Below are 72,089 nucleotides of genomic sequence, written 5' to 3'. Positions count from 1 at the left end.
CCTGGCATTATAATGGACATACGAAAGACCTATATTAGGTGTAAACATTGTTTGACGTATGGCCCGCAGACAATATTCTTATAAGGTCTTCCTTTTTTTGCACTCGGTAAGGTGTTTTCTACTAATTAGAGGTAAGGTGTTTTCTACTAAATTATTTTGGCCAATAATTTTATCATTGATACCACCCAAAACCTAAATCTAAGAGATCTTAAACCTCTAACTTTCAAATTAGTTAACTGCGTGACCGATGCGATTATGATCAAATTGATTAAATTTTGATCAATTTAATACTAAAGCCTCCCTTAATTTTGATCAGTTTAGAAACTAAAGCAAGTACTTGAAAACTGGCAACAAGTAAGGCGACAATCAGATTATGGTCGCCTTCTCCTCATGCTCTGCATGTTAGACGGCTTGAGGTCTAGCATTGCTCTGTCATACTGATATGGCTGCCCTAGTTCCTTCACTTCTAGAGCTGGGACTTCGTGCTCACTTCTAGAGGAAGAAGTCTCTCCCTAGAAGTGAAGGAATCAGGGCGCCCATATTAGCATTGTTGTGAGCTCCTTACGAAAAATACCACATGCAGGGAGAGAAAAGCAGCAATGGTGGTGGTGGTGGTAAGAAGACGGAGGGATCAGCACTGATTCAGCAGCCCTATAAGCTGTGAACTAACGGGCCATGTCCGGCGCGCGCTAGAGGGCCCGTGACCGTGCAGGCGGGGGGGCCAGTTTGGTTGTCATAATGTCAAAGCTTTTCACAGCATTTTTGGCAGTTGGGCTTGGGCGGCAATGTTAATGCATTTCTGCTACTTGGTTGGGCTTGGAAGTGGGGGGGTGGCGATGTTCATTTTAAAAAAAAAAATAGTTGTCAATGTTCATCTCGGCAATGTCCGTTTCTGCTAGTTGGGCTTTCGCGGCAATGTTCATTTTTTTCTAGTTGCCTTGTAAAATGGAACAGTGTAGAGTTTTTTTTTTTTTTTTGGCCTTCAATGTGTAAAATAGCAGTAGAATGACGTAGTAACAACAAATGTAGTGTATTCATCCTAAACTTACACAACATTCAATATTAATCTAAACATATCTACACCAAATCTAAAATTTGTAAAAACAAATTCTTAGCATACAATAAATACTAATCAAAACATATCATTAAGCTAGTAAATGCAATTCAAAACCAAATCTAAAAATATTGAAATATTCATTTTTGAAATGTTAATTTTTTTAAACATTGTTAAACCGCTTAAGCATTGACTATCCCAAAAGAAAACACTCCTTAAATAATCTTATAGCTATATACAGTCTTCTAGCAACAATAGACAAGACAAAAAAGAAGCCTTAGCTAGCAACCCATATTAAGGAGTTTAGGAAAATCCTATTACTTGGGCATGTGCTTCAAGAAATAGTAGTGTTTATTATCTACCCATGTATTTTTTTTTAACAAAATAGCTCCTTCTCTCTCTCTAGACCTTCATCTCATGTGTTTTGCAATAATGACTTCATATCTTTCACCTCTAATGGCAGAATTACTAGTCTCCATAATAAAGATCTCATGCTCGAGTTTCTATATTACCCTTTCAACCACGGTGCTGCATGATAATGACAAGGCATGGTCAATCCTCTTTTTTAGAGAATTTAACAGCCCACTCGTATACCTTGATGTTTGTCATCGCCCAACATCTTCCTCTCCTTGTGTTGACAATTTAATGTGTTGTTAACTTAAGGTTAACACGACTACCAACATGCATCAATAACGCACATACCTACATGTATAGCATGCTTACATCCTGATTATGGAAGTGTGCATTGGTTATAATATATGAGCTAAGAGCATGCAAAAGCAGTGTAGAGTCACTAAAGGATGGCAGCACCACCTAAAAGATTCTTGTTCACCCTCACTTACATGTGTTGTATGCCTAAGCAAGAATTAATAACTTGTTCCAATCATTATACTTGCCTCATAATTATGCTTAATGATGTACTCAAGGGATGATCGAGCTAAGTGAAAGAGCGGATATCCACCCAATGTGTGCTTAGACTAGCCTCAAAAAGGTTAGACAATAAGTGGGCACCTCGGGGGATATACCTAAAGATAAGTAAGTATATCACGTGAGTTCAAATGAAGGGATTTCTTAATTCAAAATTTCAAGATAAATTTATAGAAATACATTTATAAATGGCATTTTTTAATCGATTTTGGAAAAAAAACCATAAGTCCATAAAGGAAAATGGGTCATTTTATTCATGAAAAATTCACAGGTAAGGGGTGTTTTAAATACTCCTTGAACGCACATGATACATGGGGTTTCTTAGTAGTGCACCCTCCAAGGTGGGTGCCCAATTAGTTATTAGGTGTGGATGCCCAAGCGCATAACTCTCTTGTATATAAGTGAATTTTCCTAATGATAAAGGGACATTCTCGTGAGTGTTGATTGTGAGTGTGCTCTAACTCTCTACCCTATCTTGTTACCCTTTTGTTGGTAGTACTTGTGTCCTAGTGAGAGTGTGTGTGTGTGTGTGAGAGAGAGAGAGAGGGAGAGAGAGAGAGAGAGGGGGGGGGAGGTAGGGAGAGAGAGAGAGAGAGAGAGAGTCACTAAAGGATGGCAACACCACCTAAAAGATCCTTGTTCACCCTCACACTTGTGTTGTATGCCTAAGTGAGAATTAATAACTTGTTCCAATCATTATACATCCCTCATAATTATGCCTAATGATGTAGTCAAGGTATGATCGAGCTAAGTGTGAAAGAGTGGATAACCACCCAATGTGTGCTTAGACTAGCCTCAAAAAGGTTAGACAATAAGTGGGCGCCTCTCGGGAGATTCACCTAAAGATATGTAAGTATATCATGTGAGTTCAAATGAAGGGGTTTTTTAATGCAAAATTTTTAACATTTACAGAAGGGGTTTGTTAATCAACTTTGAAAAAAAAACATAAGTCCATAAAGGAAAATGGGTCATTTTATTCATGTAAAATTCATACGTAAGGGGTTTTTTAAATACCCCTTGAATGCACGTGATACATGGGGTTTCTTTTAGTAGTGCACCCTCCGAGGTGGATGACCAATTAGTTATTATGTGTGGATGCCCTTTCTCTACTGAGAAGGGGACATTCTGGTGAGTGTTGATTAGGAGTGTGCTCTTGCTCCTTGTGCTCTTACTCTCTACCCTATCTTCTTACCCTTTTGGTAGTACTTGTGTCCTAGTGTGTGTGTGTGAGAGAGAGAGAGAGAGAGAGAGAGAGAGTGTGTGTGTGAGAGAGAGAGAGAGGGCTATTGCCTTTGCATGGTGGAGGATGGTCTTGCAATAAACAACTCTTGTGGTGACAATAATAGGAGAGGAAGGTCTTCTCAAAGCGCTAGCTAGAATTTTTTGTGGTTGCCTCTTCTACGAGATGGTTGCCTCTTCTACGAGAATTTTTTGTGGTTGCCTCTTCTACGAGATGGCAGATAAGCAACCAAGTTTCCAAAAGCTAAGCTCTCTTCAATTGGTTACCCTTGAGCTAGTGAGTACGGTAGGTTTAGGCTTTCCCCTAGCACCGCACTGGGGAGAACGGTTGCTTTTTCCTTGGTTGGTGAGCACGATTGCTTTTTCTCGAACATTTGAGTGAATTATTGTGTAGGGCTTGTTTTCATTGGCCACATGGTGAAAGACCCATGTGAAGAGCAAATCTGGTGTGCTCGTGGATAGATTGGGTTGATTGTAGATGTTTTGAAGTGTTTTGATTTGATTTGAGGTGTTTTGGGTTGATTTATAGAAATAAATAGAGTTTTGATTGATGTTTTTACACATGGAATGGTCCTTTGTGAAAAAGGATTAGGGTTGTTGTGGATTTGGTTTCTTTTCTCAGTTAGGGTGCCTTTGGATAGGATTAACATGCATTTTCCTTCTTGGCTTTAAGGGTTAGTTTTGAGAGTTAGCTTACTTCTAATTTTAGCTAGTAATAGTATGAAATTGGTAAGTTGGTATTATTTAGCATTAAGTGTCAAATATTTATTTTGGGGGTTGGTTAGAATCAAAGGGAGTTAGTATTGAATTAGTTAGCAACGAGAGTTCCCAACGCTTGTCGGGTGCAGGCATTGGGAGTTAGAATTTAATAGCTAGTAGTAGTTAGGATAAATATTAGCTAGTTAATTAGGTGGCTAATGGTCATTAGTTTAGTTAGGTTTGGGGTATTGTGTATCTAGTTTAGTTAGGGATAGGTTGTTGTGTGGCTAAAGATAGTAAAATCTAGATTCAAAAGGAACCCATGTCAGAGTGGAAAAAGGATGTGGAGGCAAGTCAATGAGTGCTTTCTGGAGATTTTCTTAATGGTGGACGGTGTGCTGCATACAAGCGGTGAGAGAGGTATCCATTGTTACAAAAATTGGGACAACACTAATATCCTCTATAGCATGCCTTCCTTGTCTTAACCATGCATTCACAAGATCATGATGTGGTCAAAACACACAAGGGAACAAAAATATCTCTTTTGAATGACACAATTTAGCAGCTTTGGAATTCTTTTCCTTGGCAAATGGTTATGTAGTTGTAGCACAACCACCTTCAAAATATATATGAATCTCTCAATGATGCGAGAGAGACTGTCCTTATAATAGTTGTAATCTTTGAACTATCCCAACACACCTAGCACCTTTCTTCATAAACAAATCTTGAAATTTTAATGATAAGAGAGACGAGCAGCCAATAGCCCGTACTTCACAATACATGTGAGAGGATCCTAGTTGCTTCTCTGGTTTGTTTCTTCAAGATGTATGTGGAACTCTCAAATATGAGAGCGAGATTCACTCAAGAACATTGTAATCTACATGGCCACACCCAAGGTTTTTTCAAATACACACAAGAAACCTTTTTTAGGCCACTGGTCCCTTCCTTCAATATGTATGAATCTCTCTCAAGTAAGGAGTGGTATGCGATCATGCTACCACTCTTTTATCCCCTTGCTTCCCATCCATGCTGCATGCAATTGCCTATCCTCCATTGATTTGGTCGATTGCAATGTTCCCATAAGTCCAATGATTTCCACCACCCCTTCTTGCACGATTCTCTAAACTTTCTCATGCGCCGACTCTGCCTCCCAACCATCCTCTACTTTTATCATTTCCTTTTCAAAAACTTATTGCCAATTCTTTTAGCTTAAGCACTTCTTTAATTTTTTTTTTCCATATGGCCCATATACTAGACGCCTTGTCCATGTCCTCCTATATGTAGAGGGAAAAAATGGCCACCAAAGGGTTGCTATCTTGCCTTGATGACATAAGTTCCCTTCACAATGAGAACCCTCAACACATTAGCTGCCAATATATGAGTCACCATTAGCATTAGCATATCACCACCCCATGATATCAACATCATTATGTTACTCGTGTGCATTGGATTATTGCAAGCCAACCTCTCCCGAGAGATATTGGTCAAAAAATACCACCTTGTTTTTCTCATATCCCTAATAATGCAGTCACATCATGCTATATGTACAAAAATGATGATAACATAGGAACCAGTCACATCATGTTATATGTACAAAAATGATGATAACACAACAACACAAAATATATCCAAGCTAAAACCTTTCAGCAAAACTGGCTAAGACATGACATTAAGTATACTCTAAGACTTCCTAAATTCAATCCCAATATTATTTTATGCATTTTGGGTTCTCAAAATCCACTTAAAACAATCTACCTTTCCACGGCAGTGCACAACGCGTTTGCTTGCCCTCAAACACTGATTTAGGTTGTGTTGGTCTAAAAGCCTCTTGAAGGAGTTTTATGAAGACCTTGCTTTGTAGTTTGCCTACTGAGGTGACTTTCTAAAGTGGCGTTACCTTGAGAATGGACACGAAGCGAGATTTTTTTGAGTGATCTTTGGAGCAAGCTTTTTTTGAGAGCACTCCTTCTATAAACCCTCTATTTCCCATTCCCTCTCTCCCTTCTCCCTTCTCCCTCCTCCCCCCTCCTCCCAACCCAACCTAGCCCCAAAAGTCTATACTAGATAATTTGGAAAAATCTAATATTTTGGGAATCAAGTTTTTTACATAGTTTTGGCCATATCTTGAACATACCAACTCTGAATTTGTCAGAGATTGTAGATTTTAATTATGCTCTTCAAGATCTTTCAAACGATATGTCACATGAGGAGGTTTTAACAAAAGCTTGAATAGGTTAACCCATGATCCCTTCTCTCAAATGGGAATGGGACTTTTTCCAAATTATCTAATATGGTGTTCCAACCCTTACTCTCACCTTACACTACAAGAATGGTCTATACATAGCGACCCTCATATAAATATGAAGAAAATAGTGGGGGTCGCTTTCGTGGATGCTTATGCGACCTTTAAAATGCAGTTGTATATGCCACCGTAGTAGCGACCCTAGCAAACTGGAAATGAGTGGTTTATGCATCAAAATTGCGATGCATAACCCACCTTTTTTTTAGGGTCGTTTATGCATCTCAAATCTTAAAAAAAAATAAAACGTGTATTCATTTTCTTTTCGCCCGTTTCGCGCGCACTGTAGCAACTATAGCAGCTTCAAACGTTTGATTCGTCTCACAATCCCAAGCTCACGGCCAGCACAGGTAACGTGTGTGTGTGTGTTGGGGTATCGATGCTCTGTGTGGTGCACTTGCTAAAAGCACTTTCTTAAGGTGCTTGTGATGACGAGGGCTGAGCCTTCAGCGTAGTGAACGCTGCCCAGGCGGTGAAGCAATTGTTGGTTGGTTGGTTGCTTCCTTGTTAAGGTGATTGAAACGAGGGCTGAGCCTTCAGCGTAGTGAACGCTGAGGCCATGAAGCGACCTCAGCCAAAAAAAATGATGCGTTCCACGCTTTTTGTTCTCTTTTTTATTTTTATTTTTTTCCCTCCAGTCTTTACTAAGTTGAGATGAAATGAAGCAATAGTGCAATGCAGCCTCTGAGCTGAGATGAAACAAAGCAAGAGCGTTGCAAGCTATGGTTGTCTGGTACTCGGCTGTAGTTAGAAGCGATGGCTATCTTGGTACTTAGTAGAAGCGATGACTGTCTCTATAGCCAAAGTTATGATACTCTTGCTGAACTGAAAAGAATATGAAGCAAGGATACGCTTGCAAGTTGGCTGAGCCAAAAGCGATGAAGCTCTGGCTGAGAGAAAGACTAGAAAAAAACATAAGCGCCTGCTACCAATTACTTGAGCCTTGAGCGATGAGTTGGCTAAGCCTTGAGAACGATGATGAAGCCATAGAAGTGCGAGGTAAGGATTTGAGATCTGTTCCAAGAGGTGCTTCTCGTGTCGCAGCTCTCATGGCCCAACTGAACCTTGCATGTTCTTTCGTGTTGAACCCAGTTGCTCTGTCGTAGAGAAGAGGCATCACCTTGCCACTATGAACATTGAGATGATACAAAAGCCATTGCAAGGGTAGTGTTTCATAGATCTCCAGGGTGGCTTTGTACCCAACGCTGTTTGAACGCATGCTCGGCTTAGAAGTGCTATGCCTGAAGGGATGGCACTGGACGTTACAATAGTTCAAATGCTAATGCATAGCAGCCAAAGCTGTTTGTGGGCATGATTCTTATTCTCATCTTTGCAAAGGCTCTCTCTCTTTATGGGTTGATTGTATCATCCTATCAAATCAAAAAAAAAAAAGTGTGTGAGTGAGAGAGAGAGAGAGAAGGGCTGCCAAGTGTGCATGTGTGTGTGTGTGAGAGAGAGAGAGAGAGAGAAGGGCTGCCAAGTGTGTGTGTGTGTGTGTGTGTGTGTGTGTGTGTGTGTGAGAGAGAGAGAGAGAGAGAGAGAGAGAGGGAAGGGGGGGCTGCCGAGTGTGTGTGGTGGGTGTGTGTGTGTGTGTGTGAGAGAGAGAGAGAGAGAGAGAGAGAGAGAGATTTGATTTGATTTGATTTGGTATTTACGTCCGCGGGGGACCAAAAATGACCCATGGGACCCTCATGTCTACAAATAGTCTCCCCTTTTGCGGGGGTGTGATCCGTGTCATCTGTAGATGTTTCCATTAGTAGTTTGTGGTGTTTTAGGATGCGGGTAAGATATGTCCCTAGACCTGTAGGAGAGGGTTTTGTTTTTAGAAGCAAATCTGCAAAAGTGTGGCATCCATGGATCACTACAAGAATGGTCTATACATAGCGACCCTCATATAAATATGAAGAAAATAGCGGGGGTCGCTTTTGTGGATGCTTATGCGACGTTTACATTGCAGTTGTTTATGCCACCATTGTAGCGACCCTTGCAAACTGGAATTGAGTGGTTTATGCATCGGACTTGCGATGCATAAGCCACCTTTTGTTTTTGGGTCGTTTATGCCACCCGAAATTTTAAAAAAAATAAAATATGAATACTCGACTGGGTACTCCGCGCGCATCGACTGGGTATGAGGACCAGAAGCTGGTCGACACTGCTGCGAATGCATGGGACTCTGCGGCGGCATACCTCTCGAACCATTAGTAGGAGCTTCCTTCTAAATGACGAATTGAGTGGTTTATGCATCGGATTTGCGATGCATAAGCCACCTTTTTTTTGGAGTCGTTTATGCATCGCAATTTTTTAAAAAAACTAAAAGTGTTCATTTTCTTCCTCGTTTCGCGCGATTTGTAGCATCTGCAAATTTTTCCACGCTGCGCGCAGTTCGTCTCTCAATCCACGCTCACGGCAGCCAGGTTTGTCAGCACTTATTTCTATCAGCTCTTATTCAGACAGTTTCTCAATCAAACACAGCTCTCAACCTGTTAGCTTCGTTCCTTTTCTTTCTCCATTCAGTTGTGGTTTAGACAACACTGATTCAGTCAGCATCGTTTCAATTAGCAGCACAGATCAAGACACTTAAATCTTAACTAGCTCCCAAATTATATGGATTTGACTCAAACAGACTCAAATCTGTATTTGACTCAAACAGACTCAAATCTGTATCTGACTCAAGTAGACTCAAATCTGATAGCTCCTAACCAGCTTTAAATTTGTCGACTCCTATCTGGACTCTTCTTCCTCCAATATGATCCGATTTAGATAGTACTGAGCCTAACTCTCCCTCCTTCTATCAACATTGCTTTAATAAGCACTGTATCAGTCTCAGCACTGCTTCAATAATAAGCATTGTATTAGTCAAGAATGAACCTGTCACACTTATTTATATGCGCTTACAACCCTATACAAAAGATCTGGCCTTTGATGGATCTTGCCTCATGTGATGAAGTCATATTCCCAAGATTCTAGGCTATCAAAGATATTATCTTCAAGATGATGTACCACCACTGCCTTGCATCTGTGAAATATGTTAATGTAATCTATATTCTCTAGCAGCAACTACCTTTGAAGATCCTCAACATCCTTATTTATTTGCAAGTAAAATAATGAATGCAAAGTTTATGGTGGGACAGTCAGTGTGGTCAACACAATTTGTGCATCTATCATATCCCATTCTTTAGGCCACACATGATGTGACTTTCTAATTAGATAGGTCCTCCAATGAGTTCCTCTTCCACTATTATTTGTGGGTAGCTAACATGTCCCTCTCTATGAAGTGACCATTAGAATTAGGATTCTGAGCTAGATAAAGTAGGTGACCACTGACAATGGAATGAAGCTTTAGGATTTCCAATGGCTTGTACATCTATGAATGAGATGAATCTAGCTGGTTATGCATTGATTAGGCTTCCTATAGGTCATCATCCATGCAACACTATATTTCAACATTCGCTTTAAGAGCCCATCATTTCATCCTCTATTGTATTGGGAACCCTAAGCTTAAGGAGTTCTTCATCTTCTTTAAATATCTCAAGGTGTTCTCCAGCCAACAGCCTTCTGGACTGGCCGACCAGCTCCCTTCCTCACATTCTGGCAGCCTTGCAAGTAGATCACGTGGCCTTGAGGCACACAATTGAAATCTCCAAGAAGATGATAGGTAATCTAGATATCAATATCTTTTGATTCCTTTTACCACTATATCTCCCTATAAAACTCTAATTTTATAAAGAGCACTTCCTGCAAGTTTTTGAGGATGGATTCATTGTCAGCCCTAGATACCCTCATCGGAAGATCACATGCCATATTATCATCGGCCAATAAAGAGTATCATCCCACTATGTGTAGATTGAATCAGATTGAATTTGGTAGAGCAAAGGGCATTACTTGAGAGGCATAGTTATGCAAGGTACACAGTTAGGGAGGTGCAGATTGAGAAGCATTATATGTTCAGATGCCCACCCTATTATTTGATTCAAGGGAGATTCCATTGTCTCAAGATGGATTCAACCCTCTCTCATAGGTTATACAATGTCGCACCATAAGAGGCTCAATATGTTTTTGATACTCTGAAAGAGGACTTCCATCAATCTCGCCAGGATTGGAGCAAGCCTATTCCTCAGGTTACTTATAAATTGCAGCTACCATCTTTGGTACAACCAGTCTATCCTTGGTGGCTCTTTGGAGGGGGTGTACTTTGCCTCCCGTGGGTTTTATGAAGTTCACCTCACCGATGCCTTGCAGAAGCAGCGTGTGCTTGAATTTTCTCCTTTATTTTATGGCAGGAAAATGGTACATGCTATGCCATGGTTCCCCAATAAGGACTATCAAAGTCTCATACGACATCATTGTCCTGTCTGGGTGGAGGTGGTTAATTTCCCAGACTATATGCGAGAAGAATTGCCAGGATTGGCCGCTGCACTGGGCCAAGTTATCTGCCCCCCTCGCCCTGCTGGGAATCGTAATAGATTTTGTTTTGTGGGACACAGATACCCCTACCCTCCCCTCCATTGCAGTCGAGGTTGAAGGTTTGCCAATGGGCCAAAAGTACTTTGAATTGAAATGGGAAATTTTTGCAGGTGCTTGTTTTTCATGCCATAAGTACGGGCATCTGGCCTCTGCATGCCCTACTGCCTTGCATCCCCCTCCAGCCACTGCTATACCTTCTCCCCTGGTTCAGCCCACTCAGAAGCAAGAGACTACTGGGTCCAAGAATTTGGATAAAAATGCCTCCAAAGTTGGGAAAGTGGCTTCGCAAATGCTAGCCATAGATAAAGGCAAGGACAAAGGTAAAGAGAAAGAGAAGGCCCCTGATAATGATGGTTTTTTACAGCCCAAGAGGGTGTTGAGGCAAAGACCCCTTCAATCTCGCCACTAGGATGCATCTACTCCTACTCCAGGCCAAGCCTCTACCTCAGTCACTCCCCCGGTTCTTCTCAATTGGGTTGGAGTTCTCAAAAAACACATTCTTGTTTGTGAGTCTGAGGAAGGGCTATCCTTTGACCCAGGGAAGGAAGGGCTGCAGCCCATGATGGCTGATGCTTAAGCACTCTTTGGTTGTATATTCTTGGTCTCCTCCTTTGTATATATCCTCATGCTTGACAAACTCCATTGTGTCACTCTTAATGTACAGGGCCTCTGCAATCCTTCTAAAGTGGAGGCTAGTGTGGAATTATGTTTTAACTAGTGGAGTGGAGGCTAGTGTGGAATTATGTTTTAACTAGGCAGCCGGACATTCTGTGTTTGCAAGAACATAACCAACATTCTATGGCTGGCCAGGCTGGCTATTTTGGGGGCTATGATATCCACTATGCAGGTACTAAGCATTTCTCGGGTCTTTGCATATTGGTCAGACATGAACTGCAGCCCCAGCTTGCCTTCAATGATTGTGATGGCAGATGGATGGTGATTCAATGTGATGTCAATGGTGATATTTGGGAATTTGCCTCTATTTATGCCTTGCAAACTTCTGCTTCCAGAGCTTCCATGTGGCATGCCATTGCTTCTTACCCATGGCGATCTTGTGCTCTTCTTGGCGGAGACTTTAATAACTCTCCCATGCCATCAGACAACACTACTCATAGATCTCATATGATCCCTCCTGAAAAGCGATCATGGGAGGAGTTACTTACCACGACACATGCACAAGATTTATGGACAACCATGCACACTGGAATAGTGGGCTACACCTATCATCATAATGCCTTTACTAACTACTGGGCTCGCTTGGATAGATGGTATTTACTGTATGCTCAACAATATACAGATTTCAGTCTTCATATTGAGGTTGATCACTCTCTTGGTCTCTCTGACCATGCTCCTTTGTGGCTGAATATTCAGTTTGGCAGCCCTGCGATGACATGCCTTTACATTCCATTCGGATGAAACATAACAATAAAGAATACCTGCAGCATGCACAATTTCAACAATTGATCCGATATGCCATAATTCCTCTTACAGCCCATGTCCATTATGATTGTAATTTTGCATGGCAACGCCTTGTGGACAGGCTTCAGCATGCTATTCATGAATATGGGAGTAATTTCATGCCTGACTGGAGAGCTAAAGTTCAGCATGCCAAAGCAGTAGTTCAGTCCTTGACTGCACATTCCCAATTGCAGCCCCTCTCCTCTCAACAAATGGACACTCTCTCTCAGTCACAACAGCTCTCTTGCAAACTAATGACCGATGGAAATTGGTCAAGTGGCAGGTTCGGGCAAGGATGACTCAATTCATGGATAAAGGCTGCTCTTCAAAATCTTTCTTTCAAGGGTTACATGCTTCCAGGAGGAAGACCTCTTGCCTCAGAGTCCGTAAACTGGATGGTGAATGGACTCGGTCTTTCTCAGAGCTCCAACATGAATGCTTTTCTTATTTTCAGAAACTGTTTGCACCCCCTGCTACCACTTCTTTGCACGAATTACAAGCTCGGGATTCTCTTTTACAGCATGTTCTTCCCATACTCAACCCACAGGAAGCTCTCAAACTTGATATGCCTTTCACTGATGTGGAGCTTGATGATGCCTTGTCCCATCTCAACACTGGTAATGCACCAGGATATGATGGCCTCACGGTGGAATTTTTCTTACACTTTTGGGAAGACCTTAAAGGTGTTATCCTGCAAATGATTAATGAGGCTTGGCATATAGGAGTACTCCCCCAATCATGGAAGCATGGCATAGGTAAACTCATCCCCAAGCGGAATTTGTGTGAGCATCTCATGGATTGGAGGCCCATCACATTGATGCCTGTTGCAAGTGCTTTATGAGGGTGTGCATCCCTTGCAATATGGCTTTATTCCTAGGCGGCAGATCCATGATAATATTGGCAATGCTCTCATGGCTATTGAATATGCAAAATATTCTGACCAAGATGTTTTTATTATGCAAGTGGACTTTGCTAAAGCTTTTGACACGGTCAACTGGGATTTTATCTCACAGACAATGGCTCAGATGGGATTCGGGCCAAAAATGGCTAATGTCATCTACTGCTTGTATGCTGACTCTACAGCCCAATGCATCCTTGGTAATCATCTTTCTCAATCTTGGTCCTTGGGTTGTTCGGTCAGACAAGGGTGTCCACTCAGTGCCCTCTTATATGCCATTGCCACTCACCCACTTCTCAGATACTTGGATCATCTTACCGCTGTCGTGCTGTGGCACATCCATGTAGTGAAAGAAGCTCACAGACCATCCCATATGAACTCAGATGCATGGGCATGAAGGCAGTATGATTAGTCAAGGTCATGGCCATGGTCCTGACTAAATGAGTATTGATGGCAGTGAAAATAATGCGGGGATAGCAAATGTTAAATGAGGCCAAATGAGTCTTTTTGATGTTATGCATGGGAACAGCCCCTAAGCAAAGATATGGTGTAAAGGAGCCATAAAGAATGTGATACTTATCAATTCAAGAAAAATGGGAGAAAAATGAGGGCAATGTGGAATTTCAAAACGGAATAAACGTGTTTTCAGCTGAAAAAGGTGTGGAGAGGCCCGATTTGCCGACAGGATCCAGAAATAACCAGAGTTGGGGGGGGCGCTTCGAAAGGGTATGGAAGAATAAGCAGGGAGCTTTTCGGAGGGAACCGGGGGCTCTCTGTAGAATGTACAGAGAGTAGCTGTGTGTGGATGGGGGGGGGCCTCGGGGAAGGGGCCTCGGGAGCGGAGGACGAAGGGGTGCCTTTTGACGTGTGGTGAACTGCAGCTGAGGCAGGTCGGGCTGACAGCGAAGGAAAATAAGCGTGGAAGCGAAGGCCAGAGGAGTTAGCCGTCAACAAAGACAACGAATCGATTTTTGTGGGTATGAATCTGCTTTTCTTGGACACTGCATCACTCATGAGAAGATAGTATCCCCAAAGTTTTTTCTGTCTTCAGACATGTTCTAAGAAAACCCAATCAGCTTTGTCGTCTGCTATCTTGGCTACAAGCTTGACGATCATGCCACCACTTGAGAAATTAGCATTGTGCACTTAACTGCTGCTGGGTTACACTCCAAGCTCTCTAAGCCAATGGTATCAATCTCACAGATGAGGACTTAAGGTTTGGCAAAATGCTTCTAGAGGCTTGTGATCTGATGAAAGGAACATGCAGGTCAAGTGGTTATTTCCAAGATATCTGTTCGAGTTGTTGCCATCCTCTTTTCTTTTTTTTCTTAAACTAAATCATCATAGCACTGCTTCAGTATCGTATGCAGCATCTAAGATCTTTCTCAGCAGTGAAACCAATTCATAGATTTTCTACTACTCTTTGATTAGCCTCTTCTTTGGGGTATGCTCCAATAGGCTGTGCATTTGTTGTTGAGCTGATTTCTACCTCTTGATCCGGAGCTCGGATATTCTCTGCTAGTATGTGTGCTATGATTATGATGGTAATTGTATGTGTGATTTTAGGAGTGCATGTGTGATGATGAACTTGTAACCAAGGAAGAGAAAGGGAGAATGATACTAATCTCAAACCTTCGAGAATTGAAGTGAATTGGCATTTGTACATGTCAACAAAAATGTTAATGTCTTATGCTCCTTGAGGAGCTATCTATTCTGTTTCCTTCCTGGGATTTTGGAAGCTACTCTCACAGCCAGAAGTCCCGCGCTTTCCCAGCGACACCGCCACGTCACGACATTCTTTGGTGAACCCGACGTGAAATTACTGGGGTGAGAGTGTGGTGAAATCCCCGTGAACTATGTATGTGATGATTTCAGCATATGTATGAGGTAGAAAACCTTGATGGCCTATGATCTAGAGGGTATTCCTTAAGGGTACAGGCAGCAGAGCCTGTATGATTTGTTGGTACCATTTGACCCAGGTGGATTAGGGAAGAAGAAGGATTACAAGGGCTTATGACACTTGTTCACCTCAAGAGAAGGGGGTAACAAGGAGCTTGTATAGACTTGTAGTTCTCTCTTAGGACTGTAGAATGGGCAACAAGGGCTTGTGACACTCATCCTTCTCGACAGCTGAGGAAGGAGAGGAGCTTGCAATGACTTGATCCATTCCTGCCACTTCAAGGGCCTATGACACTCATCTATTCCAATAACCAAGGATAGAGAGGAGCTTGTAGTGACTTGAAGCTAAACCTTTGTCTCAAGGGCTTACGACACTCGACCTTTTTGATAGCTGAGGAAGGTGAGGAGCTTGTATTGACTTGAGGTCTTCCCTACAAGTTGCAAAACAGTTAGAATGCTCAAGAACTTATGAATGCCGGAAAGGTGGACACTTCTTTGTACTCTAATTGTCAGAATATCTGAAAGAAACTCTTGAAAAACAGGGCTAAATGTATGCAATGATAATCTGAATGAATGGTTCGACATAGAGAAAGCCCAAAACATCAGAAGGATAAAAGGAATGCCAATGCAGAATGCTGTAGAATTGAGTGTATGAACATGGAGATTAAAGCTCTACTCGTTGTTTAGGAAAGCCATATATGATGGCATTATATGTACACATGGAATGCTCATTTGTAATACATGAATAAACTATGTGCCAGTTAATGGCTGCAACCAGTTAGAGTCTTTGAAAAGAAGCTCATGGTGATTTGAAGCAATACAGGGCATCGGTGGAAGGGGAAGGCAGGCTAGGCTTCATATGTGATGCAGGATGGCAAAGCATGATAACCCACAGCAATTTGTTGAAGGATCGAAAAAGCTTTGTAATCAGGGTAGCCTTCATGAAGCCATACGGACTGTGGACAACCTGACAGTGGACGGGCACAGCTCTCATGTTTCTACCATTATGTTTTACTATCTCTTACAAGGGTGCATTGACAAAAGGGACCTGGATACTGGCAGAACAGTGCATTCTTTTATAAGGAGAAGAAGATATGAGCTCAACACTTTCTTGGGAAGCCACTTGATTAGAATCTCATTAGAATGTATGCGTTGTGTGGTAGTTTACCGAAAGCAAATGATGTGTTCTCTAAGCTTTCGAATCCGAATGTCTTAGCATGAACTGCTGTGATTCTAGCACATGCAAAGCTTGGATATGGTGGAAATGTGATTCATTTGTTCAGCAAATTGCAACAGACAAGTGTAATTCCAGGGAATTACATGTATGTTGCTGTTTTAAAAGCATGTTCAAGTATGGAAACTCTTCATGAGGGTAAGCTGGTCCATGGACACTTACTTGAGAGTGGTCATGACTCAAACATTACTGTTTTCAATACCCTTATTAGCATGTATGCCATATGTCGTAGCCTGTATGATGCATATAAAGTGTTTAAGAGATTGCCCATTTCAAGTGCGGTGACATGGAATGCAATAATTGGAGGTTACACTCAGCATGGGCATTGTCATCAGGCTCTCCTTCTCTTTTAGGAAATGCAACAACATGGCATGAAGCCAACGGAATTACGTTCGTGTGTGTTTTGAAAGCATGTTCCTATATGGCAAGTTTAGGGCAGGGCAAGCTTACTCATGCCTATGTAGCTGAGAGTGGGTTTGAAACTGATGTATTTGTAAGGAGTATCCTTATTGGCATGTATGCCAGATGTGGAAGGCCTGCAGATGTACAGAGTGTGTTTGAAAAGCTACCAAAACATGACCGGGTGACATGGAGTGTTTGTGAATCGGAAAGACTTGGAAGGCTCAAAGATTGAGTGAATGGGTTAAAGGGCTGATATGATTGAGTGGGGAGAGGAGTAGTAGTGGAAGTAGTAGAAGAAGGAATCATAGTAGATGAAGTTGCCATAAAAGGCATAGATGATGTAGGGGGATATACCATAGAGGGCATAGAAGTATGTGGATAGGAAGGCATAAAGGACAAATAAGAAAGAGTGAAAGGATCCGTAGAAGGTAATGGATACGATGAAAAAGAGAAAGTAGAAGCACCTACCGAAGAAGGAATTGCACCAACTTCCGTCGTAGTAGTTGCCAGTCCAACCGTCGTAGGAGATGTAGGATCCATAGTATCTTCAAGTTTGCCTTTGTCTTTTGGAGGAGAGGACTTCCGAGATCCCATAGGGAGAGGAGGGTGGGAAAACACAAGGGAAGAAGTGTTGTACCTTCAAAAATGCAGCCAATAGATGGGCTGTCCACCAAGGAAGTATCTCCAAAATATGCACAAAGATAGTGCAAAAAATACAGCCACAAAACACAGCCGATATATGAACCAATAGACTCCGTAGAAACCAACAAAAGAGGGCTGAGAATGTAGCCTTAGGTAGAAGGAGTATGGAGGAGTTGATTGTCTACAAAAACGTAAACACAAAGTGTGTAGCAAAGTGGAATTTTCAGCCGGTAGAAAGGTGTAGAAAAGATGATGAATATGTATCTCAAAACACCATGACGAGGGCTGAAGTTGATGATGAAAACGCAGCCAAGAAATCTCTCCACAAGAAGCCTCCAAAAAAATGCTACCGCATGTAGGGAAAACTAGTTGGCAATGTTTTCACTACAAGTAGAGTTGTAGGACTCGGATTGAAGTGCTTTCAAAACACAGTTGTAGAGGATGGTAAGGGGCTGGTTTGAAGCCTCTTGTATCATTGAATGAGTGCAAGGATGATGAGTAAGGGCTTCTGCAAAAAACGCAAGCAAAAATTCTGTATGTAAGCACTGCGAAGAATAACTCAAAAACGGTGAGGAATTTGCGAAATTGTTCTTCTGCAAAGTTGTAGACCACGATGATTCCAGTAGTTTCGCGGGCACAATCCTCAAAAACGCATCCGTTTAGCAGATAATCAAGAATGTAAGGGCTTCTACAAAAAAACGCAAGCAGAAATTCTGCATGCAGGCAATCTGCGAAGAATAATTCAAAAAGAAACGTATCTCCTTCTCCACCAACATTGTGCTGAACTCCCAAAAGTAAGAGGCGTGTTGCACACGTGTGTTTAGTAAGGTCACTAAACTATCATACCTCATGGGCAACACTCTAATGCACATGCTAGCTCCTCGTCGTCGCTGGTCTTAGTGATCCCCATTGCTTTGCCATCTTATCTTGTAGATTCTTTATCCATGATATGAACTGCTCTGCTGCTTCTCCATCAGAATGCCTTTCTACTTTGCAAGATGATTCTCAAGGTTTTGAATCCTTGTGTGATTCCTCGTCTCATACAGGTTCTTCAGAACTTGCAATGCTTCAAAATTTGTGGGGTAGTATGCTGAATCACGGTCATCATCGAATCAGTGATGCTGGTAACGATGGCACGTAGCATATCTGCATTCATTACTTTACCTCCATGCCAAAGCGAGAACATGATCTAGTGGTATGATCTATAATGGATCTGCTAGATCCGGAGTAGGACCCGACTTTGCATCAACCCCTGTAGAACATTGAGGTTTCCCACAACTCATATAAATTAAGAATGGAGCTAATCTTGAACTTCCTAAGAGTGTAATTTGTCCCATCCAACAGAGCACACAAGCAAAGAGTATCATAGCTCAAGCTTCTAACAGAGACTGAACCAATTGCCCACAGACATCAGTTGAGAAGTGAGGACCTACCATGAAGCTCGCATTCACCAAATGAGCATCCGGATGGCCTGTAGAATAAGCACACAAAGTTGCATGCAGGTCATAGAGTGTAGTTGGAGAGAAAACATTAAAAAGATGCATAGAAGTCTAACAGCTGAGACCATAACATATATCCAAAGTTGCAGAGTAGAGATTGTCACGCACATCTACTCAGAATCCACCACCATTGTTATTTGCAAAGGATTCATTTTTTATGGTAACTAGAAACATCATCCACATATGCCAAGCTAGAATTATACCTTGTTTACACACGCACTTCAATTTCAATTTTTTTTTAAAAGTTCATTAATGGCACATGAAGCCAAAATGCAGTCCACTATACCAAAGTTTGTGTATGCCACCATGACTAGGGAAGACATGTTACATGTGTGTAAATTCCATAAACACAAAGAAGAATGAGAGCATTTTTTTTTTGTAACAGATCATTTTTTTAAATGCAAAAGATATTATTATATTAGTATCAATGAAAGATACATCACCCACATGTTAAACTTTAAGCGGATTAGGAGATGAAGACAAAATCTTCGAGGCCATTGCCTCCAAACTCTTAGATAATGACCGAAGAGTACCACACTCAACGCGGCCTATACACATTCCATACACCATTTGCCGGCGCCCTAAAAGCTAAGTAAGTGTGATAATGGACAGACCCCTAGAGACATGGATGGACTCTCATCCTCCTTATGAAATACAAGGATGGCCAATTACTACCATCTTCGATGGAGGGCCTGGAGTCAGCATTTATTACCAAGAAATACTGGGAGAAGTGGGGGAAACCATCACTAGACACTACCAACTTGATAGTCAAGCTTGTTTGCGATGAGGTCACAAAAAAACCCATGGGATTAATACAAAACCTGAGAAATAAAACTTTTGGCCTAAGTTTCCCGCCACTCTTTTGTGGTGATGAACTTCTCACGCAGCAACCTAATTCATATGACTACATCCTACGTTGACCCTTTATGAGAGAAACCTGAATGGTCCATGATTGGGACATGGACCAAATCTACATTTGAAAAAGAAATTAAACCCTCAAAATATACTTAAAATCATGGAAAATTCATCCTATGACTGATAGACCTTTTGTCGAAGACCCCATAACCACCAATAACACCAAATGTGAAAGTTTAAAGTTTGCCTCACTTCTAGAGCTAGAAGAATAAAAAAATTGGATGCACCTTCTTGTAACTATGAACATCCTCCCAACAAGAATAGACATAAGATATGCCACGGCAAATGGCAAGGAAATTGTTTCCATATATATATTGAGTGTTGTAGTAATGCAACATGCACCATAATTTAAAGGCAATCTCCATGACTAAGAGGTGGTAGCTTGGGGACCAAAAAGATTAAAAAGGGATGACCTAGGGAAAGAAGAACATTGGCTTTGGCACATCAAAGCCATAGACTCCCATGTAGAATTTTACCATCAATGGCAGAAAGAGCTCAATCTTTCTTAAACTCCGATCAAGTTATTGGCCATAGAGAGAGAGAGAGATGTCCCTGTAGGATTGAGTGAGTCCATAAAAGATTGTGGCCCCATAATAAGGACAAAAAACAAAGCCATAGTAGAAGCTGAAAAAGAATCTAAGTGCACCCTATAAGAGAGCGCTTATGCGGAAGACCTTAGACAGGTGCCTAAGCATTTCGAAACATACAATGTGGGTGATCACTTCGTACACTTTGAAAAGGCAAAGAGAACCCCTGACGGGAAGCTTGGGACATCTTATGATGGACCAGTTGAGGTTAAAGATGTCAACCTAGTAGGACTTGATGAAGCTTGGGACATCTTATGATGGACCAGTTGAGGTTAAAGATGTCAACCTATTAGGGCTTGATGAGGATCCCTAACCTATATACATTGGAAAGGACATATCTCCTGAAGAAAAATAAGACCTCATTGATCTACTCACAGAATTCCAAGATTTTTTTTCTTGGAAGTATACGGACATGAAGGGCGTACCCCTAGAGGTGGTCAAGCACACCATTATTGTTGTGGAAGGAGCACGACCATAAAGGCATAGAGCCTACCAAATGAATCCAAAGTATTATAGAATCGTCAATGGTGAGATTGACCAACTTATCAAAGCCAGATTCATTTATGAGATAGAGCGCACATAGCACATGTATTGTTGATGCTGGGTGTATGTAAATGTACTCTAGTCACATTTGGTGACACATAGGTTGTGCTGAAGTACCACTGCTCTGCAGCAGTTTACAGGAGATACTACTGTATTACAGGTTGCATACAAAAGTTGTCTGTTTGCAGGTTATTTGATTGCTGCAGGAAAACATGTATGACGGAATTAATTAGATTGTTAGTGAGAATCTAGATAAGAATAACTTCCATGCCTGGAAGTTTAGAATGACCAATTTCCTAATGGGTAAAGGATTTTGGGATCATGTAGAAGGAGACAATGAGGAGCCTTCAGAGTTATCTGAGGAGAATGCTACTCCTGTAGATATAAAGGCATTCAAGAATTGGAATCATGGTGCAAGAAAAGTCATGTATTCGCTTTCAATTAGTGTCACAGGCACTATGATAGGACACATACAAGATGCAAACACTCCAAAAATTGCATGGCAGAATTCAGCATGGGCGGGGTGAGGAGGCTCTCCATCTTTTTGAGCAAATGCTGCGGGAAGGGATGGAGCCAAAGGATACCATTTTTGTTAGTGCTTTGAAAGCTTGCGCCAGTACATCAGCTGATCATAGGGGTAATTTCATTCATGGATATGTTGTCGAAAGTGGTTATGATTTGGATGCATGCGTCAGTAGTATGCTAATTGATATGCTTGCAAAACTTGGGTCTCTTGAGGAAGCTCAGAGAGTGTTTGACAGTTTAGGACAAGAAGGTGTGGTGCCATGGACTACTATGATTGCAGGATATTCTCAACATGGACATGGACAAGCAGGACTTTTTGAACAAAATGCAACAGGAGAGGCAAATGCCCAATAATGTTACTCTTATCAGTGCCTTGAATGCATGTTCAAGTATAGCTGCCCTTTCCCAAGGCAAGCTAGTCCATGCTCGCTTGATGGCTAGTGGCTTTGAGTTAGATGCAGTGGTTGGGATTGCCCTTATCAAAATGTATACGAAATGTGGGAGTCTGGAGAGTGCAGCCAGGGTGTTCAAAACTTGGCATATCAAAGATAAGAGATATGGACTACCCTGAGCGTAAGGCACCAGCCTCTGAGACAACAGGGAAGGTTAATGTCAATGGGGGTTCAACCCCATTATCACTAGAAGGTTTGAACGAGGATGATGTTGGCTTAACCATGCAAGATGGGCAATACTACGATGCAATGCTATCTTTTGCAGATATTCTCGACACGCATGGGGAATCTAGAAACACAGTTGTGGACTGCTCTGAGAACAATCAAACTGTATCTTATGAAAGTAAAAGCTGTGAGAATTTCAACTAGGGGGATGCCAAACCAACACTTGTGCAAGTTGCATTAGCTGGCAAAGAGAATGGAGATGGAGTTTTAACAACCCTTGAAAATAGGCTTCTTATGAGCAGGATGATCAATACAGGAAATTCAACCAGTCAGGAAAGCCTTGATGAGAATGTGGGTTCAGAGGATGAAAAAGCTGAAGATAACGTGCCCGAACACCCCCCAGCCAGCCCCCCGGAGCCGTGCCCAAACACCCTCCCCGGCCGTTCCCCCGGAGCCGTGCCCGAACACCCCCTGGCCGGCCCCCCGTAGCCGTGCCCTCACGCCCCCCGGCCCCCGCGGTGCCGTGACCGAACACCCTCCCTCGGCCCCCGCGGTGCCGTGCCCTGAACACCCTCCCCCGGCCCCCACGGAGCCGTGCCGTGCCGTCACCCCGGTGAGCCCGAACACCCTCCCCGGCCCTCGCCGGAGGCATGAGGGCATGGCTCCGGCGAGGGCCGGGGAGGGTGTTCGGGCACGGCACCGCGGGGGCCGGGGGCGTGAGGGCACGGCTCGGGGGGGCTGGTCGGCGGGGGGGCGTGAGGGCACAGCACCGGGGTGCGAGGGCACGGCTCCGGGGGGGCCGGCCGAGGGGGGGGCGTGAGGGCACGGCTTCGGGGGGTGTTCGGGCGGGCACGGCACCGCGGGGGCCGGGGAGGGTGGTCGGGCTCACCGGGGTGACGGCACGGCACGGCTCCATGGGGGCCGGGGGAGGGTGTTCAGGGCACGGCACCGCGGGGGCCGAGGGAGGGTGTTCGGTCACGGCACCGCGGGGGTCGGGGGGCATGAGGGCACGGCTCCGGGGGGCCGGCCAGGGGGTGTTCGGGCACGGCTCCGGGGGAACGGCCGGGGAGGGTGTTTGGGCACCGCTCCGGGGGGCTGGCCGGGGGGTGTTCGGGCACGGCTCCCCGGGGGGGCGGCCGGGGGGGCGTGAGGGCACGGCTCTGGGGGGCCGGCCGGGGGGGTGTCTAAAGGTGATTCTCAGCTTGGCTGGCCTCCTTCCTTTTGCGCTGAGCAAAAGGAGCCTTTCTCCTCACTTTTAGAGCTGCGATTCACTTTTGGCATATGCCTTTCTGCTGATATAAATGACCTTAGCCAGTTTTGGTGTGCGATTTCCTTTGTAGGCTAGATCTAGCTCTAACACGCACCCCCAGCCCTTATGCTCTCTCTCTCTCTCTCTCTCTCTCTATCATATGCCTTAGGGACATGGGCTGCCCTAGTGGCCTTTAGGTTTCCATACTTAGGAAATTGTAGAAGAGTTAATCCACAGCAAGCTGCGAGGAGTTAATCCACAGCAATCCACATCTGGCTGGTATTAAACATATCTATCCTTCACTAGCTTCATATTGAGGTTGATCACTCTCTTCATATTGAGGTTGATCACTCTCTTGGTCTCTCTGACCATGCTCCTTTATGGCTGAATATTCAGTTTGGCAGCCCTGGGATGACATGCCTTTACATTCCATTCGGATGAAACATAACAATAAAGAATACCTGCAGCATGCACAATTTCAACAATTGATCCGATATGCCATAATTCCTCTTACAGCCCATGTCCATTATGATTGTAATTTTGCATGGCAACGCCTTGTGGACAGGCTTCAGCATGCTATTCATGAATATGGGAGTAATTTCATGCCTGACTGGAGAGCTAAAGTTCAGCATGCCAAAGCAGTAGTTCAGTCCTTGACTGCACATTCCCAATTGCAGCCCCTCTCCTCTCAACAAATGGACACTCTCTCTCAGTCACAACAGCTCTCTTGCAAGCTAATGACCGCTGGAAATTGGTCAAGTGGTAGGTTCGGGCAAGGATGACTCAATTCATGGATAAAGGCTGCTCTTCAAAATCTTTCTTTCAAGGGTTACATGCTTCCAGGAGGAAGACCTCTTGCCTCAGAGTCCGTAAACTGGATGGTGATTGGACTCGGTCTTTCTCAGAGCTCCAACATGAATGCTTTTCTTATATTCAGAAACTGTTTGCACCCCCTGCTACCACTTCTTTGCACGAATTACAAGCTCGGGATACTCTTTTACAGCATGTTCTTCCCATTCTCAACCCACAGGAAGCTCTCAAACTTGATATGCCTTTCACTGATGTGGAGCTTGATGATGCCTTGTCCCATCTCAACACTGGTAAGGCACCAGGATATGATGGCCTCACGGTGGAATTTTTCTTACACTTTTGGGAAGACCTTAAAGGTGTTATCCTGCAAATGATTAATGAGGCTTGGCATATAGGAGTACTCCCCCAATCATGGAAGCATGGCATAGGTAAACTCATCCCCAAGCGGAATTTGTGTGAGCATCTCATGGATTGGAGGCCCATCACATTGATGCCTGTTGCAAGTGCTTTATGAGGGTCTGCATCCCTTGCAATATGGCTTTGTTCCTAGGCGGCAGATCCATGATAATATTGGCAATGCTCTCATGGCTATTGAATATGCAAAATATTCTGACCAAGATGTTTTTATTATGCAAGTGGACTTTGCTAAAGCTTTTGACACGGTCAACTGGGATTTTATCTCACAAACAATGGCTCAGATGGGATTCGGGCCAAAAATGGCTAATGTCATCTACTGCTTGTATGCTGACTCTACAGCCCAATGCATCCTTGGTAATCATCTTTCTCAATCTTGGTCCTTGGGTTGTTCGGTCAGACAAGGGTGTCCACTCAGTGCCCTCTTATATGCCATTGCCACTCACCCACTTCTCAGATACTTGGATCATCTTACCGCTGTCGTGCTGTGGCACATCCATGTAGTGAAAGAAGCTCACAGACCATCCCATATGAACTCAGATGCATGGGCATGAAGGCAGTATGATTAGTCAAGGTCATGGCCATGGTCCTGACTAAATGAGTATTGATGGCAGTGAAAATAATGCGGGGATAGCAAATGTTAAATGAGGCCAAATGAGTCTTTTTGATGTTATGCATGGGAACAGCCCCTAAGCAAAGATATGGTGTAAAGGAGCCATAAAGAATGTGATACTTATCAATTCAAGAAAAATGGGAGAAAAATGAGGGCAGTGTGGAATTTCAAAACGGAATAAACGTGTTTTCAGCTGAAAAAGGTGTGGAGAGGCCCGATTTGCCGACAGGATCCAGAAATAACCAGAGTTGGGGGGGGCGCTTCGAAAGGGTATGGAAGAATAAGCAGGGAGCTTTTCGGAGGGAACCGGGGGCTCTCTGTAGAATGTACAGAGAGTAGCTGTGTGTGGATGGGGGGGGGCCTCGGGGAAGGGGCCTCGGGAGCGGAGGACGAAGGGGTGCCTTTTGACGTGTGGTGAACTGCAGCTGAGGCAGGTCGGGCTGACAGCGAAGGAAAATAAGCGTGGAAGCGAAGGCCAGAGGAGTTAGCCGTCAACAAAGACAACGAATCGATTTTTGTGGGTATGAATCTGCTTTTCTTGGACACTGCATCACTCATGAGAAGATAGTATCCCCAAAGTTTTTTCTGTCTTCAGACATGTTCTAAGAAAACCCAATCAGCTTTGTCGTCTGCTGTCTTGGCTACAAGCTTGACGATCATGCCACCACTTGAGAAATTAGCATTGTGCACTTAACTGCTGCTGGGTTACACTCCAAGCTCTCTAAGCCAATGGTATCAATCTCACAGATGAGGACTTAAGGTTTGGCAAAATGCTTCTAGAGGCTTGTGATCTGATGAAAGGAACATGCAGGTCAAGTGGTTATTTCCAAGATATCTGTTCGAGTTGTTGCCATCCTCTTTTCTTTTTTTTCTTAAACTAAATCATCATAGCACTGCTTCAGTATCGTATGCAGCATCTAAGATCTTTCTCAACAGTGAAACCAATTCATAGATTTTCTACTACTCTTTGATTAGCCTCTTCTTTGGGGTATGCTCCAATAGGCTGTGCATTTGTTGTTGAGCTGATTTCTACCTCTTGATCCGGAGCTCGGATATTCTCTGCTAGTATGTGTGCTATGATTATGATGGTAATTGTATGTGTGATTTTGGGAGTGCATGTGTGATGATGAACTTGTAACCAAGGAAGAGAAAGGGAGAATGATACTAATCTCAAACCTTCGAGAATTGAAGTGAATTGGCATTTGTACATGTCAACAAAAATGTTAATGTCTTATGCTCCTTGAGGAGCTATCTATTCTGTTTCCTTCCTGGGATTTTGGAAGCTACTCTCACAGCCAGAAGTCCCGCGCTTTCCCAGCGACACCGCCACGTCATGACATTCTTTGGTGAACCCGACGTGAAATTGCTGGGGTGAGAGTGTGGTGAAATCCCCGTGAACTATGTATGTGATGATTTCAGCATATGTATGAGGTAGAAAACCTTGATGGCCTATGATCTAGAGGGTATTCCTTAAGGGTACAGGCAGCAGAGCCTGTATGATTTGTTGGTACCATTTGACCCAGGTGGATTAGGGAAGAAGAAGGATTACAAGGGCTTATGACACTTGTTCACCTCAAGAGAAGGGGGTAACAAGGAGCTTGTATAGACTTGTAGTTCTCTCTTAGGACTGTAGAATGGGCAACAAGGGCTTGTGACACTCATCCTTCTCGACAGCTGAGGAAGGAGAGGAGCTTGCAATGACTTGATCCATTCCTGCCACTTCAAGGGCCTATGACACTCATCTATTCCAATAACCAAGGATAGAGAGGAGCTTGTAGTGACTTGAAGCTAAACCTTTGTCTCAAGGGCTTACGACACTCGACCTTTTTGATAGCTGAGGAAGGTGAGGAGCTTGTATTGACTTGAGGTCTTCCCTACAAGTTGCAAAACAGTTAGAATGCTCAAGAACTTATGAATGCCAGAAAGGTGGACACTTCTTTGTACTCTAATTGTCGGAATATCTGAAAGAAACTCTTGAAAAACAGGGCTAAATGTATGCAATGATAATCTGAATGAATGGTTCAACATAGAGAAAGCCCAAAACATCAGAAGGATAAAAGGAATGCCAATGCAGAATGCTGTAGAATTGAGTGTATGAACATGGAGATTAAAGCTCTACTCGTTGTTCAGGAAAGCCATATATGATGGCATTATATGTACACATGGAATGCTCATTTGTAATACATGAATAAACTATGTGCCAGTTAATGGCTGCAACCAGTTAGAGTCTTTGAAAAGAAGCTCATGGTGATTTGAAGCAGTACAGGGCATCGGTGGAAGGGGAAGGCAGGCTAGGCTTCATATGTGATGCAGGATGGCAAAGCATGATAACCCACAGCAATTTGTTGAAGGATTGAAAAAGCTTTGTAATCAGGGTAGCCTTCATGAAGCCATACGGACTGTGGACAACCTGACAGTGGACGGGCACAGCTCTCATGTTTCTACCACTATGTTTTACTATCTCTTACAAGGGTGCATTGACAAAAGGGACCTGGATACTGGCAGAACAGTGCATTCTCTTATAAGGAGAAGAAGATATGAGCTCAACACTTTCTTGGGAAGCCACTTGATTAGAATCTCATTAGAATGTATGCGTTGTGTGGTAGTTTATCGGAAGCAAATGATGTGTTCTCTAAGCTTTCGAATCCGAATGTCTTAGCATGAACTGCTGTGATTCTAGCACATGCAAAGCTTGGATATGGTGGAAATGTGATTCATTTGTTCAGCAAATTGCAACAGACAAGTGTAATTCCAGGGAATTACATGTATGTTGCTGTTTTAAAAGCATGTTCAAGTATGGAAACTCTTCATGAGGGTAAGCTGGTCCATGGACACTTACTTGAGAGTGGTCATGACTCAAACATTACTGTTTTCAATACCCTTATTAGCATGTATGCCATATGTCGTAGCCTGTATGATGCATATAAAGTGTTTAAGAGATTGCCCATTTCAAGTGCGGTGACATGGAATGCAATAATTGGAGGTTACGCTCAGCATGGGCATGGTCACCAGGCTCTCCTTCTCTTTCATGAAATGCAACAACATGGCATGAAGCCAACGCAATTACGTTCGTGTGTGTTTTGAAAGCATGTTCCTATATGGCAAGTTTAGGGCAGGGCAAGCTTACTCATGCCTATGTAGCTGAGAGTGGGTTTGAAACTGATGTATTTGTAGGGAGTATCCTTATTGGCATGTATGCCAGATGTGGAAGGCCTGCAGATGTACAGAGTGTGTTTGAAAAGCTACCAAAACATGACCGGGTGACATGGAGTGCAATGGTTACAGGGTATGTTCAGCATGGACGGGGTGAGGAGGCTCTCCATCTTTTTGAGCAAATGCTGCGGGAAGGGATGGAGCCAAAGGATACCATTTTTGTTAGTGCTTTGAAAGCTTGCGCTAGTACATCAGCTGATCATAGGGGTAATTTCATTCATGGATATGTTGTCGAAAGTGGTTATGATTTGGATGCATGCGTCAGTAGTATGCTAATTGATATGCTTGCAAAACTTGGGTCTCTTGAGGAAGCTCAGAGAGTGTTTGACAGTTTAGGACAAGAAGGTGTGGTGCCATGGACTACTATGATTGCAGGATATTCTCAACATGGACATGGACAAGCAGGACTTTTTGAACAAAATGCAACAGGAGAGGCAAATGCCCAATAATGTTACTCTTATCAGTGCCTTGAATGCATGTTCAAGTATAGCTGCCCTTTCCCAAGGCAAGCTAGTCCATGCTCGCTTGATGGCTAGTGGCTTTGAGTTAGATGCAGTGGTTGGGATTGCCCTTATCAATATGTATACGAAATGTGGGAGTCTGGAGAGTGCAGCCAGGGTGTTCAAAACTTGGCATATCAAAGATAAGAGATATGGACTACCCTGAGCGTAAGGCACCAGCCTCTGAGACAACAGGGAAGGTTAATGTCAATGGGGGTTCAACCCCATTATCACTAGAAGGTTTGAACGAGGATGATGTTGGCTTAACCATGCAAGATGGGCAATACTACGATGCAATGCTATCTTTTGCAGATATTCTCGACACGCATGGGGAATCTAGAAACACAGTTGTGGACTGCTCTGAGAACAATCAAACTGTATCTTATGAAAGTAAAAGCTGTGAGAATTTCAACTAGGGGGATGCCAAACCAACACTTGTGCAAGTTGCATTAGCTGGCAAAGAGAATGGAGATGGAGTTTTAACAACCCTTGAAAATAGGCTTCTTATGAGCAGGATGATCAATACAGGAAATTCAACCAGTCAGGAAAGCCTTGATGAGAATGTGGGTTCCGAGGATGAAAAAGCTGAAGATAACGTGCCCGAACACCCCCCGGCCAGCCCCCCGGAGCCGTGCCCAAACACCCTCCCCGGCCGTTCCCCCGGAGCCGTGCCCGAACACCCCCCGGCCGGCCCCCCGTATAGCCGTGCCCTCACGCCCCCCGGCCCCCGCGGTGCCGTGACCGAACACCCTCCCTCGGCCCCCGCGGTGTCGTGCCCTGAACACCCTCCCCCGGCCCCCACGGAGCCGTGCCGTGCCGTCACCCCGGTGAGCCCAAACACCCTCCCCGGCCCCCGCGGTGCTGTGCCCGACCACCCTCCCCGGCCCCCGCAGTGCCGTGCCCGCCCGAACACCCCCCGGAGCCGTGCCCTCACGCCCCCCCCTCGGCCGGCCCCCCCGGAGCCGTGCCCTCGCACCCCGGTGTCGTGCCCTCGCCCCCCCGACCGGCCCCCCCCGAGCCGTGCCCTCACGCCCCCGGCCCCCGCGGTGCCGTGCCCGAACACCCTCCCCGGCCCTCGCCGGAGCCATGCCCTCATGCCTTCGGCCCCAGCTTGCCTTCAATGATTGTGATGGCAGATGGATGGTGATTCAATGTGATGTCAATGGTGATATTTGGGAGTTTGCCTCTGTTTATGCCTCGCAAACTTCTACTTCCAGAGCTTCCATGTGGCATGCCATTGCTGTCACGTGCACACCATTCAGGTGTACAGTGACATGGCATTATTTTATGTCATGGCATCATCAGGCATTTAATCAGGATTTATCAGGCATTTTATGGACATTTAAATGAATGTTTTCAGCATGTACCACATGGTATGGGTTGGATTCAGCATTGTAGCATCATATTAACCATCTAGACAAAAGCATTGGGGCTTGTGGAGGCAGCCGACAGCATTCAAGTCAGCCGACCAGCCTTTAAAGCATTTATGGCATTTAAATGGCAGTCGTGAGCATATTCAGAGCTGGCCGACTGCAGCCAAGCTGGCCGACCAGCACCAATTCCCCATATATAAAGAAACGCATCATTTCAGCATAGACATCTGGATCTCTTCAGTGTTTTCCTTCCTAGGAGCAAAGGGGGATACAATTCAGCATCCATTAGTGTGTTCCTTCAGCGTTTCTACACCAAGAGGGCTGGGAACAACAGCGCATCCATGCATCAGCATATTCAGCCATCTTCCCAACTCCTACATAGAGGGATACCAGCATACAAGTGGTGGAACTCAGCATTGGAGTCAGGACAGCCATCTTTCAGCCATCCTTCATCATTATTTAGCATGTTTCCCTCTCTTCCAGGGGTAGACATCATCTAGGACAGCATACATCCCTTTGGATCTCACTGTTGTAACCGCATTCATCATCTAATATAGCTGCATTGCATTGACACATATTTGTCTATCTCTTAAACATCATTAAGTGTAGTTTAGTTAGACTAAGGTTGTGATTACTACGGTCGAAGCCTCACATGCCACATTGGTATCAGAGCGTTACAGGGTAGCCAGCCTTAGATCATGTTCATTCCATCAGTCATTCAGTCAGACATCATGTTCATTCCATCAGTCATTCAGTCAGACATCATGTTAATTGCTTCCGCACAGTTAAACCTAGTTCTCAAAATCTTGCAGGCCACCCTTAGGAATTTTCCCTTAGGGATGCATTAGTAACCCATCCATCTGCATTCTTGCACAGCATATAGGGTGAAACATATCAATAAAGGATACCTGCAGCATGCACAATTTCAACAATTGATCTGATATGCCATAATTCCTCTTGCAGCCCATGTCCATTATGACTGTAATTTTGCATGGCAACGCCTTGTGGACAGGCTTCAGCATGCTATTCAGGAATATGGGAGTAATTTCATGCCTGACTGGAGAGCTAAAGTTCAGCATGCCAAAGTAGTAGTTCAGTCCTTGACTGCACATTCCCAATTGCAGCCCCTCTCCTCTCAACAAATGGACACTCTCTCTCAGTCAATAGCTCTCTTGCAAGCTATTGACCGACGGAAATTGGCCAAGTGGCAGGTTCGGGCAAGGATGACTCAATTCATGGATAAAGGCTGCTCTTCAAAATCTTTCTTTCAAGGGTTACATGCTTACAGGAGGAAGACCTCTTGCCTCAGAGTCCGTAAACTGGATGGTGAATGGACTCCGTCTTTCTCAGAGCTCCAACATGAATGCTTTTCTTATTCTCAGAAACTGTTTGCACCCCTTGCTACCACTTGTCATGTGCATCATAGATGCCATGGACATTCTCAGGGCTAGATCCAGAAAAGGCAACCAGATAAAGAGTATGAACCAGTAGAAGATAGGTAGAACCAGAGTGTAGGAGCTTCAAGTGTAACATCTGAGGTGGACATGGAGCAGGACTTGGAGCAAGAAGCAGTCGGCTGGTTCCAGAAAGGACTGTCGGTTGACATCAGCAGGACAAGAGATGAGTAGGCTGGTTGCAGAAGGTGTCGGCTGCCCATAGCCATGGTCTGCTGAACCAGTACATAGAGGCAGCACAGCAGGTGCTAGGGTGTGTGTGGACTGGAAAGCAGTCGGGCAGCAGCATGCGCAGGAGTGATCCAGTCGACTATGTTTAAAAGAGCATTAATAAATTTAGTAACTGGCCGACCAGCAGTCGGCCAGTTCCCCATGCATTTAAAGGGGCTATAAATAGCCCAAGTGCTCCTTGTTTTTAATCATTCAGCCCACTAGGGGTTTGAGTCAGTAGGAGTCCTAGTTTGGGACTGAATTTTGGGGTGTTATCACCTTTTCAAGAAGGCAGCCAAGGGCTGCAGATATGTACCTTTTTGTACCATAGATTATACTGAATTTCCAGCACTTCTCTCGCTCTCTACTCTCTCTCTATATCTGCGTTTTTGCATCAGATGGTGCGTTTTTGCATCAAATGGTTTCCAAGAGTGTTTAGGGCTGAAAGAAGACTACCCAGAGCTTCCGCGTGTTACATTGGTATCAGAGCATCAGGCTCAGCAAAGCTAAAAACTGAATCAGTCCCAGATGATGGTGTACAGGTCCAAGGTACAGGAAAGTACACGGATTCGAAGCCCAAGGCAAGAACACAGATCGGGAAGAACTCCCAGGAGGTTTGTTGGTGGTGTTCCACAGTGCCAGATGGGGATGGCAGTTCCGTGAGCCAGATAGGTTCTCAGGTAACGGTCCCAAGGGAGGTTGATCCTCCAAGGGTGATGTGAGAGTGCCAGACTCAGTTCCAGGAATGAAGACCAAGACCGTGTTCAGAGTCAGGGCAGGAATGGATTGTGGACTACAGGAAGACCAGATGCATAGATCTTCATCAGAGACAGAGTGGTTTGGAGAACAGGCCGGGTTTTCAAAGAAAAAGGTTTGCGAGGAATGGATGATGACAGATGGACTTCGGGACAGGATTGGGATGATGACAGTCATCCAAGAGCAGGTTGGATTCCCGTCATCAAGTTTAGCAGAGGGGGATGTCATGTGCATCATAGATGCCATGGACATTCTCAGGGCTAGATCCAAAAAAGGCAACCAGATAAAGAGTATGAACTAGTAGAAGATAGGTAGAACCAGAGTGTAGGAGCTTCAGGTGTAACATCTGAGGTGGACATGGAGCAGGACTTGGAGCAAGAAGCAGTCGGTTGGTTCCAGAAAGGACTGTCGGCTGACATCAGCAGGACAAGAGCTGAGTAGGCTGGTTGCAGAAGGTGTCGGCTGCCCATAGCCATGGTCGGCTGAACCAGTACATAGAGGCAGCAGGCAGGCGCTAGGGTGTGTGTGGACTGGAAAGCAGTCGGGCAGCAGCATGCGCAGGAGTGATCCAGTCGACTGTGTTTAAAAGAGCATTAAAAAATTTATGAACGGGCCGACCAGCAGTCGGCCAGTTCCCCATGCATTTAAAGGGGCTATAAATAGCCCAAGTGCTCCTTGTTTTAATCATTCAGCCCACTAGGGGTTTGAGTCAGTAGGAGTCCTAGTTTGGGACTGAATTTTGGGGTGTTATCACCTTTTTAAGAAGGCAGCCAAGGGCTGCAGACATGTACCTTTTTGTACCATAGATTGTGGAGGCAACAGACAGCATTCAAGTCAGCCGACCAGCCTTTAAAGCACGGCACCGCAGTGGCCGGAGAGGGTGTTCGGGCACGGCACCGCGGGGGCCAGAGGCATGAGGGCATGGCTTCGGCGAGGGCCGGGGAGGGTGTTCGGGCACGGCACCGCGGGGGCCGGGGGCGTGAGGGCACGGCTCGGGGGGGGCCGGTCGGGGGGGGCGTGAGGGCACGCTACCGGGGTGCGAGGGCACGGCTCCGGGGGGGCCGGCCGAGGGGGGGCATGAGGGCACGGCTCCGGGGGGTGTTCGGGCGGGCACGGCACCGCGGGGGCCGGGGAGGGTGGTCGGGCACGGCACCGCGGGGGCCGGGGAGGGTGTTCGGGCTCACCGGGGTGACGGCACGGCACGGCTCCGTGGGGGCCAGGGGGAGGGTGTTCAGGGCACGGCACGGCTCCGTGGGGGCCGGGGGAGGGTGTTCAGGGCAGGGCACCGCGAGGGCCGAGGGAGGGTGTTCGGTCACGGCACCGCGGGGGCCGGGGGGCGTGAGGGCACGGCTCCGGGGGGCCGACCGGGGGGTGTTCGGGCACGGCTCCGGGGGAACGGCCGGGGAGGGTGTTTGGGCACGGCTCCGGGGGGCTGGCCGGGGGGTGTTCGGGCACGGCTCCCCGGGGGGCCGGCCGGGGGGGCGTGAGGGCACGGCTCTGGTGGGGGGCCAGCCGGCGGGGGGGTGTCTAAAGGTGATTCTCAGCTTGGCTGGCCTCCTGCCTTTTGCGCTGAGCAAAAGGAGCCTTTCTCCTCACTTTTAGAGCTGCGATTCACTTTTGGCATATGCCTTTCTGCTGATATAAATGACCTTAGCCAGTTTTGGTGTGCGATTTCCTTTGTAGGCTAGATCTAGCTCTAACACGCACCCCCAGCCCTTATGCTCTCTCTCTCTCTCTCTCTCTCTCTCTATCATATGCCTTAGGGACATGGGCTGCCCTAGTGGCCTTTAGGTTTCCATACTTAGGAAATTGTAGAAGAGTTAATCCACAGCAAGCTGCGAGGAGTTAATCCATAGCAATCCACAGCTGGCTGGTATTAAACTTATCTATCCTTCACTAGCTACTTGTAGCCATACCATCTCGCTGTACTTGTGCTCATATCAGAGCCTTACAATATCTTTAGGACTACCTCTCACTAAATAGCTTAGGTGTCATGTGCACACCATTCAGGTGTACAGTGACATGGCATCATTTTAGCATCATAAGTATCATCAGGATTTATCAGATATCAGATATCTTAGCAGTCATCTTAGCAGTCCATCTTGCATTTGCAAGGCATACATGTTGCCCATGAACTCTCTGGGAAAGAATGACATCCATCATCAAAGGAGGACATAAGTTTTGGGCTTCAACTTGATGCAGGGGGTTTCTCTTCCACAGAAGACGGAAGTTTGCTCCAACATTGCCTTAGGAGGTTCAGAGCTTCAGGAACGACAGAGATGGTAGATGAAAGGTTTCCAGAGACAGGTCAGCGGTGACTCAGGTATTTCCAGGCAGTTTAGCAGCATTTGCCATTCAGTTCCCGCAGTACATAGAGTCTTGGCTCGAAGGATTTCACTCCTGCAGACGACCTCAGTCCGGGTAGGAGAAGACAGAAGGGGGCAGTGGTTCGGAGGAGAAGGATCACAGAGGAGTCGAAGGTTGCCAGGTATATCACCCAGCAACAGTTTAGCAGCGGGGAATGTCACGTGCACACCATTCAGGTGTACAGTGACATGGCATCATTTTAGCATCATAAGTATCATCAGGATTTATCAGGCATTATTCAAGCATTTAAATGAATGTTTTCAGCATGTACCACATGGTATGAGTTGGATTCAGCATGGTAGCATCACATTAGCCATATAGACCAGCATTTAGGGCTTGTGGAGGCAGCCGACAGCTTGTTTACATCAGCCGACAGGATGCTACTTCAGCCGACCAGCATTTATGCTATTTTTGGCATAATATATTCAGTCGTGGGCTTTTGCATCTGGCCGATTGCAGCCAGGCTGGCCGACCAGCCCCCCTCACCCATATATATAGAGACCTTAGCATTCAGTTCAGCACATCATCATCATCTGTCATCAGCGCATCTCAACGCATCTCAGATAGCAGCATTCAGCAGGGTGTTCTCCAACGCATCTCCTCCAGGAAGCTTTGGGAGCAGCATATCCAACCAACGCATCAGCACATTCAGCAATGCATCATCATCAGCATTCAGTACTTCATCTTCAGCAAACGCATCTATTCTCCTCAGCGTTTCCTTCCCAGGTAACAGGAGCACATCTGCGTTTCATCATCAGGTCAGCATAGCATCTGTTCCAAAGCATCCCTTCAGCATTTCCTTCCCAGGAGACAAGGGAAAGATAGTGGACAACAGTTCATTCATCATATCAGAATATTCAGCATACAGGCAGCATATTCAGCAGTATAGATCCATTTAGATCTCATTGTAACCGCATTCATCATATAATATAGCTGCATTGCATTGACACATATTTGTCTATCTCTTAAACATCATTAAGTACAGTTTAGTTAGACTAAGGTTGTGATTACTACGGTCGAAGACCTTTACATGTCACATTAGGAGCTTCTGGTGTCCATCCATGGTTCTTCTGGTAATTGTCCTTAATGTATGTATTAAATTTGATTAATACAAGTTGGTGACATCTTTTATACAGGATGAAGGGCCAGCACACATGGAACTGAGAGAGAGCATGTACACATGGTGCATCTTGCACAATTGGAACCTAGAGCAGCTATAGTGCTGGAGCGCGAGGAAGAAGACCATGTACTTCTTGGACATGGTAAACATGAAGTCTATGTACATCATGTACATGATGAGCATCAGGCTCAACCATGGCAGCTGGGGATCTAAAGAGTTACGTTTTTTTTAGAATACATGCTTGTTATTTTTAGAGCATATTGTAAACAAAAGCGAGAGTAGCAGGGGAACATAAAAGGGGCAGTCCACGCATCACTTGAGCATAACCTGGGGGCAGAGTAGCTTTTGGCTGGCCTATGTGCACCTTGGTTTCATGACTTTTCCTCCGAGAAAAATGTGTGGTGTACTTGCTTGCTTTTTTAGCACTTCCTTAGTTCTTGCCCAAGCACATAACTGTGTTGTCCTTTACGCATGATCTCTATTGGCTCTCTCTTTCTCATGAGTTGACTACAATTTTTTTTCCTTGAAATAGCTATGGCTGAGCAAGAAAAGGCTCCCCTCTTGATGGTCATCAAGAGGATCTTGAGACAAATGGCGGTAGACAGAGAGTCCATCCAGGAGGATATGATTGAGTACGCTGCCATGACTGTACCCCAGCTTGAGTTAATCATCACTCACCTCTAGACACTAGTACGGCCAGTAGCCTTTGGGGAGGGCTCTTCGAGGGATCCTATTCCCGGAGGTAGCGGCACACCCCAACCCGTGCATACGCTTTTGGTGCAGACGCAGGTGCAGCAGACGCCGGGCCCCAGTGTTTTGACACAGGCCAAGGGCACTCCCTTGGCACAGAGGCGCCGCCGTTCGAGGTATGCATTAATCTACTCCATGTCTAGGTGTAATTTTCATGAAACCATCCAAAATGAATCTTAAAAGTTATGTGTTTTTTGTGCAGTAGTAGTAGTCAGCCATCACCATCACCAGTCTCTTCACCATGTGTGCCTCCTTCTGCACCTCCACCTGCCACCTCGGAGCTTCGCATGCTATCGGGCAACGGGCCAAGTTGACCACTTGCTCGATCGCATGGAAAAGGGATTGATTCCATCCAAGCCAACTCCAAATTTTATATGGCGAGGCTCCCAATGAAACTCTGGCCATGTAGCATCGATATGCTTAAATGCTTTGCTATCGCTTGGAATCCTCATGACTCCGTCTATACTTGCATTTCTCGAACTCCAATCCATAAGCTTGGCTATTTCGGGGCTGCGGAAGATGTGTTCAACTCGTGGTGCCAAGGGAAAGTGTCGCAGAACTTTCATAGGGACATTCAAGGTTCCTGCCTTGAAACGAGCAATACCACATTTGGGACAAGTGGTTGCATTTTCATACTCTCCACGATACAAAATGCAATCATTGACACATGCATGAATTGTGTTGTATTCGAGTCCAAGGGATGCGATCATTTTCTTTGCCTCGTCCCTCGACTTTGGGATCACATTGTTTGATGGTAGAATCTTGTTCGAAAGAAGCCTACCACTCAATTGTAAATATTTAATGAGCACAAAAGTGATTGAGAGCCATTATTTTTATGCAAACAAAATACAAATATAACTTACGATAGTAATGCAGAAACTGATGCATTACTCCATTGGTAGCGTGTTTGGAGATTCAAGATGAGTAAGGTCACACTCAATCTTGATATGGATGCACCATCGTAGATGGGCCTTGAAGCTTCTTCTCGTAGAAATTTTTCATGCGGACAAGTTTCTTCTTCACTACTTGCTTGGAACCAATCGTCGATAAACTCATTGATGTCATCATCAACATGTCCCTCATTGGTCGCTTTTTCTGTGCATTTTGCATTGTACTCATCTCTAAGTCGTTGATATGTACTTGGATCTTGTGTACGTAAAAGCCTCATGTACTCCTCTGGCAAGATATGGTGACTTCGGTGAGAGCTAGATACACCCTCAACATCTGGACACTGCATGTATAAACATAGTCTACATGAAGAAATGATTTAAAGTAACAACAATCGAATTATTAAGTGATATAATCATAACATTAAAACCCTTTTTACAACACAATTCAAGCATATTAGCAGCAAAAATCTATACTCAAGATAACCTTAGACAAGACACTAAAATACCCTTAGTTGTATTACTGACGAGACAATGAAATATATCATCAAATATTTGTCAAAATTAAATGCTGATTGGGCTACAAAGCTGGATACATTATTTGAAAGATACATAATTTAAGAGGCCGACACTTTATCTCAAATTTCATTCTCAAAGAGGGGCTGGTGATGGCCGACGCCATCCATAATTTACAAATAATTCCTCGCCAACTTGTAATGATCTTGTAGCACACACTACTATATATATGGGTACATCTCTAATCATATAACATGGCTCGTGACTATTCTCACACTCCATAAAGTTACAATTTGTTCTCTCATTTCTCCCTCTACTACTATTGATTAGCCCTGCTATATTTCCTTGAGCATAGGGTCTTCCATCAATATAAAGCCGCGATCCACAATTATATCTAATGTTTCTTTCGGTGAGTGAGGCCGCATTAGCACAAAGCCCATATGTTGTCATACTTCTGATAAAGCGAACAAGTGCATGCCATGCGCCCCAACCATAAATGGGCCCACAAAATGACATAAGAGTCACCTCTGAGTTTGCGGGCACGCGTAAATCCTGTGCAATAAAGAGACCTCGTCCACCATTGGGAATGGTAGATGGTGCAATCACATATCGAGCACCCCAAAAGCTGAAAACCGCTCCGTCTGCTGGAAGGGCTGCTCCCAACCATCCTCCATAGTGTCTACGATCGTACGTTTGAATGAGAGATAGAAGACGATCAGGCAATGGATGATCACCCAATGTCTCTGACACCGAGGGGCAAAGAAGTTGATGATGCCTCCATTTGCAACTGAAAAACGGCTTGACCATATCGTGTGCGTGGAAGGAATGAAGGATCAATTCCATGGTCTTCACAATCCTCATGAAATCGAGGATGTAGAACTGGTACGTGCTGAATAATGCATCATTGTTGATTATATGAAGGGTGAGACACACATGGAACACGATTAATAGTGCGGAGTAAACTTGGATATGAATTTATACATAGTTCTAAAATGACATCACTTACCATGGGATGCTCCCGTTCCTCTTGTGGTGGCATATCAGGACATGGACCATACTGCTCCATATGGGCAAAACATATGCGTCGCATTCGTCGATGAGTGCCATGGCATGCTGCACACCAACATGGGATTCTTTCAACGTAATATGTTTGTGAGTCGCCTAGTGTCGTAGATGATGTGGAAGAAGAGGAACCATCTCCTCTCGCAACTACAGATGGACGCACAGGAAGAGTGGGAGGAGGCGGTGTCCCAGAGGATGATCCGGAATCTGCATTCATAAAATATTAATGTCATATTAATATCATTAAAAATCAAAGAAAACTTGAACAAAAATAATACACATACAAAATCATCCTAGAAGTGTTTGTAAATGCTATGGTAGCGCACAATGCATATTTGCTTATCCCCAGGTTAGGAATAATGTTCTTCCCTCAGCAGAAACTAGTTAATTTGTAATCATACCTTCTTACTGTACTTATGTCCATATTAGAGGCTTACAGTAACCTTGCACAAAATAGTTCTTCAAGGTGTAATTGACATGCACCCAAATGCGTTAGCATAGCATATACGAACCGTCAGCCGGTTCGTATGCACTATGGATGTGCAATTGGTCCATTCGGAGAGCTAGTACGCTCTCCAAATGCACCCAATTGAGCATCCATAGCGCATACTGACCGCTACATTTATCTATTTATCTATCCACCTACCTATGTATATGTGTTTATATATCCATCTATATGTTTATTGATCGTAAATTGTGAAACCTTGTAATAACACACTGTTGTTAAATGCTTAGGAAATTTGCGGTCGTCCCTGAGCATACACGCCCACCTGCGATGTGCAAAGATTCTTGGCGGCACTTCAGGAAAGAGATTCGCTTGAGAGTGACATGGCCTCAACAGAAGGTACACAAAGTTAATTCACTCAATGCATATGATAGGTACTTCTCAAATAGCATTAATTATATATTCATATAAAAGCGCATTTAATTTGCAGGAGGCAGCACAGGCTCGTGTCCAGTCAGGGCACACCTCTCGGCTTGGCCGGATGGGCTCTAATGGCTTTCGAGCACTCTTTGTAAGTGCACAAATTTTTTGTTCGACTATCTATAGGTATTTGTATATACATACATATATATATATATGTATCCATGTATCTATGATCTCATATGCATTCAATTCACTTCTTACTTATATATATGCAATGTTTAAATGACAGAGAAAGGATTATGATCGAGCACCATCTGCAGACGAGATACGGAGAGCCACAATTTACGGCTACAGAGTGCTACAGAAGGAGATGCCGACACCCGATGCTTTTGTAAGTAATTCTATCAAATATTATTTTATGCCAATCAAGATCTGCATGTGTTATATGTTATATGGTTTTTTTTATACTCAAATAGCCAATAGACATTTTTAATTGCAGGAGCAACATGGTGAGAACGACATGGACGAGGTTGCTCGACAGGTAGCAGCAGGGTTATCATCGCAACCACCCAAGAATGTACAAGAGGAGGACTCTTCCTCCGATGACTCCGATTAATGATAGAGCCATTTAGTGCTGAGTTTGTAGACATAATTTTTTGATACATATAGTCGCTCATTCAGAATGATGGCGCTCTTTCATTAACATTTTCTTTATGTATGTGTGTTTTTGGCCATGATGCACATGTGTTATATCTATCAAGAGTTTCTTGAAGTGTCTACCTCCCAAATCTACAGATTTAAATGTTAATTGATTGCAAAAATTAATTTATACTTACCGTAATCGATGTCGGCCATTGCTTTTTCAAAAGTCGATGTATGTCGATTCTTGGGTCTTTTGTCGTACACGAATGCGCGTGCGTATGTGTGTGTGTGTAAGAGAGAGAGAGAGAGAGAAAGAGAGATTTTTTATGATGTTTGTATACGTACGATGTGTGTGTGATAAAGAGGCAAGTGTGTATGAGAGAGAGAGAGAGAGAGACCAATGTTTATGTGAAGTGTGTGTGTGAGAGAGAGAGAGAGAGAGGGAGAAAGAGAGAGAGAGAGAGAGACTAATGTTTATGTGAAGTGTGTGTGTGTGAGAGAGAGAGAGAGAGAGGGAGAAAGAGAGAGAGAATGTGTGTGCAAGAGACACAAGTGGAGATAATGTGTATGAGAGAGAGAGCGAGAGAGAATGCGCATCGGCTAAAAAAAAACGTTCAGAACAAAGGTCTTTTAAGCGACCCCAACGGCTAAAAAAAATAATACAAATAGGGTCGCTTATGCCACCTTCGTAACGTCGTTTATGCCACCCAAACAAGGTCGTTTATGCCACCCAAAATAGGGTCATTTATGCCACCTTCGTAGGGTCGTTTATGCCACCCAAACAGGGTCGTTTATGCCACCCAAAATAAGGTCGTTTATGCCACCTTCAAAGGGTCGTTTATGCCACTCAAAAAAGGTCGCTTATGCCACCCAAACTTAGGTGTTTATGCCACTCAAAAAAGGGTCGTTTATGCCACCAAACAACGTGGTTTATGCCACCCTCGAAACGTCATTTATGCCACCCAAATGCGATGCATAAGCCACCCTAAAAACGTGGTTTATGCCACCCAAATAGCGTCGTTTATGCATCGCAAAAACGTCGCTATAGAGGTCGTTTAAACGATGTTCAAAAGCGACCTTTGGAACGACTTCTGTAGCGACCCCCGTAAGGGTCGCTACAGGCTTCTACTCTTGTAGTACTCCATTCTCCCCTCTCTCTCTCTCTCTCTCTCTCTCTCTCTCTCCTTTTCCTATCTTGGGCATGTCCTTTAGGTAGAAGTTGTGTTCATTATCTACTCATGTTAATTTTTTGAACAAATGAGCTCATTCTTTCTCTCTACACCTTCATCTTAACTAAGATTCTAGAGATGACATGTTTGATTATTGTCACGCTGCTAGAGCTCCCAGGGGATCACAAGCCATATCTTATGTTATCAGGTGAGTGTAAGGGAGGGGGTCATTTGAAGGGAGGGATTAAACTTATAAGTTAGGGGCTGAGGGGGATTTATGGTGGTGGGGGGGGACAAGAGAGCAAGGGAGAATGAAAGTAGGGGTTTCATTTCTTCTTGTAGTTTACAATATGTGATCTAGTGGTGTAGTTTGAAAGCTAGATTAGTTTACTAATCTTTTAAGCTAACCACACATAGAACAATTTTTGGAGAGTACATGTAGGTCTTTGGTCTTCTAGCACTTACACCCATGCTACTTACATGGGCTGCAACTCGTCAGAGATAATGAGAGAGGTGGACGGATAAGAGTATAGTAATATGAGAGGGGGAGCATAGGAGGAGGCAAGGATGAGAGAGAGAGAGAGAGAGAGAGAGAGAGAGAGCTCTTTATTCCAAAAGATATATGAGTGTAGAGGATATGCATTAAAAAGTAGTGTGAGGACTCTTTATTCCAAAGGTTGTATCAATGTGTGTGTGTGTGTATCTTTATTCCAAAATTTGTATCAATGTGTGTGTGTGTGTGTGTGTGTGTGTGTGTATATATATATATATATATATATATATATATATAGAGAGAGAGAGAGAGAGAGAGAGGGTTCACTCTTTGTAGAGAACATACATTAAAAAGTAACACATGACCTCTTTATTTCAAAGATTGTATTATTATGTAAAACATGCATAAAGAGGTGTGTATAAAAAATTATAAAACATACAAAGAATATGCAAATTAATTATTATCATTTTTACCACCCATTTATATATTTCTTTAAGAATGTCAGTTAATGTCATTCGTTTATACACATGAAGCAAATTGTATAATGACCTTGTCATTTGTATCATCCTTGATATTTCTTCTATCACTCTTTCCATTTGTACCATCCTTGATATTTCAAAGGTTGTATCATTATACAAAACATGGATGAAAGTTGTCCTCCAAATATAATTGTTAAAATTTAAAAAAATACAAAATTAATAATTGTTCTTTCTATCCACCCAACTATATATTGGTTGTAGTTCAACCAATTAATTCTTTATATGAAGCAAATTATATAATGTCCTTGTAATTACTTGTATTGTTGTTTTAAACACCTACTCTCTCTCTCTCTCTCTCTCTCTCTAGTTCCAAGTAATTTGATACAAATGGGTATTCTTTAAATATTATTACAATTTACACATGGACCTGGCATTATAATGGACATACGAAAGACCTATATTAGGTGTAAACATTGTTTGACGTATGGCCCGCAGACAATATTCTTATAAGGTCTTCCTTTTTTTGCACTCGGTAAGGTGTTTTCTACTAATTAGAGGTAAGGTGTTTTCTACTAAATTATTTTGGCCAATAATTTTATCATTGATACCACCCAAAACCTAAATCTAAGAGATCTTAAACCTCTAACTTTCAAATTAGTTAACTGCGTGACCGATGCGATTATGATCAAATTAGTTAAATTTTGATCAAATTTAATACTAAAGCCTCCCTTAATTTTGATCAGTTTAGAAACTAAAGCAAGTACTTGAAAACTGGCAACAAGTAAGGCGACAATCAGATTATGGTCGCCTTCTCCTCATGCTCTGCATGTTAGACGGCTTGAGGTCTAGCATTGCTCTGTCATACTGATATGGCTGCCCTAGTTCCTTCACTTCTAGAGCTGGGACTTCGTGCTCACTTCTAGAGGAAGAAGTCTCCCTCTAGAAGTGAAGGAATCAGGGCGCCCACAATAGCACTGTTGTACAAAAAAACCACATGTAGGGGACGTGGTAAGAAGACGGAGGGATCAGCAGCCCTATAAGTTGACAATTATACCTGCTCAGTACATGCAAACTGAATGGTCGCCTTCAATTAATTTACGCTTCAGCATGAGTGCTCTGCATGCAAGGCTTGAGGCATTGAACTGATCTAGCTGCGTGTTCATCTAAATAAAAATAGCATTGCGTATATGTCATACTGATATGGCTGCCCTAGTTTCTTCACTTCTAGAGCTGGGACTTCGTGCTCACTTCTAGAGGAAGAAGTCTCTCCCTAGAAGTGAAGGAATCAGGGCGCCCATATTAGCATTGTTGTGAGCTACTTACGAAAAATACCACATGCAGGGAGAGAAAAGCAGCAATGGTGGTGGTGGTGGTAAGAAGACGGAGGGATCAGCACTGATTCAGCAGCCCTATAAACTGTGAACTAACGGGCCATGTCCGGCGCGCGCTAGAGGGCCCGTGACCGTGCAGGCGGGGGGGCCAGTTTGGTTGTCATAATGTCAAAGCTTTTCACAGCATTTTTGGCAGTTGGGCTTGGGCGGCAATGTTAATGCATTTCTGCTACTTGGTTGGGCTTGGAAGTGGGGGGGTGGCGATGTTCATTTTTTAAAAAAAAATAGTTGTCAATGTTCATCTCGGCAATGTCCGTTTCTGCTAGTTGGGCTTTCGCGGCAATGTTCATTTTTTTCTAGTTGCCTTGTAAAATGGAACAGTGTAGAGTTTTTTTTTTTTTTTTGGCCTTCAATGTGTAAAATAGCAGTAGAATGACGTAGTAACAACAAATGTAGTGTATTCATCCTAAACTTACACAACATTCAATATTAATCTCAACATATCTACACCAAATCTAAAATTTGTAAAAACAAATTCTTAGCATACAATAAATACTAATCAAAACATATCATTAAGCTAGTAAATGCAATTCAAAACCAAATCTAAAAATATTGAAATATTCATTTTTGAAATGTTAATTTTTTTAAACATTGTTAAACCGCTTAAGCATTGACTATCCCAAAAGAAAACACTCCTTAAATAATCTTATAGCCATATACAGTCTTCTAGCAACAATAGACAAGACAAAAAAGAAGCCTTAGCTAGCAACCCATATTAAGGAGTTTAGGAAAATCCTATTACTTGGGCATGTGCTTCAAGAAATAGTAGTGTTTATTATCTACCCATGTATTTTTTTTTAACAAAATAGCTCCTTCTCTCTCTCTAGACCTTCATCTCATGTGTTTTGCAATAATGACTTCATATCTTTCACCTCTAATGGCAGAATTACTAGTCTCCATAATAAAGATCTCATGCTCGAGTTTCTATATTACCCTTTCAACCACGGTGCTGCATGATAATGACAAGGCATGGTCAATCCTCTTTTTTAGAGAATTTAACAGCCCACTCGTATACCTTGATGTTTGTCATCGCCCAACATCTTCCTCTCCTTGTGTTGACAATTTAATGTGTTGTTAACTTAAGGTTAACACGACTACCAACATGCATCAATAACGCACATACCTACATGTATAGCATGCTTACATCCTGATTATGGAAGTGTGCATTGGTTATAATATATGAGCTAAGAGCATGCAAAAGCAGTGTAGAGTCACTAAAGGATGGCAGCACCACCTAAAAGATTCTTGTTCACCCTCACTTACATGTGTTGTATGCCTAAGCAAGAATTAATAACTTGTTCCAATCATTATACTTGCCTCATAATTATGCTTAATGATGTACTCAAGGGATGATCGAGCTAAGTGAAAGAGCGGATATCCACCCAATGTGTGCTTAGACTAGCCTCAAAAAGGTTAGACAATAAGTGGGCACCTCGGGGGATATACCTAAAGATAAGTAAGTATATCACGTGAGTTCAAATGAAGGGATTTCTTAATTCAAAATTTCAAGATAAATTTATAGAAATACATTTATAAATGGCATTTTTTAATCGATTTTGGAAAAAAAACCATAAGTCCATAAAGGAAAATGGGTCATTTTATTCATGAAAAATTCACAGGTAAGGGGTGTTTTAAATACTCCTTGAACGCACATGATACATGGGGTTTCTTAGTAGTGCACCCTCCAAGGTGGGTGCCCAATTAGTTATTAGGTGTGGATGCCCAAGCGCATAACTCTCTTGTATATAAGTGAATTTTCCTAATGATAAAGGGACATTCTCGTGAGTGTTGATTGTGAGTGTGCTCTAACTCTCTACCCTATCTTGTTACCCTTTTGTTGGTAGTACTTGTGTCCTAGTGAGAGTGTGTGTGTGTGTGAGAGAGAGAGAGAGAGGGAGAGAGAGAGAGAGAGAGAGAGGGGGAGGTAGGGAGAGAGAGAGAGAGAGAGAGTCACTAAAGGATGGCAACACCACCTAAAAGATCCTTGTTCACCCTCACACTTGTGTTGTACGCCTAAGTGAGAATTAATAACTTGTTCCAATCATTATACATCCCTCATAATTATGCCTAATGATGTAGTCAAGGTATGATCGAGCTAAGTGTGAAAGAGTGGATAACCACCCAATGTGTGCTTAGACTAGCCTCAAAAAGGTTAGACAATAAGTGGGCGCCTCTCGGGGGATTCACCTAAAGATATGTAAGTATATCATGTGAGTTCAAATGAAGGGGTTTTTTAATGCAAAATTTTTAACATTTACAGAAGGGGTTTGTTAATCAACTTTAAAAAAAAAACATAAGTCCATAAAGAAAAATGGGTCATTTTATTCATTTAAAATTCACACGTAAGGGGTTTTTTAAATACCCCTTAAATGCACGTGTTACATGGGATTTCTTTTAGTAGTGCACCCTCCGAGGTGGATGACAATTAGTTATTATTTGTGGATGCCCTTTCTCTAATGAGAAAGGGACATTCTCGTGAGTGTTGATTAAGAGTGTGCTCTTACTCTCTACCCTGTCTTCTTACCCTTTTGGTAGTACTTGTGTCCTAGTGAGAGAGAGACAGAGAGAGAGAGTGTGTGTGTGTGTGTGTGTGTGAGAGAGAGAGAGAGGGCTATTGCCTTTGCATGGTGGAGGATGGTCTTGCATCATGACATAGAAGCAAGTACAAAAACACTAAACTCAATGCCTGTTAGTACTAGGCTCAGCAGAGTCAGTAGTAGGAGGTAGGGGTGACAGCAACAGGAGAGGAAGGTCTTCTCAAAGCGCTAGCTAGAATTTTTTGTTGTTGCCTCTTCTACGAGATGGTTGCCTCTTCTACGAGAATTCTTTGTGGTTGCCTCTTCTACGAGATGGCAGATAAGCAACCAGGTTTCCAAAAGCTAAGCTCTCTTCAATTGGTTACCTTTGAGCTAGTGAGTACGGTAGGTTTAGGCTTTCCCCTAGCACCGCACTGGGGAGAACGGTTGCTTTTTCCTTGGTTGGTGAGCACGATTGCTTTTTCCCGAACATTTGAGTGAATTATTGTGTAGGGCTTGTTTTCATTGGCCACATGGTGAAAGACCCATGTGAAGAGCAAATCTGGTGTGCTCGTGGATAGATTGGGTTGATTGTAGATGTTTTGAAGTGTTTTGATTTGATTTGAGGTGTTTTTGGGTTGATTTATAGAAATAAATAGAGTTTTGATTGATGTTTTTACACATGGAATGGTCCTTTGTGAAAAAGGATTAGGGTTGTTGTGGATTTGGTTGCTTTTCTCAGTTAGGGTGCCTTTGGATAGGATTAACATGCATTTTCCTTCTTGGCTTTAAGAGTTAGTTTTGAGAGTTAGCTTACTTCTAATTTTAGCTAGTAATAGTATGAAATTGATAAGTTGGTATTATTTAGCATTAAGTGTCAAATATTTATTTTGGGGGTTAGTTAGAATCAAAGGGAGTTAGTATTGAATTAGCAACGAGAGTTCCCAACGCCTGTCGGGTGCAGGCATTGGGAGTTAGAATTTAATATTTATTTTGGGGGTTGGCTAGAATCAAAGGGAGTTAGTATTGAATTAGCAACGAGAGTTCCCAACGCCTGTCGGCGGGTGCAAGCATTGGGAGTTAGAATTTAATAGCTAGTAGTAGTTAGGATAAATATTAGCTAGTTAATTAGGTGGCTAATGGTCATTAGTTTAGTTAGGTTTGGGGTATTGTGTATCTAGTTTAGTTAGGTATAGGTTGTTGTGTGGCTAAAGATAGTAAAATCTAGATTCAAAAGGAACCCATGTCAGAGTGGAAAAAGGATGTGGAGGCAAGTCAATGAGTGCTTTCTGGAGATTTTCTTAATGGTGGATGGTGTGCTGCATACAAGCGGTGAGAGAGGTATCCATTGTTACAAACATTGGGACAACACTAATATCCTCTAGAGCATGCCTTCGTTGTCTTAACCATGCATTCACAAGATCATGATGTGGTCACAACACACAAGGGAACAAAAATATCTCTTTTGAATGACACAATTTAGCAGCTTTGGAATTCTTTTCCTTGGCAAATGGTTATGTAGTTGTAGCACAACCACCTTCAAAATATATATGAATCTCTCAATGATGTGAGAGAGACTGTCCTTATAATAGTTGTAATCTTTGAACTATCCCAACACACCTAGCACCTTTCTTCATAAACAAATCTTGAAATTTTAATGATAAGAGACACGAGCAGCAACTTCACAACACATGTGAGAGGATCCTGGGTTGCTTCTCTAGTTTGTTTCTTCAAGATGTATGTGGAACTCTCAAATATGAGAGAGAGATTCACTCAAGAACATTGTAATCTACATGGTCACACCCAAGGTTTTTTCAAATACACACAAGAAACCTTTTTTAGGCCACTGGTCCCTTCCTTCAATATGTATGAATCTCTCTCAAGTAAGGAGTGGTATGCGATCATGCTACCACTCTTTTATCCCCTTGCTTCCCATCCATGCTGCATGCAATTGCCTATCCTCCATTGATTTGGTCGATTGTAATGTTCCCATAAGTCCAATGATTTCCACCACCCCTTCTTGCACGATTCTCTAAACTTTCTCATGCGCCGACTCTGCCTCCCAACCGTCCACTACTTTTATCATTTCCTTTTCAAAAACTTATTGCCAATTCTTTTAGCTTAAGCACTTCTTTAATTTTTTTTTTCCATATGGCCCATATACTAGACGCCTTGTCCATGTCCTCCTATATGTAGAGGGAAAAAATGGCCACCAAAGGGTTGCTATCTTGCCTTGATGACATAAGTTCCCTTCACAATGAGAACCCTCAACACATAATTAGCTACCAATATATGAGTCACCATTAGCATTAGCATATCACCACCCCATGATATCAACATCATTATGTTACTCGTGTGCATTGGATTATTGCAAGCCAACCTCTCCCGAGAGATATTGGTCAAAAAATACCACCTTGTTTTTCTCATATCCCTAATAATGCAGTCACATCATGCTATATGTACAAAAATGATGATAACATAGGAACGAGTCACATCATGTTATATGTACAAAAATGATGATAACACAACAACACAAAATATATCCAAGCTAAAACCTTTCAGCAAAACTGGCTAAGACATGACATTAAGTATACTCTAAGACTTCCTAAATTCAATCCCAATATTATTTTATGCATTTTGGGTTCTCAAAATCCACTTAACACAATCTACCTTTCCACAGCAGTGCACAACGTGTTTGCTTGCCCTCAAACACTGATTTAGGTTGTGTTGGTCTAAAAGCCTCTTGAAGGAGTTTTATGAAGACCTTGCTTTGGAGTTTGCCTACTGAGGTGACTTTCTAAAGTGGCGTTACCTTGAGAATGGACACGAAGCGGAATTTTTTTGAGTGATCTTTGGAGCAAGCTTTTTTTTGAGAGCACTCCTTCTTTAAACCCTCTATTTCCCATTCCCTCTCTGAAAAGATACAGGGGGGAAGAGAGCTTGAGCTCTTGCAAGCACACACACACACTCACAAAACCCTAATAGAGAACACACAAGGTGAGAGGCTGAAATCTTCTTCTTCTCTACACAACACTCAACACACCATTTACAAGATAAGAGTACACATAATATGAAAGGTACTCAACCAATACATACATGGGTTCTCTATAGTGTGAACCCGACTAAATGAGCTGGCGCTATAACTATGCCAGTCTCTAGAATGGCTGTCACACAGCCTGTCATCCCACTGGCCGCATATCACCCAAGATCTCACCAACCATGCCAGTGGTGTAAGTGTGGGGCCTATCCCCCAGGCGGGTCATCAGTGGCCACCGCCTCACTAGATGAGCTCGATATCTCAACACCCCCCCTCGAGCTCAACTCCATCTCATGTACACCAAGCGAAGCCCTGAATCTGCGGAGCTTCTCTGTACCCAATGCTTTGGTGAAGATGTCAGCTACCTGATCCTCTGTGCTGACATAAACAAGGTCAAGGTCTCCTGCCAAGACCTTCTCTCTGACGAAGTGGTAGTGGACCTCTATGTGCTTCGTACGAGCATGAAAGACTGGGTTCCTGGCCAACTGTATACTGTTAATGTTGTCACAGAAAATGACAACTTGTCTATCCATTGATAGACCCAAATCTGCAAGTAGCTTTCTCAACCAAGCTACCTCACATGCTGCCATAGCAGCTCCTCTGTACTCGGCCTCTGTACTGGATAGAGCAACCGTAGGTTGCTTCTTGCTGCTCCAAGTCACAGCAGCACTCCCCAAAGAAATTATGAATCCACTGGTAGATCTTCTATCTAAGATATTACTAGCCCAATCAGCATCTGTGTACCCATGTACACATATCTCTGTCCCAGTCTCATAGAATAGTCCACAATGCAAAGTAGACTTCACATACCTCAGTATGCGTCTCAGTGCATCCAAATGCGGTTTCCGTGGAACCTGCATAAACTGACTCACCAACCCAACAGCATAGCTCAAATCTGGTCTGGTGATCGTCATGTAGATCAAACTTCCTACTATGCTCCTGTACATAGTAGGATCCTCCAAGATCTCTCCTGAATTTGCACTCAACTTACCATTCTGATCCAATGGCACAGAAATAGGCTTACAGCCTGTCATACCATACTTGGACAACATGTCCAAGCCATACTGTCTCTGCAGTAATCCAATACCATGTGGTGACCTAATCACCTCAATGCCCAAGAAATATCTGAGCTCCCCTAGATCCTTCATCTCAAACTTCTGTCTTAGCAAGATCTTTACATCAAAGATCTCTGCATCATGGTCCCCCGTAATGATCAAGTCATCTACATAGATGACAACAAGCACAACTCCTCTATCACCATGTCTCACATACAATGAGAAATCTGCATTGGCTACATGAAAGCCAATAGTGACAAGATATTCAGAAATCTTGTCAGACCATGCTCTTGGTGATTGCTTTAAGCCATACAAGGCTTTCTTCAACCTGCAAACATGCTCGGGGTGACCCTCATCCTCATAACCAGGTGGCTACAACATATACACCTCTTATTGCAAATCCCCATGAAAGAATGCATTCTTTACATCCATCTGATGTAAAGACCATTGCTTTGACGCAGCCACTGCTATCACAACTCTCACCGTTGCCATCTTTGCAACTGGGCTGAAAGTTTCCTCGTAATCAATGCCATATGTCTGCGCATATCCTTTGGCTACCAATCTAGCCTTGTGCCTGTTTATGCTTCCATCACTGTTATGTTTAACTTTGTACACCCACTTGCATCCAATGGCTTTCTTGCCTTCACGCAATTGCACTAAATCCCAAGTCTCATTTCCATATAGTGCATCCATCTCCTCATCCATAGCTTTCTCCCAACACATATTTCCAACAGCCTCATCAATGCATGTGGGCTCAACAACCTGCACAACCTTTGCCATATATGCATAGTGATGTGCCACATAACCATCATAGGTAAATCTCTGCACAGGATTTCTCACTCTCCCAGATCTTCGCAGCTTTTCATTCATGGCTTCCATAGCCTTCTTTACACCAGGTGTTCTCATAGCTGGGATCCCAAGCTCCTTATGAAGGCTCATATCTGAGCCACTAGACTCTCCATCAACATGAGAATGCCCTGCAGAAATGTCAGGCATACCAAGGGGCTCAACTACTTTCTCTTTTCCTTTACGTGATGTAGTAATCACATTTGCAGGACTGGTATTATGACGCAGCCTGCCACTCCATGGTCTATCAACAGACCCACTAGATGAGGACTCTCCTGGTCCACTCAAAGACTATGATTGCTGACCTGCATTCTGTGCAACCACACTTCCACTCACATCAGCCCCAACAGGTTCTTTTTCAGCAACATACCAGCTGCTCATCTCATCAAACACAACATCCCTGCTTACCCTCAGCTCACGTGTAGCAGGGTTATAACACTTGTATCCCTTTTGCTCAAGGGAATATCCAATAAACACACATTTTTCAACTTTCGGGTCCAGCTTAGTTCTCAGCTCATCTGGCACATGCACATATGCAATGCATCCAAAGACTTTCAGATGAGACAAATCTGGTTTTCTTCCAGTAAACCTCTCCTCTGGAGTTACATCATGTATGGCTGCAGTTGGAGTCCTGTTCATGATGTATACTGCTGTAGAAACAGCCTCAGCCCAATAGCAATGCGGCATATTCTTCTCTTCCATCAATGCTCGCGCAATCTCAGCAATGTGTCTGTTTTTCTGCTCAGCAACTCCATTTTGCTGCGGAGTGTATCTGCATGTGAACTGTCTCCGAATACCATTCTTCTTCAAAAATTCAGAGAACTCATTGGAGAAGTATTCTCCCCCTCCATCTGACCTTAGGCACTTGACATATTTTCCTGTTTGCTTTTCAACCAAAACTCTGAAATTCTGAAAGTGAGTGAACACCTCACTCCTCTTTCATGAAATATACCCACACTTTCCTTGTGTGGTCATCAATGAAAGTCACATAATACCTGCAGCCTCCCATAGATATGGTCTTCGTAGGACCCCATACATCTGAATGCACAACATCTAGTGCATTTCTGCTCACATATCTGTTACGTGGAAACACATGCTTTGTTTGCTTCCCAAATTGGCATGCTTCACAGATTTTATGCATACCTTCCACTTTAAATTTTGGCAGCCCTGTCACAATTCCTTTTGTCTGCATAGACTTCAATCTCTGCACATTCACATGTCCAATTCTTTTATGCCATATGTCTGTGTCAGCAACAATTCCTGAACCATTTGCAAACATCGCAACACTCATCTCAGGCATGTCTACATCCAACGTAAACATTCTGCCCACTCTGTTGCCTTTTGCAACCAACCTGCACTTGTCTTTAAAATCTTCAACATAACATCCATCAGGGTTAAACCGAACCTACAAACCCTCCTCAATCATCTGGCCAACTGAAACCAGATTCTTTGTTATGTTTGGTACATGAAGTACATCTGCAAGGTACTTCACTTTGCCATCCTGCATAGACAATGTCACATCTCCAACGTGGGCAATTGGATGAGCAGTGTCATCCCTTGTTTCCACAAAACCTGGTCTTTCCGGGTTTTTCATCTCCTTGAATCACTCTCCATGACTCGTCATGTGGTTCGAAGCGCCTGAATCCACATACCATACATTATCTTTTTGTGCTGCATCAACATTTTCAGACATGGCATTCACAACATGCTGCATAACAAACAACCTTTCATTATCCTCATTATTTCTGCTTGAGGATGCATAGTTGTTTTGCTGCACTTTCCCATTTTGCATGTCAGCCTGCTTCTTATAACATTCTGACTGCACATGTCCAGGCTTACCACAATAATAGCATTCACGTGCATCATTATATTGCCTTTGCCAATTTCCACGGCCTCTTTGACTCCCCCTGCCTCTAAATTTGCCTCTTCCACTTGCGTGTTGTTGTTGCTGTTGATTCTGGGACTGTTGTTGTTGCTGCTACTGCTGGCCATAATTCTGATTACCTATTCGGCCACCTCCTTGACCGCGTCCACGGCCTCCTCTACCTCGTCCTCTTCCTGAACTCGTGTAGAAGGCCAGTTGCTCTGAACTGTTTTTGCTTTGTGAAGACCGTTGGTTTTCACCCAAGTTCTTCTCTTCGATAATCAGCATAGACACCAAATCTGTAAAGTTGGGAATGTTTTCCCAAGTCTGAATAGACGTCTTGAACGCCTTGTATTGTGGCCCGAGACCACGTAGACAGACTTCCACCTTGTCATCATCATCTACTGACACACCAATAGATGCAAGGGATTCCACAATACCCTTTATCTTCAATGCATAGTCATTCACAGACATGCTCTTTTTCTCCACGGTATGAAGTTCATTCTTCATTTGTATCTTACGTGCCTTGGTATTTGTTTCATAGAGCTTTACCAAGGTGTCCCACGCCTCCTTGGGGGACTTGGCATCCTGAATGTGCCCAATCATGGTGTCATGTATACTAATGGATAGCCAATACATAACCTTCCTGGCTCCTTGGTTCCAGTCTTGAAACTCTTTCACATCTGCAGTTAGTCCGGTATCTCTGGTGCCTCTTCATGCTCACCTTCTATGTAGTCCCAATAGCCTTTTCCCATCAAGAAATTCGTCAACCTCAACCTCCAAGCATGGAAGTTATTCTTATCCAGCTTCTCAGCCACAATCTGTGTTATGCCATCATTAGACATCTTGCCAAACACACAATTTTACTAGAAACTGCACTCTGGTTTTTTTTTTTTTTGCACAACTGCTGTATTTTCTGCACAACGGTACTGCAGTCCACTCAAATGTCACAACCAGTGACCTCAATGTGCATACATACACCCAATGGCAACTGTAGACCTCTTTGCAGCTCCCACAGTGTCTGCACGGCCAATCTGTCTTCCTGCAGTACTTAAAACAAAGTTCTGCAGAGAATCGATGACTAAGTCAATATTAGGTAATTTGGAAAAAATCTCACATTTTGGGAATCAATTACTCCATATAGTTTTGGACATATCTTAAAAATACTAACTCCAAATTTGTCGGAGATCATAGATTTAGATTCTACTCTTCAAGATCTTTCCGATGATATGTCACATGAGGGGGTTTTGACAAACTTTTGGACAAGTTCACCATGCTCCCATTTTTCAAATGGGAATGGGATTTTTCCCAAATTATCTAATATGGTGTTGACTTACCCACAGTGCTCGAAATCGCCTACTTTCTGAAAAACGGAGGTCCAGACGCGCCCGAAACGCGTTTTTGGCCCAAAAAATTCTATCCGATAGGACAATATAGTTACCCTATAGCTTTACTCCCACGAAGAAAGCTCCTCAATTAGAGATCGTTGCCGGTGCCTCCCGTAGAGCTCCCGACAAGGGTGTAGTCACCAACACAAATAGGGAAGAGTAGTTGAAGCTCTTACCCTCGTACCGCTTCCTGTGGTTCCCTTGCTTGCAGCTCAGCCCTTAGCACGAACCAGGCTCTGATACCATGAAAAGATACAGGGGGGAAGAGAGCTTGAGCTCTTGCAAGCACACACACACATTCACAAAACCCTAATAGAGAACACACAAGGTGAGAGGCTGAAATCTTCTTCTTCTCTACACAACACTCAACACCATATACAAGATAAGAGTACACATAATATGAAAGGTACTCAACCAATACATACACGGGTTCTCTATAGTGTGAACCCGACTAAATGAGCTGGCGCTATAATTATGCCAGTCTCTAGAATTGCTGTCACACAGCCTATCATCCCACTGGCCGCATATCACCCAAGATCTTACCAACCATGCCAGTGGTGTAAGTGTGGGGCCTATCCCCCAGGCGGGTCATCAGTGGCCAACGCCTCACTAGATGAGCTCGATATCTCAACACTCTCTCCCTTCTCCCTTCTCCCTCCTCCCCCCTCCTCCCAACCCAACCTAGCCCCAAAAGTCAATATTAGATAATTTGGAAAAATCTAATATTTTGGGAATCAAGTTTTTTACATAGTTTTGGACATATCTTGAACATACCAACTCTGAATTTGTCAGAGATTGTAGATTTTAATTATGCTCTTCAAGATCTTTCAAACGATATGTCACATGAGGAGGTTTTAACAAAAGCTTGAATAGGTTAACCCATGATCCCTTCTCTCAAATGGGAATGGGACTTTTTCCAAATTATCTAATATGGTGTTCCAACCCTTACTCTCACCTTACTCCATGCTCCCCCCCCCCCCTCTCTCTCTCTCTCTCTCTCTCTCTCTCTCTCTCTCTCTCTCTCCTTTTCCTATCTTGGGCGTCCTTTAAGTAGAAGTTGTGTTCATTATCTACTCATGTTAATTTTTTGAACAAATGAGCTCATTCTTTCTCTCTACACCTTCATCTTAACTAAGATTCTAGAGATGACATGTTTGATTATTGTCACGCTGCTAGAGCTCCCAAGGGATCACAAGCCATATCTTATGTTATCAGGTGAGTGTAAGGGAGGGGGTTATTTGAAGGGAGGGATTAAGCTTATAAGTTAGGGGGTGAGGGGGATTTATGGTGGTGGGGGGGGACAAGGGAGCAGGGGAGAATGAAAGTAGGGGTTTCATTTCTTCTTGTAGTTTACAATATGTGATCTAGTGGTGTAGTTTGAAAGCTAGATTAGTTTACTAATCTTTTAAGCTAACCACACATAGAACAATTTTTGGAGAGTACATGTAGGTCTTTGGTCTTCTAGCACTTACACCCATGCTACTTACATGGGCTGCAACTCGTCACATTAGGGGAAATTTGGACTCAAATTGGACCCTTTAAGGATTGCTACATATCCTCTCTGCAAAAATGGGCTCATGGTGAACTTTTTGCAAATGAACTCATAAGTGAGGGAAGTTTGGACATTTGGAATCTACTCTTCGACACCTTCCCAACGATATATAGCATGATGGAAAATTTTGCATATTCAAGAAGTCCCCAAATTTGGGAATTTCTTGAATATGTAAAATTTCCCATCTTGCTATATATCATTGGAAAGGTCTCGAAGAGTAGATTCCAAACGTCTAAACTCTAGGGACTTCTTGAATATGCAAAATTTTCCATCATGCTATATATCATTGAAAAGGTCTCGAAGAGTAGATTCCAAATATCCAAACTCCGCTCACTTATGAGTTGATTTGCAAAAGCTACACCATGAGCCCATTTTTGTGCAGAGAGAATATGTAGCAATCCTTAAAGGGCCCAATTTGAGTCTAATTTTTCCTTAATACATGTATAATATTAATATCTACTATTTGATTTTTAAACCTTAAATAGGGGATACTTTAATTTCATAATGGGGACTCATATGCTTAGAAAGGGGTATATTTTATTTTTTAGAGAAACTTAAATAGGGTTTTTTTTAATGAGTTTCATGCACGTAGGTGACGTTCATGCACGTAGGTGACGTTCCCCTTCTATAGAAAATGAATTCCCCAGCTAGAGCTTGACACAGTGGTTAGGGATTTGAGATCAAAGATAAAGTGAGAGCCACTGTGGGATGCTAGGGGAATGTAAAAAGAAGCATGAAGCACAAGAGATAATGAGAGAGGTGGACGGATAAGAGTATAGTAATATGAGAGGGGGAGCATAGGAGGAGGCAAGGATGAGAGAGAGAGAGAGAGCTCTTTATTCCAAAAGATATATGAGTGTAGAGGATATGCATTAAAAAGTAGTGTGAGGACTCTTTATTCCAAAGGTTGTATCAATGTGTGTGTGTGTGTGTATCTTTATTCCAAAATTTGTATCAATGTGTGTGTGTGTGTGTATAGAGAGAGAGAGAGAGGGAGAGAGAGGGTTCACTCTTTGTAGAGAACATACATTAAAAAAGTAACACATGACCTCTTTATTTCAAAGATTGTATTATTATGTAAAACATGCATAAAGAGGTGTGTATAAAAAATTATAAAACATACAAAGAATATGCAAATTAATTATTATCATTTTTACCACCCATCTATATATTTCTTTAAAAACGTCAGTTAATGTCATTCCTTTATACACATGAAGCAAATTGTATAATGACCTTGTCATTTGTATCATCCTTGATATTTCTTCTATCACTCTTTCCATTTGTACCATCCTTGATATTTCAAAGGTTGTATCATTATACAAAACATGGATGAAAGTTGTCCTCCAAATATAATTGTTAAAATTTAAAAAAAATACAAAATTAATAATTGTTCTTTCTATCCACCCAACTATATATTGGTTGTAGTTCAACCAATTAGTTCTTTATATGAAGCAAATTATATAATGTCCTTGTAACTTGTATTGTTGTTTTAAAAAATCTTATAGTACTTTCTCTCTCTCTCTCTCTCTCTCTCTCTCTCTCTCTCTCTCTCTCTCTCTAGTTCCAAGTAATTTGATACAAATGGGTATTCTTTAAATATTATTACAATTTAGACATGGACCTGGCATTATAATGGACATACGAAAGACCTATATTAGGTGTAAACATTGTTTGACCTATGGCCAGCAGACAATATTCTTATAAGGTCTTCCTTTTTTTGCACTGGGGTTGGTGTATGAACATATTGTTATGGTGGTAATCTTAGACAAAGATTTAAAGGTACATGAAAACATTGTTCAACCTATGGGGGGCAAGACAATATCCTTATAAAGTCTTCCTTTTTGAGATGGGGCTAATGTATTAACATATTATTGTGGCAGCCTTTGACACCCCACTCTTGTACCTTGATGTTTATCACCGCCTAGCATCTTTCTCTCCCTGTGTTAACAATCTAAGGTGCTAGTTGTTAGAGTGTTGCACATAATGAGAGAGATTAAATTCAAGAGGCTAAAATTTTTGATAATCCATGATTAAGAGATGTGGACACCAATGAGAACCCTTAAAACCAAATGTATTGTATCTGTTTTCAACAATATAATGAGAGGCTTCTAATATAGATAGCCTCTAGCCAAGAATCTTTGATATGTGGCATCCTTATCCCTTTTCCAATATAGTAGGCTACCTATGTGCTTATCCTTCCAACTTTAGACAATTGATATTAACCATAAATATAATTCCATGCCTCCCTTCTAATTATATTAATATGTGACTCCATATTTTCTAACACTCCCCATTGTATGTCACATTCCATGATTCTGGACAGACTTCATTGATCTCACACCAATTCTTTAACACTCCCCCTTGGTGTTATATTCACACACTCCCCCATGCTTACAAGAACTATATCAGTAATTGATGCAAAAAATTTGAATATGTTACACATGATGATGGCATCCAATATAGATGCCACTAGACTTACAAAATCATAACATACGCTAGTCCAATCACCGTTTAGACTCTTCCTCTCCCATATAGAAGGAGGGATGTGGAGATAACACCAAGGCTACATGTGTGATTAACTCCTTTTGTGTATATTAACTATGCATACAAACTTGTAGCATTTTTTGAATGTCAAACTACACTTGGGGTTTGATGGGAGTTGCAACTTTAAGGAAATTTCTATGACACACGGTGAGTATTAATAAACATGTAAACATGGCTTAAGTTTGTGTCCATGCCCATGTGAATAGTTCTTAGTAATGTGCTTTTACATGTGTGTGAATGCATGTAAACATGGCTTATTTATACACAATGTGTATTAATAAGTATGTCAACATGGCCTAAGTTTATGTGCGTCCTCATGTGAATAGTGTCTAGTGGTATGCTTTTACATGTGTGTGAACACAAATATTTATCCTTTTAAAAACTCTTTTTAAAAAAACATAGCATAAGCATCCTTTGAAAAGAAGACTCAAAGTTTATGAAAGATGTGTGGTCACCATCACTCCACACCCTAATCCTTACCTTTTCTACATTTCTCAGAACTTACGTCTACCTTTCTATACATATGTCTCTCTTACTCCAACATATTTGTGTTGCACTCTCCCTCTCTCTAACCCCTACTGAGATGATCGGGTAGTTGTAAAACCAACTAATGTTTCCCCCTCTCTTTATCTTCTCTCGTGATACCTTCAACATTGCTGAGACCTAATGTAAAGTTTCCTCCCCTTCCTATTGAACCATTCCTTTCCCATCATCGTTGGGCGTACTTCTCTCCTTCTCCATAAGGGTGAAGGTTGCATGCTCCACATGTGTTTATGAGATGTTGGGGTTGAGTTTTTCTTTATGTGGTCTTATAGCTCTTCTTCTTTGCATGTGTTTATGAGCTATTGGTGTTTGAGTTTTTCTTTTAGTGGTCTTAAAGCTCTTCTTCTCCCCCCTTACTATGGTAGTCTAAGTGCCATGTAGTTCTTCTTCTCCCTTCTTTTTCTTTTATTCTTATAGGTATTCTTCTCCTTTACTATGGTACTCTAAGTGCCACATAGCTCTTCTTCTCCCTTCTCTTTCTATGAGTCTTTATATCTCTTCTTCTCCCTTGTGTTTACGATAGTCTAAGTGCCACTTAGATGTGCTACTCCATAATAATGTGCTTACTTCTCACTTAGAAAGCTTTTGACCCTTCAAATACGAGCTAATTTCCTCTTGACTATATTTCATGCTTCCTCTCTTCTCTCGCATTAGGAAGTGAATGGGGTCTTCTTGGGCCCTTTAATTTGCCCAAGCCTAATCAAGGTGATTAAGGAATAGCCAAATGGGGGGTTGCCATGTGGACTGAAATGTTGGGTTTGTAAGAGAGGTGTAAGAGTGGTCAAAGGGTGCACTTTTTCCCCCAAAAAGGGAGGGAGGCAATTTTACAATTTTCGGACCTCCATAACTTCTACATACAAGCTCCGATTTGAGCGGAGATTATAGATCCGTGATCTACGCATCAAGAGCTTTCCATAGATATGTTACATGATATGGTTTTGTCCGCTAGATTTTAAATTCCATTTTCCCTCCAAAATTCAAATTTGAATAAAGTAGCCGTTTTGAAGCTTCTAATTAAAAAACGTTTCTTCTTAAGAGAAAAGCTTTGACTCCTTAAACTGCCAAATAAAAGGGCCCAAGAAGCCTTCCATTGAGGTCCTAATGGGTAGTAACACAGTTGTTATTGCCTCTTTGCAGCCCATCAATCATTGCCACCTCTTTGCAACATAGTAGCTTTTGCAAAGGTCCTCTTACTACTTCCTCATTCATTCTAGCCCTTGATACATGCTTACTTGCCACTTTTCAAAACCCTTTGAGATTAGAGTGTCTTTTCATGTTTTCTACCTCTTGTAAAGATAGTATCCCCTTGCTTTTTGCAAGTGATTCATTTTTAATCTCAATTGAGTGTAGATCTTAATTCACATGATGATACATCCTCACCCACTATTTCTTGTAAATATGGATTTGTCTTGCTAAAATTTTTGTATCATGAGTCAAAAAAAGTGCTTTAATGCATTGATCATTGAATGTCCTTAAATGGTTTGAAAATGGAAAGTTGCTTAACCCAACTAGCACTATAACAAGCTAGGCCTAAACTGAGGCAGCACTAATGACTCTGAACTTGAATATTATTTTTTTTGAAGACATGTATCTTTTTTTTTCATATTGGAGCTTCCATCAGTGTGAGAATGTCAAAAGTAATGACGGGAAAAACATTAAAATCGTAGTGGTAAAGGTAGTCAAAGGATGTGTTGGAAGATTTAAATATATTATCATTGTATAGATAATTACAAATAAAAAAGATAATTTATATTATACCATATTTTTATTTCACGATCGTGATAGAAGGGCCTCTCTCAAGTACCCTAAGTTCAAGGGAAAGAGCAAGGAGGATCTATATGCCCACATCTTCACCTTCAAAACCACATTCCTTGCCACCACCAGAGATCCATTGCTACAAAAGACAAACAACTTTGGGTGGCAAGGCCACCAGCTAGTATGTACAATATGATCTACAGAACTTCTACAAATTTGAAGATTTGAAGAAACCCTTCTTGAAAAGATTTAGAAAAGACAAGACCATAATAGAAGTACTAGAAAAGATGCAAAGGCTAACTCAGAAGAAGAGGCCAATAGAGGACTATATGCAACTAAATTCCAAGCACTGCTAATGTGCCTAGATCAGCCCAATAGACTTGCTCCAGCCACACTAAATGAGTGGTTTGGGAGAGGACACTACAAGGGATCGGGCTCATACCCGCACTCCTAGCCGCTAAAAATGACTTGTGAAAAAAAGTAGCGGGCCCGTGTATCAGCGCGTGTATCATCGCGGCCAACAGACATGCGTGTAAAAGCGCGTGTATAGCACCTCTTAGATGCGCTTATACACGGGTGTGTAGCCACGTTCTTTTCACAGACGCGTTGATACATGCCGCTATACACACTTTTTTTTATTTAGACGCGCTTATACACGGCTGTATACCCGCGTTTTGTTCAGTTCAGATGTCTCAGACGCGTTGATACCTACGTCTATACACGCGTTTCTTTAATTTAGATGTGCTTATACACACGTAATTGTCAGTTTTGACGCATTAATACACGCGTATTTTACAGAGTATCCGCGTAGATACACGCGAGTTTTAGCAGTTCTAACGCGTTTATACACGCGAACAGAGAGCAAAAAAAAAATCCAGAGAGTGCTATTTGGTGCCTGAATACTGTTCCAGCATTCCAGCACCCAATAGCACTCTCTGGATTTTTTTTTTTGTGCATTAGACCATCCACGAAGAACATATGCACGAGGGAGATTAAGACAAGAACGACATGAATGCATACATTGTCAATACACGATTCAAGACAGACATGAATGTAATACTATCGATCAATCAATTCAATATTACTATCAAAATTTCATACATGTATACAAGGGAGTCCATATCTCAAAGTAGCCCATGGCTTCAGTTTACAAAAAAATATATACAATCACATCCTCAATATGGAATGTGATACTATAAGTCTGAGTACTACTCAGACAGATGATGACTCGGTGCTCCCTCCATACTCAGATGAGCTCACATCGGTCGGAATGTCCGATGAGTAGTGCTCACGTCCACCCTCTGCAGTGGCGGCCGGTGGATCATCAGCAGCTTGTGCCTGTTCAAGTAATATATAGTATATAAGTATATATATATGTAATTCAATAAACCAAAATCATTCGTTTAGAATTTTTAAGTACCTGTCGACCGTATGGTCTCATGGCCATCTCAAACTGCGCGTCCGTAATACGTCCCTCGGCTCTGAAGATGGCCCACGTGTCACGTTTGCTATGCCAGGGAGCATACGCAGTATCGTGGGTTGTGGGTTTCCTCCCCGTAACCCGTCGTTGTATCATAATCAACACAATTTGTAAGATTAAAACAATCATAGAATCAATGAATTAAGTAAACAATCAAATAAAGTGGCAAGATACTTACGAACTCTGCCTCCCATGACTCGACGTCGCCAGATCTGAAATGCGAAGATCCAATGGTCTCCATCTGGATCCGTTGTGCCTCCACATGGTGCCTGCTCTTCACGCCACCCTCTGCTCGTTTCTTTGCCTCCTTCCACTCGCGTTTGTACGCAGTGGCAGGTTTCTCGGCAGGATAGCCACCCGCAGCTACATTTAGCCGGTCATCGTACGCGAGTTTTTTAAGGTGAGATCTTTTATTACTTAAGATCTCCCTTATTCGCGTCCTTCCCCATACATCCGAGAATGTAGCATGTGGGGGATTGGGGTACCGACTATGTATAGCCTCTATCACCTCCCCAACTAATCGGCTATTTTGATCTTTAAATTTAATAAAACAATTTCTATATGAGTTTGATACTACCGCACGCATGTACTCCATTACCTCCCTCCCCCTCGCATCCATCACTATCCCGCCCCTATCCGTCACATCATAGCAGACCACTCTCTCCATCTCTCTCATCTCCTCATCTTCTGAACTATCTCCTCTAACTCTTCTCCCTCTATCTCCTCTCTCACCGCGTGCCCTACTACCTCCCCACCTCCCCCACCAAAGCACCTGCCGCATCCTCCACTCCCACTCTTCCTACTACTGCGGGTGGAGTCACGACTGGGGGATTGTCTACGTGACGGTGGCTGTGAGCCCTGACGTGACGGTGGCTCTGAGGGAGCACGTGATGGTGGCTGTGAGGGTGTACGTGAGTGTGTCTGGGACGAGGCATGTCTCCTCGGTGGACGTGGAAGAGGAGAAGCTGCATGCGGTCTCGTCGGACTCGGAGGAATAGACGGCACTGGAGTGCCTTGGATACTCGCAGTAGGGGTATAGACACCAGGCAGGGAAGGAGGGGGATGGGCATACATATACTCTGTAAGCTCAACCGGACCCGGATGGCGCCCAAAATGATTCAGCATCTCCATCAGCCAATTGCTGTACGCAAATGGATCGGATGAAGAACCTGGAATATCCATAAAGAACCTGCAACAAACATCTTCATGTACATCATGGGCTGTCTCTTGACTCACACAAATATCATCATTCAAGTCAGTTGTGTTGCCTGTAAATCATGAATTCTGAAACACAGTCTCGTGTATACACCCGTGCAGAAACGCGTGTATACACCCGTCACAAAACGCGTGTATACACCCGTCCAGAAACGCGTGTATATCCGCATGAACAGACTCTGCAGACAGATTACATGCGCTTTTACACGCGTTTCTACACGCGACCTGCGAAAAAAAGTTTTCAAAAGGACCGACCCCCGACAAAGACAAAGTGTCCTTATAAAAGGACCATTGTCGCCCCTGTCAGAATCATTCACCCAATCGTGTGCACAGAAGCAAAAGGACGGAGACAAACCCAAAAAGCAAAGAGCAAATAGCATAAACAAATCTGAGGAAAAAGACAAGGCACAGGACAAAGTGACTCACCTCTGAAAAAGTGAGTCTTCTCTGCTCCTTCTCTGCTCCCTCCTTCTCCCGTGTGTGCTCCTTTCTCTGCTCCCTCCTTGCTGTTGGAAGAGGCGAAAACAGGCGAAAACGCAAGCAGTGTTGATATGTTAGTTTAAAATCTATATTTGGGGAAGGCGGGCTATTTTTAGTTTAAACATACCGTCGCGTTTATAAACGCGTGTATATTCGCGTGTATGATATTTTAGCTCCGTTAATACACGCGTTTTGCAGAAATTACCCGCGTTAATACACGCGATTTTTAGGAAGTAACCGCGTGAATACACGCAAATTTTAGGAAATAGCCGCGTCAATACACGCGATTTTTGTACTTTCATTAAAAACATATTATGATTTTGTGTTTTCTGGTTTGTACACAGGATGTCATCAACCTCTTCCAGCAGTTCTGGGGAAGATGAGACAATGCGTCATCGTAATCGCGATGTGTGGTTGGTACAACGGATCAAATGTATGTGTAATCGATGTCAAGGATGCATTGTATGAGCACGTCGAATTACCTTGAATCACATCTCCATGTATGGAGAATGGAATCAAACAGGTTTAGAGGTGAGTAGATGTAAATTGATGGTATTCAAATGACTCGTGGTATCCAAATTAAATTAATAGAGTTGTAATATATAAACTCTAATTGAAGCAGGATGCAGTACCACACCCTAACATGGTACCCTACGCGCGACGAGAGCACGTAAAGCATCGACGAGATGATGCTGGAGCTTCGGGATCTATTGTCAGAGATGAGTGCGAAAGGGATGACAATAGCCCTGCACCCCACGAAGTTGTGGAAGAGGAGGTGCTTGATGATATGGTGCGGAATCTTTTTAAGGATGATCCCAAACGAGACAATGTTTCTATTTGGTTTCAAAAGCACCGCATACAGCGTGTGGCCAGTTGTGTTGGTGAATTACAACCTTCCACCATCAATGGCGATCAAGAAGGGACATCTTATGTTATCCCTTCTAATTCCAGGGAAACATAAAGTCAAGCATATGGATGTTTATCTTGAACCATTGAGATTGATGAGTTGGAGGAACTATGGAGTGGGCACCCACCTTGCAGGGTGCACTACTAAGAAACCCCATGTATCATGTGCGTTCAAGGAGTATTTAAAACACCCCTTACCTGTGAATTTTTCATGAATAAAATGACCCATTTTCCTTTATGGACTTATGGTTTTTTTTCCAAAATCGATTAAAAAATGCCATTTATAAATGTATTTCTATAAATTTATATTGAAATTTTGAATTAAGAAATCCCTTCATTTGAACTCACGTGATATACTTACTTATCTTTAGGTATATCCCCCGAGGTGCCCACTTATTGTCTAACCTTTTTGAGGCTAGTCTAAGCACACATTGGGTGGATATCCGCTCTTTCACTTAGCTCGATCATCCCTTGAGTACATCATTAAGCATAATTATGAGGCAAGTATAATGATTGGAACAAGTTATTAATTCTTGCTTAGGCATACAACACATGTAAGTGAGGGTGAACAAGAATCTTTTAGGTGGTGCTGCCATCCTTTAGTGACTCTACACTGCTTTTGCATGCTCTTAGCTCATATATTATGACCAATGCACACTTCCATAATCAGGATGTAAGCATGCTATACATGTAGGTATGTGCGTTATTGATGCATGTTGGTAGTCGTGTTAACCTTAAGTTAACAACACATTAAATTGTCAACACAGGGAGAGGAAGATGTTAGGCGATGACAAACATCAAGGTATACGAGTGGGCTGTTAAATGCTCTAAAAAAGAGGATTGACCATGCCTTGTCATTATCATGCAGCACTGTGGTTGAAAGGGTAATATAGAAACTCAAGCATGAGATCTTTATTATGGAGACAAGTAATTCTGCCATTAGAGGTGAAAGATATGAAGTCATTATTGCAAAACACACGAGATGAAGGTCTAGAGAGAGAGAAGGAGCTATTTTGTTAAAAAAAATACATGAGTAGATAATAAACACTACTATTTCTTGAAGCACATGCCCAAGTAATAGGATTTTCCTAAACTCCTTAATATGGGTTGCTAGCTAAGGCTTCTTTTTTGTCTTGTCTATTGTTGCTAGAAGACTGTATATAGCTATAAGATTATTTAAGGAGTGTTTTCTTTTGGGATAGTCAATGCTTAAGCGGTTTAACAATGTTTTAAAAAATTAACATTTCAAAAATGAATATTTCAATATTTTTAGATTTGGTTTTGAATTGCATTTACTAGCTTAATGATATGTTTTGATTAGTATTTATTGTATGCTAAGAATTTGTTTTTACAAATTTTAGATTTGGTGTAGATATGTTTAGATTAATATTGAATGTTGTGTAAGTTTAGGATGAATACACTACATTTGTTGTTACTACGTCATTCTACTGCTACTTTACACATTGAAGGCCAAAAAAAAAAAAAAAAAACTCTACACTGTTCCATTTTACAAGGCAACTAGAAAAAAATGAACATTGCCGCGAAAGCCCAACTAGCAGAAACGGACATTGCCGAGATGAACATTGACAACTATTTTTTTTTTTTAAATGAACATCGCCACCCCCCACTTCCAAGCCCAACCAACTAGCAGAAATGCATTAACATTGCCGCCCAAGCCCAACTGCCAAAAATGCTGTGAAAAGCTTTGACATTATGACAACCAAACTGGCCACCCCGCCTGCACGGTCACGGGCCCTCTAGCGCGCGCCGGACATGGCCCGTTAGTTCACAGCTTATAGGGCTGCTGAATCAGTGCTGATCCCTCCGTCTTCTTACCACCACCACCACCATTGCTGCTTTTCTAGCCCTGCATGTGGTATTTTTCGTAAGGAGCTCACAACAATGCTAATATGGGCGCCCTGATTCCTTCACTTCTAGGGAGAGACTTCTTCCTCTAGAAGTGAGCACGAAGTCCCAGCTCTAGAAGTGAAGGAACTAGGGCAGCCATATCAGTATGACATATACGCAATGCTATTTTTATTTAGATGAACACGCAGCTAGATCAGTTCAATGCCTCAAGCCTTGCATGCAGAGCACTCATGCTGAAGCGTAAATTAATTGAAGGCGACCATTCAGTTTGCATGTAGTGAGCAGGTATAATTGTCAACTTATAGGGCTGCTGATCCCTCCGTCTTCTTACCACGTCCCCTACATGTGGTTTTTTGTACAACAGTGCTATTGTGGGCGCCCTGATTCCTTCACTTCTAGAGGGAGACTTCTTCCTCTAGAAGTGAGCACGAAGTCCCAGCTCTAGAAGTGAAGGAACTAGGGCAGCCATATCAGTATGACAGAGCAATGCTAGACCTCAAGCCGTCTAACATGCAGAGCATGAGGAGAAGGCGACCATAATCTGATTGTCGCCTTACTTGTTGCCAGTTTTCAAGTACTTGCTTTAGTTTCTAAACTGATCAAAATTAAGGGAGGCTTTAGTATTAAATTGATCAAAATTTAACTAATTTGATCATAATCGCATCGGTCACGCAGTTAACTAATTTGAAAGTTAGAGGTTTAAGATCTCTTAGATTTAGGTTTTGGGTGGTATCAATGATAAAATTATTGGCCAAAATAATTTAGTAGAAAACACCTTACCTCTAATTAGTAGAAAACACCTTACCGAGTGCAAAAAAAGGAAGACCTTATAAGAATATTGTCTGCGGGCCATACGTCAAACAATGTTTACACCTAATATAGGTCTTTCGTATGTCCATTATAATGCCAGGTCCATGTGTAAATTGTAATAATATTTAAAGAATACCCATTTGTATCAAATTACTTGGAACTAGAGAGAGAGAGAGAGAGAGAGAGTAGGGGTTTAAAACAACAATACAAGTTACAAGGACATTATATAATTTGCTTCATATAAAGAATTAATTGGTTGAACTACAACCAATATATAGTTGGGTGGATAGAAAGAACAATTATTAATTTTGTATTTTTTTAAATTTTAACAATTATATTTGGAGGACAACTTTCATCCATGTTTTGTATAATGATACAACCTTTGAAATATCAAGGATGGTACAAATGGAAAGAGTGATAGAAGAAATATCAAGGATGATACAAATGACAAGGTCATTATACAATTTGCTTCATGTGTATAAAGGAATGACATTAACTGACATTCTTAAAGAAATATATAAATGGGTGGTAAAAATGATAATAATTAATTTGCATATTCTTTGTATGTTTTATAATTTTTTATACACACCTCTTTATGCATGTTTTACATAATAATACAATCTTTGAAATAAAGAGGTCATGTGTTACTTTTTAATGTATGTTCTCTACAAAGAGTGAACCCTCTCTCTCTCTCTCTCTATATATATACACACACACACACACACACACACACACACACACACACACATTGATACAACCTTTGGAATAAAGAGTCCTCACACTACTTTTTAATGCATATCCTCTACACTCATATATCTTTTGGAATAAAGAGCTCTCTCTCTCTCTCTCTCATCCTTGCCTCCTCCTATGCTCCCCCTCTCATATTACTATACTCTTATCCGTCCACCTCTCTCATTATCTCTTGTGCTTCATGCTTCTTTTTACATTCCCCTAGCATCCCACAGTGGCTCTCACTTTATCTTGGATCTCAAATCCCTAACCACTGTGTCAAGCTCTAGCCGGGGAATTCATTTTCTATAGAAGGGGAACGTCACCTACGTGCATGAAACTCATTATAAAAACCCTATTTAAGTTTCTCTAAAAAATAAAATATACCCCTTTCTAAGCATATGAGTCTCCATTGTGAAATTAAATTACCCCCTATTTAAGGTTTAAAAATCAAATAGTAGATATTAATATTATACATGTATTAAGGAAAAATTAGACTCAAATTGGGCCCTTTAAGGATTGCTACATATTCTCTCTCTGCACAAAAATGGGCTCATGTTGTAGCTTTTGCAAATCAACTCATAAGTGAGCGGAGTTTGGATATTTGCAATGTACTCTTCGAGACCTTTTCAATGATATATAGCATGATGGGAAATTTTGCATATTCAAGAAGTCCCTGGAGTTTAGACGTTTGGAATCTACTCTTCGAGACCTTTCCAATGATATATAGCATGATGGGAAATTTTACATATTCAAGAAATTCCCAAATTTGGGGACTTCTTGAATATGCAAAATTTTCCCATCATGCTATATATCATTGGGAAGGTGTCGAAGAGTAGATTCCAAATGTCCAAACTCCCCTCACTTATGAGTTCATTTGCAAAAAGTTCACCATGAGCCCATTTTTGCAGAGAGGATATGTAGCAATCCTTAAAGGGTCCAATTTAAGTCCAAATTTCCCCTAATGTGACGAGTTGCAGCCCATGTAAGTAGCATGGGTGTAAGTGCTAGAAGACCAAAGACCTACATGTACTCTCCAAAAATTGTTCTATGTGTGGTTAGCTTAAAAGATTAGTAAACTAATCTAGCTTTCAAACTACACCACTAGATCACATATTGTAAACTACAAGAAGAAATGAAACCCCTACTTTCATTCTCCCCTGCTCCCTTGTCCCCCCCCACCACCATAAATCCCCCTCAGCCCCTAACTTATAAGCTTAATCCCTCCCTTCAAATGACCCCCTCCCTTACACTCACCTGATAACATAAGATATGGCTTGTGATCCCCTGGGAGCTCTAGCAGCGTGACAATAATCAAACATGTCATCTCTAGAATCTTAGTTAAGATGAAGGTGTAGAGAGAAAGAATGAGCTCATTTGTTCAAAAAATTAACATGAGTAGATAATGAACACAACTTCTACCTAAAGGACATGCCCAAGATAGGAAAAGGAGAGAGAGAGAGAGAGAGAGAGAGAGAGAGAGAGAGAGAGAGAGGGGAGAATGGAGTAAGGTGAGAGTAAGGGTTGGAACACCATATTAGATAATTTGGAAAAAGTCCCATTCCCATTTGAGAGAAGGGATCATGGGTTAACCTATTCAAGCTTTTGTTAAAACCTCCTCATGTGACATATCGTTTGAAAGATCTTGAAGAGCATAATTAAAATCTACAATCTCTGACAAATTCAGAGTTTGTATGTTCAAGATATGGCCAAAACTATGTAAAAAACTTGATTCCCAAAATATTAGATTTTTCCAAATTATCTAGTATAGACTTTTGGGGCTAGGTTGGGTTGGGAGGAGGGGGGAGGAGCGAGAAGGGAGAAGGGAGAGAGGGAATGGGAAATAGAGGGTTTATAGAAGGAGTGCTCTCAAAAAAAGCTTGCTCCAAAGATCACTCAAAAAAATCTCGCTTCGTGTCCATTCTCAAGGTAACGCCACTTTAGAAAGTCACCTCAATAGGCAAACTCCAAAGCAAGGTCTTCATAAAACTCCTTCAAGAGGCTTTTAGACCAACACAACCTAAATCAGTGTTTGAGGGCAAGCAAACACGTTGTGCACTGCCGTGGAAAGGTAGATTGTGTTAAGTGGATTTTGAGAACCCAAAATGCATAAAATAATATTGGGATTGAATTTAGGAAGTCTTAGAGTATACTTAATGTCATGTCTTAGCCAGTTTTGCTGAAAGGTTTTAGCTTGGATATATTTTGTGTTGTTGTGTTATCATCATTTTTGTACATATAACATGATGTGACTCGTTCCTATGTTATCATCATTTTTGTACATATAGCATGATGTGACTGCATTATTAGGGATATGAGAAAAACAAGGTGGTATTTTTTGACCAATATCTCTCGGGAGAGGTTGGCTTGCAATAATCCAATGCACACGAGTAACATAATGATGTTGATATCATGGGGTGGTGATATGCTAATGCTAATGGTGACTCATATATTGGCAGCTAATGTGTTGAGGGTTCTCATTGTGAAGGGAACTTATGTCATCAAGGCAAGATAGCAACCCTTTGGTGGCCATTTTTTCCCTCTACATATAGGAGGACATGGACAAGGCGTCTAGTATATGGGCCATATGGAAAAAAAAATTAAAGAAGTGCTTAAGCTAAAAGAATTGGCAATAAGTTTTTGAAAAGGAAATGATAAAAGTAGAGGATGGTTGGGAGGCAGAGTCGGCGCATGAGAAAGTTTAGAGAATTGTGCAAGAAGGGGTGGTGGAAATCATTGGACTTATGGGAACATTGCAATCGACCAAATCAATGGAGGATAGGCAATTGCATGCAGCATGGATGGGAAGCAAGGGGATAAAAGAGTGGTAGCATGATTGCATACCACTCCTTACTTGAGAGAGATTCATACATATTGAAGGAAGGGACCAGTGGCCTAAAAAAGGTTTCTTGTGTGTATTTGAAAAAACCTTGGGTGTGGCCATGTAGATTACAATGTTCTTGAGTGAATCTCGCTCTCATATTTGAGAGTTCCACATACATCTTGAAGAAACAAACCAGAGAAGCAACCAGGATCCTCTCACATGTGTTGTGAAGTACGGGCTATTGGCTGCTCGTCTCTCTTATCATTAAAATTTCAAGATTTGTTTATGAAGAAAGGTGCTAGGTGTGTTGGGATAGTTCAAAGATTACAACTATTATAAGGACAGTCTCTCTCGCATCATTGAGAGATTCATATATATTTTGAAGGTGGTTGTGCTACAACTACATAACCATTTGCCAAGGAAAAGAATTCCAAAGCTG

The 72,089-nt window shown here is 42.5% G+C and overlaps 1 long non-coding RNA gene across 1 annotated transcript; it reads right to left on the bottom strand.

The window, feature by feature from the left end:
- Positions 1–38,370: 38,370 nt before the first annotated feature.
- On the bottom strand, positions 38,371–44,143 carry LOC147637799 (uncharacterized). The gene is made up of 3 exons (XR_015265996.1): positions 43,901–44,143; positions 39,140–39,402; positions 38,371–39,022 (listed from the first exon to the last, which is right to left on the bottom strand). It is a non-coding gene; the product is annotated as an uncharacterized LOC147637799 (long non-coding RNA).
- Between the last annotated feature and the right edge of the window lie 27,946 nt (positions 44,144–72,089).

The sequence above is a fragment of the Cibotium barometz genome, chromosome 6, assembly GCF_041138505.1.
Source record: "Cibotium barometz isolate CiBa-2024 chromosome 6, ASM4113850v1, whole genome shotgun sequence".
Taxonomy (NCBI): Eukaryota; Viridiplantae; Streptophyta; class Polypodiopsida; order Cyatheales; family Cibotiaceae; genus Cibotium; species Cibotium barometz.
This window is presented reverse-complemented; position numbering and strand designations above follow the sequence as displayed.